Source organism: Aulonocara stuartgranti (genome assembly GCF_965226115.1).
Source record: "Aulonocara stuartgranti genome assembly, chromosome: 9".
NCBI classification, from domain to species: Eukaryota; Metazoa; Chordata; class Actinopteri; order Cichliformes; family Cichlidae; genus Aulonocara; species Aulonocara stuartgranti.
The window spans coordinates 17,047,315-17,108,262 of record NC_138960.1 but is presented as its reverse complement, the minus strand read 5'-3'; the positions used below and the strand labels follow the sequence as shown (position 1 = coordinate 17,108,262).

The 60,948-nt window shown below is 40.5% G+C and overlaps 1 protein-coding gene across 1 annotated transcript; it reads right to left on the bottom strand.

Moving 5' to 3' along the window:
- Positions 1-1,627: 1,627 nt before the first annotated feature.
- LOC309713665 (serine/threonine-protein kinase H1-like) lies at positions 1,628-13,171 on the bottom strand (the record flags this gene model as incomplete). The annotated part of the gene is made up of 3 exons (XM_082545458.1): positions 1,628-2,029; positions 11,449-12,157; positions 12,891-13,171. 3 exons carry the CDS (start codon positions 13,169-13,171, stop codon positions 1,628-1,630), a joined length of 1,392 nt encoding a protein of 463 aa, XP_082401584.1.
- Between the last annotated feature and the right edge of the window lie 47,777 nt (positions 13,172-60,948).

Below are 60,948 nucleotides of genomic sequence, written 5' to 3'. Positions count from 1 at the left end.
TTGCTGTATTGGTGAGAATGGAGCTGGGTGGTTTTTCCAAGTTGAACTTGTATTTCAGTGGCAACCTTAAGGTCCATTTATTAGCACATTCTAAAGATTCCAGCTGCATCCCACGGCCATCTCTAAAGTTTCATTATCAAGAGCAAAAATGATGTGACCTTGAAGTTAATTTTGCCTGACTGGTGTTTGGCCAAGATAGTTCAAGCTGATACTAAACAGCTTGTAGTATTTGTCAGCCGAAGGCCACGAGAAGGGATTGAGAGCATAGCATGGAACATCTTAGCATTTTGTTAAAGATATTTAAAAAAGCTAACAGTGTTATGACATTTTTGACCATGTGAATAATATGAACAAATTGTGTTTTATTCTGTTACAAGAAACCACTGCCATTGGGGTGCGCCAGGGAGCCCACTGGTTGCCATTGTTTTGGCAGGGTGTGCGTGTCAAATCAAAGGATTTCACACTGAAACGATTAATGTGTTTTGCTTCACTAGTTAGTGGTTTGAGTGTTGTGGCTAATGTGTATATGTGCATCAGTGGTTTTGAAAATAATCTAGATTTTTTTTTTTTTACAACCATGGACTTGAATATTAAACTTTAATATACAAACTGTCTCGTCTCTCTTGTGCTGTCTTTTTATTGCGCTCTCTTACACTTACAACTCTTACAATTGTCAGAAACAGTTTGAATCCATAGACAGTCCAAGCATTAGTTTTAAAAGATTTAACAACAAAAGGAAAATCCACCAATATCTGGTGGATTTTCCTTTTGTTGTTAAATCTTTTAAAACGTAATGTCTGATAAATAACACTGGATTTCACTGGCAATTATATTTGGCATCACGCTTGCATTTTAATCCAGCCTTTCCACGCCTTTCCCCTCCTGTAACATATTTGCATTTCAATTTAAAACTTCTCACTGGAAAATAACACATATTCTTAAGAAGGCTCTTTGCTGTTGTTTACAGCTCACACAAAGTGTGCAGGAGAAGATGCAGCTCTTTATCCCAGGGCTTCGTTTTAACGTGATAGAGGCCTGCCACTGTATATATATGGGTTGTGCTTTCAGTGTTTCCACAGGACTGTGGGTGCTCCTATGTAGGAGGAATGAAAACAAAGGGAAAGACAAGAGCGCTGTCATACTTCCTTCTTTTTCCTCAAAATATGCTGTGTGGTGATGGGGGAGTTTAAATAATAAAAAAAAATAGATCAAAGAGGAAACAGCAATATTTTATCATCCTGGCTATGATTACCTCCCATTGCTCAAATGATAAATTTTTAGGTTTTTAGAATGAACCTCTTCACAGGCAGGTGATGTTGTGACTCATAATGATCTAAATGAGACCTTGAATCCATTAGTCTGAGCAGTGTGAATAACCAGGGGCTGGAGATTTTGTGGAGGTGGACAGCTCTGTCTCTGTATTGGCCAGAACCTCAGAATCAAAGGATATTCACCCACAAGAAACTAATGGAAGATGGAAATGAGCCTTTAGGGGAACCTGGGTTATTACTCTGGTAGAAAAACCTGACTTCAATCCAGAAAACTTTCTTGTCACAACACCTGTCCCAGGCACTTAGGCTCCCTGTGGTTCGTGAGCAGAGCTGGGGCAGCTGGTTCCATCCTTTCATTAGCCTTCTCGTGAATCTAATGCTTTAGTTGGATGATGCTGATGCTCCTTGTGCCCTCTGGCTCGAGGTTGTATGGCTCTCTGAGGCTGAATCAGTCCAGCTGCTCTTCCCTGCTGCTGCTGCTGCTTCGGCTTTGTCTCTGGTGGCATTAGCCTTCCCAGGCTGCTGGCATCAGTGGAGCTTGTGGTGCTGCTGCTGGGGCACCGGGAGGAGCTGCGTGATGCCCGCTGCCTGAGATTCTGCGAAATAGATCTATGGAGGTTCGTCATGGAGGAGTTGGCTGCCGTGGTGACCACCCAGGGGTGGCGGACGGCTTTTTCGGCAGTGAGGCGGGTGGCCGGGTCCAACACTAGCAGGTGCAGAATGAAGTCCTTAGCCAAGTTGGACACTGAAGGCCAAGGCTGTGGATAGAACAAGCAGACTATTAACACTCTCACCCAAGAAGATGACAATTCAGCCTACAAAACCCCTCACACACACACACAGACACCCACAGCGCTCTAATAGCTGGGTATCTAGAAGAGGCGCATGCACAGATTCCGAGCTGCTTCAAAGCGGGATGCAAGATTTCATTCTAACAAAGCAATAAAACTATGATCCCTGAGCTCTGCAGGCCTAACAAGCAGAACTAAACTCAAAAGAAAGCTAAATGTCACTGGGCAAAAGGAAGCAGCAGTCTTGGCTGAATGAATACAAAGACTGGGAGGTAGGACAGCTCTGCTGCATGTGTGGGATTTTTTTGGGTGCACAATAAAGGCAGCAAAGATGAGCTTCAGTGGAATCCATTGCAAATCATCCGCCTTGTCATGACCCAAGCTGACATTAAAGAGTGCTTTGAAATCGGCAAAGCCATCTTTGCAGGGTGAGAGAAGACATCAGAATCCTTATCATAATTCAAATTCATTAAATTATTCATCACAGCCTTGGTTCTTAGTCAGGGAATCAACTTTCTAGAGGCCTGCCTCGGGAAAGTGATGACCTTTGTGCTTCCATCAAATTTTAAATAAAAATATTATTGATACAGATTTTCAACTAGATTGATCTGGAATCAAAGCAAAAAGAAAAACAGGCAACTGGTTAATGTTGAATGGTCATAATCATTATCACAATTTTACAAAAATCCTTGATTACAAGTAAACTAAGAAAACATACATATAAATATATTCAAAACAATAAAAACTTGACATAATAAAGCAATACTGTAAGTAAAAATGACAACAAAAGGTCGCTGTGCTTGATGTGACCAAGAAGTTTCACATTTAAAAGAAATTAACTTCTCTAATTGTACAAATTTCAGATGGTTCCACTTGTCTGGCTTTTAGCAAATTAAATCCATTTTTTTTCTAATGTTGGCATTAAGAGACAGTTTTCATCTTAGAACCTGGTCCAGTGCAATACTGATTTATAGTTTCACATATATGTGAAGCCAGAGATTTGCCAAAACTCACTTATATGTTTTATTTAAAGCACAGTTTGTCATCCAGCCAAGCACATTTTTTTTATTTTTTAATGAGAGGATATTTTCAGTATGAGAGTTTTCAGTATGTGTCCTGCTGAAAGTAGTGATGTTTACTTCTAAAGGCAGCATTTAGATCTGAGTTTAAATAAATTTAGGATTGAATTGTAGGAGTACAGTACCACTTGGGCCACAAAAGGAACTATCGTCTATGAAAAAGTATTATTTAAAGATAGAGATGAATTGTAGTCCTTCTAAATTTTGACACTTTTAAAAAAATGGCAACTAAAAGAGGTCCTAAAACAGAACCCTGTGGTACACCTTTGTTAACACTTATGTAACTAGAGTAATTAGAAAACAAATTGCATGATTTTTCCATCAAATTTGGTGATTTCAATTATTACTGAGTAGTATTGAACACAATGAAAAGATCCCTTTCTTAATCTCTGTTCTCTATTTCCATATTCAGCACAGTGCGCTCAAATATTTCTGTGGCATGTTTGTCTGAGGACTGAAAAAGCTAAACGCAGTGAAATCAGAGTGTAAAACTCTCTGCTTCTTTGCTCAACCTTGCTCAGACTAAATCTCACTCTTTAGGGAGGTCTAGCTCTCCATTTTAATCCTGAAATACATTTCTCTCTCCTTTTTTTGTCTCTGGTGGAGTAATGACAATTAATCAAGCATGAAATTGACAATCGCGAGACTGTTGCCGGTGAGAGGAATTCAAAGAAGTGGGGGACTTTCTTATTCTCACAGTGTAGTGACTGGGGGTGGGGTGGGGAGTGTGAGTGTATAAGCACAGCACAGGGTGCTGAGCTGCCAGCAGAACGAGTCATAAAAAAAAGAAAAGATTCTCAGTCAAACTTTCTTCTCACACTGTTGTTATTTCACACCTGAGAGGCAGGCAGAGTGACACCGTTTGATTGAGCTCCCACGACTAACAAGTCTGACTTTCCCCTTTATCTGGCACTGGTGGTGATTTGGCGAGGCCTCTTATTACCTTGCCATGAAATACACACTTGATAGCAGCTGTGGCTAGCAGATGCCTTTTGTCCTTGATCTGAAATAACGGGAATACATACGTTTAGTGCCTGATGGCAATGTATGAGAAAAAAGCTGGAATTATGCAGTAAAAGTCTTTGATGCTGCTGTTGAGAGGTATCAAAAGTTTCCCTTCCTCCTGTACACTTAAAGAAGAAGAGACATAACTGAGTTGCCTCCTTGGAACCGAGCCTCCTTCAGGAAGTTTATCTCTCCCCCTTATTTTGAACATTTTTCACGTCAAAATACACAAAGGCTTTATTGCGTTTAGAGGAAGGGGGCGAGAGCTAGTGTTATACATCACTGCTGAGCTGAGAGCTAGCCAACGAGGGGAGAGAAAGAGAGAGGAGGGAGATGAGTGGAGTGCAGATACGGTATAAGCAGTGGAAAAACCTACAGGGCTTGGCTTATTGAGCAACATCTTGTTAGAGTGAATGAGAAGCTCCAGTGACTGTGTTTGCGCCACGCTACATCTTTACCTGACAAAGCTGTAATTGCAACAAATGAAGAAAACGCTAGAAGCTTGGATTGCGCTAATGTGATCAGGAGGATAACGCACTTTTGAGTAATGAGTGTTACCGGCTCAGCTCAGGCCCGCAACAAACAAAGGACAACCGGGTTCAATTTCCTGATCAGTTTATCTAATTGAACATGTAGTGGGGTGTGGACGTGTCAGGTGTCAGTGGTGCATGGTAAATGTTTGCAGGGTGCTGGACAGGGAGAAGCAGAAGATGCCCAGAGAGTGGACTAAAAGAGCAGGCGTTATACCCTTTGTTACTCTCACCTCTCAGGTGCAACCATCAAGGCTCCTGCTGGGAGTAAAAAGGGAGTAGCAGCAAGAGCAGATCACATGAAGCACTCCACGAGTGTCTGTCTCACAATTTACTGCAATCTGATTCACCTGGCAGCCTTCCCCGAGCAAGAAAGCCAAGGTAAATATGCTTCATCATAATAAGTCCAAATAGAGAAGGTGGCCTGTTGCTAATTCAGGTGAAAGTACCAGCTAACCCACAGTAATCAAAATATCAATACTCGGATGCAGGAGAGAGTGGGCTGTCATGTACAATATACTGTGGCCAAGTGGAGGCTGGGGCTGTTCACATGGTGCTCACTAGGGGGCAGACTGGCCTAACCATTACCCCATTTGGCCTCCTGCTTGGAGATGTAGACATTTGGGCTGGGTCAGGAAAGTGTGGCTTCCATAACACAGCGGCAGAATGCAGAGGAGGTTACCAGGCTACCTGGACAGAACTAATGCGAGGACTGCTGCTTTACATGCAAAAGACTGCCACACATTCACGCTCGCAGGCACACAAACAAAATACAGTCACACAGATGAGATGTCCCCGATTATGTGCAAAGGAAATTATTTGTCTTATACAGAGAGAAGGGACTAAGTGATAAGGCGTTCAAAGCCCTTGAGGCTACATCCGTTCCTTCTTCTGTCCTGCTTGTCCTCTGCCCCCTCCTCTTTTCCTCACTCGCATCCTCCCTCACTCCCGTGCCATCAACCCCCGGCTCCCCCTCTTCCTCACGCTCACTACTGAGCAAACACATCAGCGTGAGTTTGCACTACAGGTCCTCAGGCGAGGAGCTGCTGCACCTGTGAGTGGAGCGTGCATGGCACGTATGAATGTACCGTTTGTGTGTCTGCTGCTAGTGCAATAAAAGAAGGGGTGGGGGCTGCCGGTGAGACAAAGGGACTCAATTCGTGGGAAGGTGCCAGCGGCCTTCTGCATTTCCGATTCAGTCTCACCTTCGCCTCTCTCCTCAAACCTCCCCCATCCCACTCACATTTTCACGCAAAATTACACACATGCATGTGCCCAAAGTCCCCGTTCAGCCTGAATAAAAACAAAAGGTTGCTGATACATTTGGAAAAATGTTTGTAATTGCAGCCCCTGTGTATTAATTTACATAGTGAGGAAGAGGAGAAAAAACAGTTATGTCCATCTGTACCTGAAGTTAATCCTTTTTGCTACACTGCATCATTGAATACATATTTATACATGGTCTCCGATGACTGCAGTCTGCTGTAAATGCTTAAAAAAACCCATGTGTTAATGCATGTGGTTATACAGAAATATGCTAACTTACTTAACATGGCTTTGGGCTGGGTAGAGTGAAACTTTTAGGCTTAAAAGTAATAACTCATTCCTGTAACACTGTAAATGCAAACAGTACCCTCACTTATATTGAGTTATCTGCATTGAGTTTTTGCTTTAGAGTACAGCCTTGCATACTTGTTTGATTTAATAATTTGATCTGGTTTCATCGTCTGCACTGTTAATATTTAACTTTAAACCCTTAAGTTAGCAGCGCAGGGATTTTTGTTTCAGTAATTTTGCAGTCTTGTGGTGATTGAGATTCTTGTTTTGATTAGTGCTCCTGGTCAGTGGTGTTGTTAGGGTTTGTGGACCTGTTATTGCGCAGCGCATGGGGAACAGAAATGTAACAAAAGTGGGATTTTTTTAGTTCTCTTTTCTTTTTAAATGATAAAATTTGCTAAACCTAGGTTGTCCAAAGTGCATTTAATTCAAACTGAAATTCTTTTAGTTCATGTGAATTATCCTCATTAGTACTAAACACTCAAAATATTATTATTCACCCTTATTAAGCAGATACACATATTTTACGAGGCAGCAAGTCTACATAATTTTTATGCATTTATTTATTTATTTTTTGTAAAGCCCATTAAACAAATTTGTGTTGCCGTAACACTTCATAATGCAAAAGGGGCTGATACGCTGGATAGGTAACAAAAATCTAATAAATGTACCGGGCTTGCTCTAATACAGCACTGCAGGTTTTCAATAAATTAATAGCAGCGGGTATTTGGGTTTTAAACCATATCTAGATTTACCAGATGGTTTCCACTGTTTAATATTATCACTTGTTGTGTCAAATTGTACTAATTTACTGCATCTCTGCCATCTTGTTGAAGCAGAATGTGCACTGCCAGCAAATGTCTTCAAAGGCTGTCTTGCCATGCTGACTGCATCTGTGATCATACCAACTTTATTTTTACTCCTTTTTTTCCTATTGACCACAGAAATCGAGTTAATTATGTCTTCATTCCTTTCGACTGCTTTACTTTCAGTGTCTCGCTATGGCATTTGCTTTGTTTGCACTGTTACGCCATACTGGGACACTTGATTGGAACGAGCCATTGTTCATGTTATTGGCAACACCTGCTCTCCAGTCTCTGTGGAGGTGAAAATGCACAGATTGGATTGACATCCAATCACATTCACTTGTAACATCTCAAGTCAAGAAGATATCACTCCAGGCAAACCACCCCTGTCATTCAGTAGTAGTACGCCGTAAGACACTGAGGATCCAGTCAGTCAGTGTTCCCCTTCTTGCTGCGAAAAGCACATTTTTTGGGAAGGGGGCAAAGTCCAATAGTCACTTTGTTTAATTGGTGGACATATCATTCCAACTGATGCGCTTCAAGTCAAGTTTAGTATGTGAAAGAAATTCCTGAGGCACCCAAAGAGAGGAACCCTTCTTAATGACATGAGGAGCCCTTGTGATGACAGACGTCCACGTTTTGTGGGTACTTGTCAACCTTCACTACATTATTATCACAGCGTGCGCGCTTAACTGTGTTGTCACTCTGCTGGAGAGGGTGGATACTCGCACATGACAGAGAATAAGTGCCTTGTCAACATGGAAATGTGATTGATGGCTGATCTATCAAGCCCTGGACTGTTACTCAGCCATGTATGATGTCTTTATAATACGACCATATGAATTTACAGATTGATGCCTTGACTGCATCTCACTGAGATGTGAGAGACTGAGCGTACGGTTCTATAAATGTTGCTTTTAGCTTTAATGTCAAGACTTTTTCCTCACTAGCGTGGCCTACATATGTGCTATGTCAAAAACCACCGTGAAAAACATAAAATAAGCTCTTGCATGAAGTTTAGAAGGATTTTGCATTATTGTTCAGCTGGTGGTCAGTGCAGCGGTAAACACAGGGATAATAGTCCAGGGCCTATGTAAGGGAGCCTCTTGTATGCCAGACTAAAATGTCAGACTGCATCCCTAAGAATCGAGCCAGGCTTAAAGCCCAGTGAATAATCCAGCGTTGTGTGTAATCAGCGTGAAAGAACAAGCCCGAACTCACTACTGAGCTTGACTGAAAAGGCTTTTAAAAACACCCACTTCAGTTATATGATATAGGGAAGTGGGGAGAAAATCACGCAAGGCCCCATTTCCCACCATTTCAAAGCATTCTCAAAGAACCAAACCAAGCGAGGAACTCAAAGACATCACAACAAACTTTCACATTTTCTTTCATGTGCTTTGCAATATTGCAGAAGAAGACATGAAAACAAGGAGAGGTTCACCTTGTTACCACACCAGTACTGCAATGTGCTGAGCTGACTTTTTTTTCCTACTTATGTCAGGCAAGGATGGAAGGATGGTACCATTTCTGGTAGTTCTAAAAGCGCAGTGATTAAGGTATGAATTATTATTGTGTGGTGAGTAGATGTAATGACCATATGTGAAGAAATGTTTTGCATAATTTCAGAGCATGCACGTCATAAATAATGCCAGATTATACTATAGGGAGAAGACCAGATGTCAAAATGAAAATCAGGGATTTAGTTAAAACTACATTTTTTTCAATGATTATGCTGGAAGCAGATGCACTTCAGTGGGTGAGGCCACAGCTGGCCAAAAAGTTGAAAATGAACAAAGACGCATTTCTAATAGATGCTCAAGGTTACCTTGACAGTTTTCTCCAGCTTCCTTCTGTTTTCAAGATTAAGATTTAATGCCTTATGCCAAAACAAACTGGGTTTTTCCCTAACAAAAGTAAAGTTGGTATTTAAAAAGAGAGCGCAATGGCAAGATTGCTTGTAAGAGGTGGAAACTTGGAGATTTTTGCAACTGAGCCTCCTGCATATGCATTCCTGGCAGTTTCTTTCTCAAGGCATAAAATATAGAAAGAGGAATATTTAAATCAAGCATGAAAACTCATGCAGGTGCAGGATTATCATAGCCTGCACGATCAGATTTGAAGTGAAATAGCTGAAGAACTGAGAGAACAAAGGGATGACGACATGGACTTTGAACCCTATCTTGAAAACAATCGTGCCTCAGATAGAGATCAAACACAGTTTTCCCTAATAAAGTTTTATTACAGTCAAATTAAACTGTTAAAATTTCAGGACCATGGACAGCGCTCACAGTTTTCACCATAATCTCATGAGTTGTCCTCTAACACGACCTGCACGGATTGTCAGACACACACACACACACACACACACACACACACACACACACACACACACACACACACACACACACACACACACACACACAAGATTCCCCATGAAATCTGCAAAAAAATGCGTTGCACATGTTGACGGTAAAGAAATAAACTTTTGTTAATCAGGCATTTCCTGAAGTGATCTAAGTTGTTTTGATAGAAGAGCGCAACAGAACCAATGTCAAAAAATATTTGCACGGTTTGCAGTCCCACATTAGAGCCTGTCAGTTACTGAAGAATGTTTTCATTATAATGATTCTCTGCCACATTAGGCCTAGATTTAACATATACATGTATGACCTAAATTTAAATGCTTTTCTGGTTGCAATTAACAAGCTGTGCCTGTCCTGTTAGGAAATTACCTGCAGCTGAATCTCATCACTCAGTTTGTGATCATGGTCCAAACTGAATGGCTCCTGGGAGATTGGGCATGTTATATTGAAATAAACCGACTGTTTAGAAACCAGTGCAACATGTAGATCACAAATAAAAGTTACCACAGCACTATTTGGGAAGTATAAAAGAAGTATAAAACTTGATCATAATTTTGCATTCCATAAACCAAGCAATCACTGTGCTAGCAACAAGCTACAGCACGTTAACAGTTACTTTAAACAGACAGTTTCGCTGAGTTTTTGCTAGAGTTCAGCATATGAATACCACTCTCAGTGGGGGAAAAGTCACCTCACAATATAAAATGCAAAGAAAACACATTTAACTGTATAAAAATATGATTTCAGTATGGAATTATTTTAGCACTCTACCTAGTTAGCTGCTAAAAGGCTAATATTAGCTATGTGCTAGCAACCTATACTGGCTTGACCTAAGGCACTTCGAAACATATTGATGTTAATAATACTTTAGCTTTTAAATCATCCACATTCTACACCAACACAAGTGACATGGTTTAGGTTAATTTGGATACTTATCAGTAAGTCGGCCTACAGATTTTCAGGATCCTACTGTGTTAGGTTTTGTATTGTTGATTGTCATTTATGCTTAGAAATATTTAACCATATATGCTTAGAGGTGTATAATCATTTGTAGATTGAAAGAATGTCTCATCCTAGGAGGTCTGTAACAACTCTGAGTAGCATGAAGGGGGAGGGCGTTCACTCCTCTACAGAGTGTTCTGGCATAGATCACACACCTCCTAGGAGAGGTCGTATTTTCTCTTTGTTGATATATGTCATAGCAAACATATGTATATCTCTTTAAGTATAAGAGCCTTTTGTTCAGATGGACCCGCTAGACTCCTGGCACCAGCGTTTGGGGAGTCTTCACAGGGTCACATCTTGACCTCACACACACACACACACATACAACACACACACACACACATACACAGTATTCTTTGTTCACATGTATACCTATGTAAGATGTTATATGTTAATGACCCTATGCATATTCATGTAACCACAATAAAAGGAGTGCTATGGGGAACCTGGCTGAGAGTCTGACGGAGGTCAAGTGGGGGAACGACGCTTGACCCCAGGCAGGTCTCCCTCATGCATGAGTAACATGAAGAACTTTGCCTACTTCGGGTCTTGCTTGCTGTGTAATTATATTGTCCTCAACGTGCCAGCGAATAGGTTCAAGCTACAAACCTATCATACTGTTTTCCATTTTCACCTGGTCCTTACGGCTGATATCCACTTGTTTGTCATTAAAGGGTATGTTTTTCAGTTCAGCCTGTAAATTACATCTGTGGGCTACTTTTCCTGCTCATAGTGTCTCTAACAACATTTTGTGTATTTTTCATTTCATGATTAGCAGAAAAACATCAACAAACAGGCACATTTACCCACCAAAAAATTAATAAAAAGACAAAAATTCTTCTTGAATCTGCTGTGGGTCGCACTTAAATCCAATCTGTCTTCATATTTCCTTTATTCTGGTCAAAGAGTTTTAGCAGTAGCACAACGTGCTTATGGTGCAAAATTTTCTCATTTAGTTTATTAAATCCTCTAGAACCTCTATTTGCTATCCAAAATTACTTACTAAACATAACTGAACAAAAAGTCCAGTAAACTTACATTTCCACGGAAGCTATATTTTCCTCTCACAATGGATCTGTAGAGCCGTGTGCGGCTGTCATCCTCAAACGGCACAGTTCCACTCAGCAAAATGTAGGCAATTACCCCTAAAGCCCACATGTCCACTGCACAGGAATAGGGTCTCCTCAGCAACATTTCAGGAGCCATGTACTCAGGGGTTCCACAAGTGGTCCTCAAAGACCACGACTCTCCAGTTTCCTCGTTGCCTCGTTCAGAAATCTCACACCTGGTGAGTGTGCTGGCAAAAGCAGACAATCCAAAGTCGGTCACCAACAATCTGGAGTCTGCTCCGGGGTGGTAGTACAGAAGATTCTCAGGCTTCAAGTCTCTGTGGGTGATTCCCAGGCTGTGCAGGTATACCAATGCAGCCAGTATCATCTGGATGGCCTGGGTAGCATCTCGCTCAGTGAAGTGGCCCCTGCTGACAACACGGTCCAAAAGTTCCCCTCCTGTCGCCAGTTCCAGTACCATGTAAACACGCTGTGGAAACTGGAACACCTCAACCAGCTGAATGACATTAGCATGGCTCACCCTCTGCAGCACTGCTAGTTCAGAATCACACACCTCACGACCCTCTGGGGCCTCTACCTCCATCATTTTTATGGCAAAGGGCTGGCGAGTTGCCCTGTGCTCCACACGCACAACACGACTGAAGCTTCCACGACCAATCAGGGCTTTGATGTCATACCTGACAGGGCAGAAGGGGAATGGTGACTCATTACAGCATAACTATCTCATGATACACTGCTGCAAAGCACTAAATGTCTCTCCCTGCAGCTGCAGTCCTGATGTATGGGAATATATGTTTTGCACTATGCTATACAGCATGCAAAGTCGATCAAACCAATATGTATGATTCTGATTTAGATCGCCAATAAACAAGGCAATACTTTATGCAAGCTTTGAATTATGGGATGATGAGCAATACACATGTTTCCCCTTAAAAAGGAATCAGTTTTGTTCCTTTAATTGTTTCTAGGCCTTTATCTGACAAGTACAGGAAGGCGGTGTTTCCGGCATTAAAACCCCCAAGGATCTCAAATGACTGTCTACCATTATTGCAGGATGTTGGGTTGGAAAGAATGAGAAAGACGAATGTTAAAAGGCTCCTATGAGCACTGCAAATGCAGGCTTTTCCACTTATGTTTGGCTGTAAATTGCTATTGCCAAATAATGTACTGGCCTCAAGATTAGTGGATAAAAGCCAATCTATCAGTTGCCACTTTCCTGGATTTTGAGGGGCCTAAATTTCAACCATCCACCATGTTATATTTGATTCTTGATTTTTTTTTTCCAGTACAAGATTGGCAGATTTAAATATCATGGATGTACAAAATACAATTTCCAGCAAGCATAGCATGAAAAATACTGTCTGCTTTAAAAACTCTGAAGAAATAATTATTCAAACTGTGAACACTTACCGTGCTGTGACGCGTGGCTCAAACTTGTCCTTATACCTGGGAACCTTGTTCCATTCTTGTCTTTGTTTGATTTGCTGTTTGCTGCTTGGTCCTAGGTGAGGATTATCAACACTGGCAGAAAACCATGGATTTTTTTGCTTCTTCTTTTGTTTCTTTGGCTCATCATCATCCTCATGTCCTTTACTGAAAGCTACTAGTGACTGCACCACACTTACATAGCTTTTCTTAGATGCCTCAGGCAGCACCTTACTGTTCCCACAACCCATTTCTAAGACCAACATTTACTATGGAGCGAGCCGAGATTCCCCTTCATCTGCTGTGAACTGAAAGTGGCCTGAAAAAAAGAAAAAGAAAACCCAAACAAACCCAACTACCTGCTTGAGGTGTGTACACAGCAACAGTAAAGCTCCACCTTCCCACTAAGTTTGAATTTGTCAGGTGTGTGAAGTGATCCTTTCAGTCACTTGTGGTAAAAATGTCACGTAAACAGCAGTTGTTTTGAAGCTATTGTCACTCCTTGCAGATTGTTGCTATACTGCCACAGTAGCAGGAAAAGGAGTCAGGACTCCTGTCACTAGGCAACATAACACTGTAACCAAGAAAAAACAAAAAAGTGGAAAAAAAGAGAACAAATTCTTCTCCAAATTAAACATATAACTAAATAAATAGTCTTTCTACATGCAGATATGTGAGTGCCGGGAGTCAAATATTGCTGATGAGGCATTTCTTTTGATTTAAAATAAATTTAGCATGGGAGTCTAAGGAGATCCAGCCTCAGGTGGCAGATGTGGCAAGCAGGTTTCTCCTTGCTTGTTGGTCACAATAGTTGTGACTAACAAGTCCTAAATCATGCCTTGATTTGCAACATGTTTTACTCTGTGGGATCATTTAAAAGCTATCTTTTGAACATAGACATCTAAAGAACTGAAAGTCCCTTTAAAGCAAAGGAGTCGCCTCCTGCTGGATTAACTTTGGGGTTATTTCCATTTAAAAGAATATCTTATATGTATGTATGTCCAGTCTTTACATTGTAGATGTATGATTCCTGTCTGGATTAAAAACTGGATGGTGAATTTTGCTCTATTTCTATGTGCCCCCACATTTGTATATACATACATTTCAGAGGCCTACAGTAACTGTGGTTCTCACACAGTGAAAAAAGTGGTGGATTTTAAAGCACCAGAGGCCAGCATATTTGTGAGTACCAGAGTGCCAAAAATACTGGACTCCCAAAATGCAGCTCAATAGCACCCTGATGACATCATCAGGTTTATTCTTTCCAGCTCTGAAAAGCTCACTTCAGAGCTACAGGAAACATTATCCAAAATCCTGGGCCCCATTGAACTTCATGCATAAAAATCAACGGTGGCATGGTGGTGCATTGGTTAGCACAGCAAGAATTTCATGGGCTCAGATCTTCCTGGGGGCTTTCTGTGAGCAGTTGGCATGTTCTTCCTGTTTCTGTATATTTATTTATTTTTTTGTCTCTGGGTGCACTGATTTCCTTTCACAGCCAAAAGATATCTAAGGTTAACCGGTGAGTCTGAAATGTCTATAGGTATAGATTTGAGAAGGTGACGTGTTGTATGAATGTGGTCTGTGGTGTAAAAGCACTGTGAGCGGTCAGTAAACGCTGAAACTGCTACATAAATACCAGTCTATTTTTTTTAAAGGGGGTTTACAATACACAGATGCAATACAGGATTCCAGGATTCCTGCTACATTTCTCTCTCCTACTTTTGTGTCTTTTTGTGTTAGAAACCAATGCAAAATGTATGTTCACTGTATTGTTTGATTGTTAAGCACAGTCTGTCTTTCAGTGTCCCTGTCAAGCCTGTGAGAAGCGCTAAGCTACTTTTTTCTATTTTCTGCATTATGTTGTGCTGCTGTCATCATATGTTCATAATCTTCAGAGAATGGAACGAGGAAGGCGGGGGGAAAACAAAAAGACATACAGCCTCCTCCATGCCCGCCTTTGCCCAGGACATTGTTTCGAGGAGCTAAACCTTGAAGAAACTGAAGACGACAGGAGGACATGCATTTATTTATTTATTCATGCAAGGCTGCTGAGCAGAGCCAAGACATCACAAATAGGGGGAGAAGCTCCCTTTTACAACAAGCACGCTGTACATCGAGTTTAAATTATTCTTTTTCACTTGAGCAGCACATAAATAATGTGCTTATGAGGCCTGTATAATGAGTTCATGTTTATGAATAAATTGTGCATGAAGTTTGCATGCTCATGAACATTTGGAGCTCACAGAGGAAAGTAAAACATATTTATAGAAAGATATCCATAACTTCTAGACACTTCTTTTATGATACTTGAAAAGGTTATTTTGGGTTTTGTGACATTTCTATGGCAGCATTATTTTAATCAGTTGTTTGTGGTATTGTCAGATATATATTTTTCATAACTTTTCTGTAGGTAGTGCTTTGCAACTCGAATTTTTATTTATTTATTTTTTTACAATTGTCTTTTTAAGTCAGTTAAGTGGATCTGTGTTACTCTGGGTAGACGGAGTAAACTTAAACACCATCCTTTTGGTGCATTTTTTCCCCTGGACACTGGATGATGGATGTGGTTGAATAGTCAATTTTGCTCTGAAATTCTCCCAGCTGAGAATATTGAGCAAGAATGATCTGAGTGGCTGTCATAACAACAACTGTCCAAGTTCTCAAAGTCTAAGGAAAGGTGCTTCAGTGCTTCCCTTATTACCTCCTTTAGTAAAAGATTTGCTTGTTCCTCCTTTATGAAAGGAAAGACAATAATTCATCTGTTCTCGGAATCAACTGACACAACCCATACATGGCGCACATCATGTAGATGGTAATTGGAAGTGCATTTTCCATTTCATATCAGTGATTGCTGATCCAGGTGCTAAAAACACAGCTGAACTGTGAACAATTTGCTGCTGTAATACAATCTTCTTGTCATGGTGTTGCTCCTTTAAATCAAGATTACGAGTTCCATTAACTATATCAAAGTGTGGTTAAGGTTTGCATTAAAAAAAGGTGAAATCAATTTTTACTTTGTCTTAGATTCAGTCTCAGAAACTCTCTCCAGCAGAAAAACCAAAATTTTTTTCTCTTCATTTTATAGGTGGTATATTGCCTTTTCTTTAAAAGATGTATTTTTTCTCAGGGCTTCTCATTAATATAACACTTTGAGGGGACGTAAGATGCACAATTTGTAGTTGATTTTTGTTGTCGAAGTTGTTTGAATGATGCACAGTTTGTATGTTTGCCAAGAAAATATCTGCCACATCATTACACCACCAGAAATATCCTGAACAAGTGACACAAGGCAGGATGGATCCATGCGTTCGTGTTGTCGACGTGACGTTATGACCCTGTCATCTGAAATGTTTTCCAATCTCCTACTGTCCAATTTTAATGAGGCTGTATGAATTGTTTCCTGTGTTTCCTGTTCCTGTGTGGTCTTCTGCTGCTGCAGCCCATCGCATGTTGTGCGTTTAGACAATCTTTCCTGCATGCATTGGCTGTAACAAGAGGTGTAATGATACCATTCAGATATTCAGTTGGAGCCAGGTCTACATGCCTAAATGTTAACGGATAAATCAGATATTTTCATCAAGAGGTTTACCTAACAAACTGGCTAATCAGTGTATATAACTGGTTGTTTTAATTTGTTTCCACTCTATAACAATATTAAGACATTCTCTGTATATATTTTACAGTGATGCTGATGAAGACCCTCAAGCTGAAATGTTTTTCTGTAGCCCTCTGTGCTCTCTTTCTACAGCTTTGTAAAGAATTTTACCCTCTTGCCACTTTCTCTGTCTTTCATTTCTTTTATTTTCTTGTATTTATTAAAAATGTGCGTCACTCTTGCTTTGTGAGAAAAAAAATCATTTCCTGTGGGCCACCAAGCTTATTCCCATAAAAAGGTCTACAGCATGGCACGTATGTACATATATATATATTTGTAAAATCAAATCAAAGAAAAACAGTAAATGGAAATGCTTTCAGGATATGAGCAGAGGTTTAGCCCCTATTGCGTAATATTTGTTTTGCATTATGAGGGATGGAAATGTTTATTTATATGAAAATGTCAAAGACGCTATTATGCATCGATGTGTCTTTTCAGAGGTGTAAATTGTGTTGTCACTGGACAGAATATAAGGCTGCATCATCAGATGCTTGTCTGCTGCTATTTTTTTTTCCAGAGGAGCCAAAGGGGATTCTGGGCCTATCAGTCTGTTCTTCTGTCACACACTGTCTATCCCTTCTCAAAGGACTGTACACACACATATACCCCACGCCTCCTCCATATACAGACACACAGAGCCAGCAGAGGGTAGACATCACATCAGCACTGAGGTGGTAAATCGCCCTTCAGAAGCCTTCCTCGAGGGAGTCAGCAGTTCAGCGTTTATCGAACCTCTATCTGATTACTAAAAGGCTGTCCTTGGTTATAAATGAACCCGCAACATGTGTGTGGTATTGGTAATACTGGAGCGTTGGGAATAAAAAAACCATTATGGGTTGAAGTGAATCGGTTTAAGTCAGAGGAGCGGTCAGAGCACAGCTGCCACTTGCCAGTCAGTTCATTACTGTTGTTATTGTAGTGGCAGGATGCGATACCTGTGTGTGAGAGGAGTGGACTGATGCTAGAACAAACTAATGGCTGTGGACTGAAGAGCAGGTGTTCCTAGGCTGAGAGTGGGAAAAAATGGGTTTGAAAAAACCCCCCCAAAACTAGAGAATAGTTCAATGAATACTTGAACTTTGAAAATGTATGCTAAGGTGGGCGAGACAGCATGGAGCCTATTCTGGTGTGCACTTGAAATGACAACTAGCAAGGATGATTGGAAGCAGCATGTTTAAAAAAAGCTGGACCTCCCAGAGGTTGCATAATTCTTTCTTTCCTTACGTTGCCTCGACTATTATTCAGTATGAAAACTACACTCAAATGCATGTGGTCTGAGCATGTTTTCCATGGTTTGGTTAGGCCCCTCGGCTCTAATTAGGAGAAATTTTAATGCTTCAGCATTCAGTGATATTATAGAGAAGAGTGTGCTTCCAGCAGTAGTTTGTGCTCGACCCTTTCCTTTTTCACCTTGGCAATCCCCCCACCCCATCCCACCTGACAAATTGGCACAAAGCCAGGTCTATAAAGAAAAACTTCTCCCAGTTTGATTTAGAAGATCCTAACTGGCCTACACAGAGCCCTGACCTAAAACACCATCCAACAGCTTTGGGATAAATTGGAACTCAGACTGCGAGTCAGACCTTATCACCATCAGTGGCCAGCTTCAGTAATGCCTTTGTGCTGAATAGGAGCCAGTCTTTAAAGCCAGGTTTCAGTATTTTATAGGCCACTGGAGTGGCATACAAATCTATGATTCACAATTTTCTAAGAGTAAATATCACTTTTTAGGTTTTGTTTTTTTAAAGTTTTAAATTAAAAGTACTTTCACGAGTTTTATGTTCTGCTTTGCACACACGTGCTTGCTCATTTTTGGTTCTGTCACCTGTTTTGGTTCAGTTCCTATATATGATGCATGTTTTTGATGTTGTGCTTTGCACTGCTTCAAATCACGCACACAGATTGGGAGCTTTTGAGGAGCAGCGTGGTTTGTCTTTTATTTTGAAAAATGACTGGATTCTTTATACCATTCCCATCTGACTTCCTGCCCTCTGTACGCTTGATGTAGCTTTTTTGGGGAGGGGGGGGGGGGACCCAGTGCTATTTTAAGTGACACAGAGTGTAGAGCTGCTTCTGGGACCCTGTTCCTGGTTTAGTACACACACACACACATATCCTTCAACATGGTGTTCAGTGATTGATTTCTGGATCACAGGCAGGAGGACAGAAGACAAAGGAGTCAGGGAGATGCAAATTAGGGAAACGAAAAAAGGCCACTGGGTTTAGAGGTGCTGTTTTATTGTGGTTAGAAAGTGTAGTTGAGTAGCACAGGTTTATTTTATTTTGTTCTTTTAAACTCAATCTTTTCTTGTCAGACAAAGTCTCCATTAGTTCTTCATTTGTTGCCCACAAATTATAAAATGTACCCATTAATGTCCCTAATGCACACGCATGCTGATCACCCACCTTCATGTGCCAATCACAGCAGTTCCCTGAACCTCGCAGCTTGACGTTTTCTGTAAAAAAATCCAATGTCTGGCACAGCAGAGGGGAAAGAGCTCGACTCTAGAAGTGGATCATCATCTGTCATTTGGAAATACTATCATGGATTTAGGACAAATGATGTTAGCCAAGAAGAAATTATATAGAGAATTATATAGAGAGTAATGTAGAGTTGTGTGTGAGCCACAGAGCAACACAACTAACCACAAACAGCAGCATAACTAATGCATGAAGGCCAAGAAAAACAATGCAGTGGTTGCTAATGTGAATCATCTGCTCAACATCAGCTCAGACGTTCATGAGAGTGAGTCTCTACAGTGTGTCATTGTATCCATCCAGCTCACACGCATTCTCTGAAATCATCAACCTAATCACGTTTGAACAAAGATACGTGTCCAGGAAACACAAAGGCTTCAGGAAAATGGTCAACTTACTGGACAAAGGATATTTTATCCCCACATGCAATTGCTTTTCTAAAATAGCAGTGTGCACAAAACATCACAAGGGAAATATAAAGGGATCTCACAGGTGCTGAGTACTTTGCTACAAGTGTTATTGATGTCCATCATGTAGATTCAATGAATGGAGTGAAAGGCCCCATCTAATTTTTTTTTATTTAGTTGTATTAACATATTTTTTTTCCGATTTCTAGGAATGTAGCACAATATAAAGTCAAGAGCAGTGCCCTCTTGATTTAATCAAACCAATTTATTAAAGCTTTAGTAACTTAGCAACTTTTGAAATTACATTTGATATTTTTCTTTAAAGAGATCCACTGAATTCAGGTGAACTAAAAGGACGTTTTATTTTGACGCAGCTGAAGATGTAAAAGCAGTGTTCTGTTTACATGAAGAGGTCATGGAAACGTTTCTCGCATAATCATCTCTGGTCCTATTGTGCACGTGCCCTAACTTGAAGAACTTTATCAGCCTGTTACATCATTTTGAAGGACGTTTGAGCCATTCTTCTCTATAACATAGCTTCAATTAATTGAAGTTGGAAGCATGCATTTAATCACAGCTATCTTCAATCAGGCTGAGGTTTGGACTTTGACTGAGTCACTTTCTTTTTAATCCATTTCTGTTGTAGATTTGCTGCTGAGCTTGTGATTATTGTCTTGTTGCTTGACTTTGCAACCGTCAGACAGACGCACTCACATTTGACTCTAAAATATACTCCTTTTTGAAATAAAGGACTACCTCTGTCTATATCTGGTCAGATATGCCTAGTTAAGATAAATGTTTTGCCAAAATTGTCTTTCCTGTTTCCGTGTGTCCCCATTTTTTTTATCTCCAAATCCTTTTTCAGGAAACTTGATTTGATCTTAGGGTTTGTTTGGAATAAAACACCCTCAAGGATCAGTAAAATATTTCTACAGAGGCCTGGGAGGTTGGAGGAATGGCGCTACCAAATTTCCCTTTATTACTGGGCATCTACCCTCCATATACTGCAGTACTGGCTGCATGAGAACGATGCACCTGACATCCCAGAGTGGCTGAGAATAGCGAGTTCTTCCTGTGTACCATCATCCCTGACTGCTCTGGTCTAGACCTCTAGAGGTCCAGACATTGCAGAATACTGCAGAAATTTATCAGGGAAGAAGACCCTTAAAATCTGGAATCAATTACGTGCCACCGTGGCCTGCAAATTATGAATCAGGAATCATATTTTTAGTACTTTGCTAGGGGAAGGAGGCTTTGTTACTTTGTGTATAAAATCATTTAATAAGGATTTCATGATCTGTATACTGTGGAAGTTTTCCCTTCCTCCGAACAACTTGTAGCTAAGTATAGGATCCTGAAAAAACGACTTTTTCAGATACCTTCAAGTTCGCAATTTCAGGAGTGACCCACCATTTTCCCTCTCAACCTTTAACTCCACCCACTGACACCTTTTTACTTCCACTTCGGAATAAAAAAGGTGCAATTTCATCCAGCTACAAAAGAAACCTCTCTTCAGAGTGCCCCATTGTCAGCTATTAGTTCACTTTGGGAGCAGGACTTGGAGAAGTGTATCCTCACAAAGTCCTGGGCAATTTCCTGATCCAAGTAAACTCATTATCTATTAGTGCTAGTCCAGTTTAGGGGCTGTACTATGCAGACTAATCAAAACCCAAGCTTTCCAAAAAATCTACCCCGATGTTGACTCTGTCTGTGATAGACGTAAACAAGCTCCTGGCTCACTGATGCGCATGCTCTGGTTCTGTCCCTTTGGTCAGAAATTTTCAGTAAACTGTCAGAGGTACTTCAGGCACACCTAGATCCAACTGCCCCAGTTGCTCTGTTTGGTGTGACACCTGGCGAGATTGTTTTGCCAAAACGTGACCCTTTTAACTCTCGTCTGATTTTGCTCCAGTGGAAGTCATCCTCCTCTTCCTCACATGAGGCCTGGATCAGAGATTCGCTTCATTTTAATAAGTTGGAAAAGATCAAATATACTCTACGTGGGTCAACTGCAACATTTTTGAACACATGGAAACTCTTTTTCAACCATTTAGAAATATTACCTTACCGTGTAGCTATATCTGGGTGAAACTGGCTGCCCCAATTCTATTCTATCTTACTCTGTGTTGTTTCATTCACTTTTATTTTCATTCATTATTTTCCTCTCTTACTCATAAGGTTATCTATTTTTAGTCTGTTTATCTACCAAAGATATCCTTGAGTTACTGTGCACAACTGTAAATATCCCATTCTGTCTTATTCTCTGTTCATGAAAGAGCTTAGGTTTGTTTTACATACATAGCCACAATGCCACTTTGACCTCCACTTTTAGGCATAGCATGTGACTGTAATGTAATTTTAACAGTTTAGAAAATAAAAAACAAACAAAAAGATGTCGATGATAATTTAATCAAAGACATTTGAATAACTGCTGCTTACCATCCCACTATCCCCTTATGTTTCTCACACTGCTTCAGCATTATAGCTTAGGTTTTTTCCTAAATAAACAATGAGACAATGCAACATGTCATCTGTTATTATATTAAAATAATGTATTTAAATAATTTTAAGACCTGCTAAGGACCAGATGTAATGTAAACCCTTAAAAGTGAAAGAGCATGTACTTTTATTTTGTTCAGATTTAATTTGGTAGTGCACACAAATTGCACGCTACTAATGTTTAGAGAGCATGCCTAAGTGTGAGATGAAACCAGAATCTCAATCTTTTTTCCATTATTTTCTTTGAGAGAGCTGTCTATTCTTCTTCAATACTCTTCTCAAAATTGGGTCATAAGTGCAAATTATTTCCTCGAGCTACAATATTTCCAAAATACAGGGCACATTCTCTTTGCCTCAGTTAGCTATTTCTAGCATAAATCCCCGAGTTCATTTGACTCTTGGTATTGGCTTTAGATTCATGGGCAAACAAGCGCCGGTTACAACAGGTTGGTAAATAAGCCTGTTACGTTGCAAGAAAATATATCTGTCTGCAGACGATGAGCATGGTTTCCTTAAACCGTGGTATCATTTCCACAATCAGACATAATGCTAAATCTGGTTTTGTCCTGGTTCCATGTTCCTTAAATCCTGTGCACACCAGATAACTGCTACCAGAGAGACCACGTGTTGGCTGATAAAATAACATTCTGCTGCCGTTCATCAGTCTCCGAGATTTGCTCTCCCATCCGTGATGGGCCAAGCCCCCACATGACCTTTTTCTTCTGCACTGATCACATGCACCATTATCCAGCTGATTAATTAAAGTTATCCACAGATCATCAGTGGAACACTGGGCTGTAATTGTTGCAAATAAGCAGGGAGCTGGACACAAAAAGTATGTTTACTTATTACCAGCTGAGAGCAGGAGAAATCAGTGTTTGAGGAGAAAGCTTGCTTTTCATGTCAGAGCATTTAAAAGCAGCCTTGTTTAATGCAACACTGTGGAATGAGCCCTGACTGCACACGGCTATGCAGCAATAAAGTAGAGCTGCTGAGCACAATGGTAGTGAAACAAAACTAATTACAGTGACAAGTGAGGCAGGCGCCAGGTCTGTCAACAGAGGGGGAGGATGCTACATCTCCCAAAGGCAAGACCCTTTGGGACGGCTGACGGATACTCTAATTTTCTTTTCTGTGAAGAGCTCGGAGGTGGCCGAGGCGTACCAGACAAATTGTCTGTGACGTCTTGATTGAACAAATCACGAACGTCCGGCGAGTTGGCAAAATTGGATTCAGCTGACAGATACAGTCACCTGCCCGGGCAGCGCTCCGATGTCAGGCCATGAACTCATAAGTAATTAATGAACGGCCGTGCTAATTACTCTTTAGCAGACTGAGGGATAAAGCAAACAACTAAGGGTTTGGCAGTCACTGACTTTGAAGATGAAGAGCCACTGTGCCTTCTTTGTAAAAGAATACAATGAGTCATATCCTGAGAAGTCTGAAGTAATGCCTAGGTCTCCCCTTAAATTACAGATATAAATAACTGAAGTAATTATTTGTGGAACTGTGTCATCTTAATCTCTTCTGCATAGAAGCATGCATTTAAATGCAGTATTTTACTCTAACAGTACAGTACTGTGCAAAAGTCTTGAACCACCATCCCTCATTTTTAAAAAAGTTTTCCTTCCATTGAGCCAGATTTACAATGGCCTTTGGCATTTCAAAGTTTTTCTTTGGGCACTGGCTCAGTTTATTTCTTGTACGTGATAATTTTCAGAGGAATGATTTTTTATTTGTTAATCCACTTAACATTGACCCATGAATCATTCAAGCATAAAAACAGAACTCAGTGGAAGAAGCACTCTGGTGTTTGCACAGCTTAGCAAAAAGCCTATTTTAAATTATACCTTTTGGCATTTTATTACTGGCAGCTTGTTGCAAACAATAACTTGTTCCCATTTCTGTAGTTGAATCTTTGAAAAATGCCAAAGATAGCACAGTTTGATAAGAATAAAATAGTATTTTTCCATCAACAAGTTGAGTCCCAAAGAATTCACAACTTTTTAACTCAGTATGTGCATGCAGAGGACAAGAGAAGAAGTGGTAGGCTTTAAAAGTATCCACAGCAGATGAACAGAATCATCAGAAGTCATGTCCCTAAGAAATAGAAAAATTGACACTGGACCTGAAAGATATATCTGGACCTTTAGTTGATCAAAACAGGACGGGGCTGACTGTCAAGAAGCCATTCTTAAGGAAGAGAAACCAGGAGAAAAGGCTGAGGTATCATACTCAAACCATATAAGCAATGGAAGTCAGGCAATAGGTATTACGGAGTGATCAATCCAATATTTGAAATCTGAGACATACAGAAGAAGCCCAACCCATGTTGGATCAGCTTGACAGAGAAAAGTATATGCATATGGCTTGTGTACAGTGAAGACACGAGTCATATGCAAAGCTTTATTCTTAAAGAAATGCAAAGACGAATTCAGGCTGTGCTGAAGAATAAAGATGGACATATCAAAAAAGACTTTTAAGCTGGTTAAAATGATACAAACCTGCTCTTTGCTTATATTTTTTCCATGTATGTTTGCTCATATTCAAAATCCCAAGATATAAAGAAATAAGGAGTTGTTCAAGACAGTATCGTGCAACCTGGAGACCGAGGAAAGTTTACCTCTGAAGGTTCTTCAGTTGGAGCTAGAGCTCTGTCTTCATGACACAGAAGTCACTATTTGTAACCATCAGATCTGACCTTTAAAAACACCTGGCAGCAAGGACGTGAAGATAGTTAAAACACACACACACACACACACACACACACACACACACACACACACACACACACACACACACACACACTAGTCAATAAAAATTATTAAAAAGCAACTAGTAAATGTTTAATTAAAACCAACAAGTTTCATGTCAACTGCACAAAATAAAACTGACACAATCTTAGAGTGCTGGCGTAAAAATGAGTCATTTTAAGTCCTCTGCTTACAAATAGTTATGCTGCTGGGGATAGACTCATCCACCCTTTTGAAATATTGACTGATAAATTTAAGGAAGCAACATTTTTCTCACACAGATATATTGCGTTTTTTATGGGAGAAGTCTTCAATTATTTAGTCACCCAGTGGCAGAAACTTCAGAGTTTGAAGTGATGGAAATCTAATATCTGTATCACATCCATCAAGCCTTGAGGGAAGTTATTCAAATGGAGGATTTGCTTCCAAGAGATGAGCACACACACTCCTCTCACCACGAACACCAAAATTTAATTTGAAAATGGGCAGCGGGATTATTCCCATTATCCTGCTCTCAAACATTCATTTTTAAATGACAGACAGAAATATGTAAGTGGCTGTAATAATATTGTGAGCGCAGGATGGTTTTCCTTTAATTTTTCATTGTACCGGTGGTTTTTAGCTGTTATTACTGGACGTTGCACGGAAGTTTAATCAGCTGGGCATTGAGTTTCATATTAACACCTCAGAGTTACAAAAATAGAAATTTAAATAATAAATTGATGGTATGACTCATTTTATCGACAATAAGATCATTTAAATTCGTGTGACAAGGGTGTGGATGTGACACTTTTATACTTGTATGAATAAGTGCAGTATAAAAAATCTGCTGCAAGTTTTTTCTGCTTTCTGGCAGTGAAAGTAATTACACCAAAACTGACAACACCTCCTAAGTTTTCACCGTGCTCCTAATTTCTTGATATGAAGCCAGAGCCACAGCCGTGGTAACTGCTGTTTTTAGTGTAGGTAAGCTAATCATATGCACACACATACAGTACATGTGGACGCTGCACTTGTTAGGTTCAGTTCTTTCTATTTTATTTGTTTTTTTTTAATATTGTGAGGCTTTTAAAATGAAATGCCAAATCTAACAGAGAAGAATTCTTTTGGAAATTTTTGCATGAATAAATACGTTGATATCTTGAGTATGTACACTCACCGGGCAGTCTGTTAGTTCCATGTTGCTTGTACCTGGTTGGACCCCCTTCATGGCACAGATCAGCAAGTTTCTGGAAACAGTCCTCAGAGTTTTTGCTTTATGTTGACGTGACAACATTATACAGTTACTGCAGACACATCCAAGATGGTAATTCCTTGTTTTACTGCAGCCCAAAGGTGCTCTTTTGGATTGAGATTTGATGACGGTGGAGGGCATGTGAGTACAGTGTCGTGTCCAAGAAACCACTTTGAGATGTTCTGACCTTTGTGACATGGTGCATTATCCTGCTAGATGCAGCCATCAGAAGATGGGTACACTGTGATCATAAAGAGACAGTCACGGTTGGAAACAATACTCAGGTAGACTGTGGCATTTAAATGATGCTCAGTCTGTAATAAGAGCCACTTAGTACCAGCTGGAATACCCTGAAACCATGAGCTGACTTTGGATAAGTAGAAGAAAATGGATGGGTGGATGGACAGATAAAAATGCAGGGAACACAGCAGCTAACTTGCACATTTGACTGAAATGTAGCTAAAAAACTACATGAACTACATGGTTGTTCAGACAGACCTGTGTACCAACCAGGAGATAAAGGTAGAGGACACGTGTCAAAGACCCATTTTCTGGTCATTTGTGCAAAGTTGGCGCTTCTGTAAAGTGAAACTTAGAAACTGTATCTGTTGACTTAAACAATTTACCAATTAACAGGTTTCAATACAGCCAATTCAAACACATGATTGCAAAAAGTATCTAAAGAATTTAAATACTGATTTTAAAAATTACATTAAAGAAATTACTTTTACTATTTGTCAGGGACCAAGCAGTAAAGCATAAAGGACACAGGTGTTTAATTCAAAAAAGGGGTTTTATTGACCCAAAAAATATGAAAATATATTTAACAAAGCCAAAACTTAAACAGGCAGCCCAATAAAAGAGGTCAACTAAATAGACTAAACTCAAGATAACAATTAGCAAAATCTCAAACAAACATAAGATAAACTGACCTCCTGAAATGACACAGGGGGAACTTAAATTCCTCGTTTAGCTAAACCAGATGACACACCTTTTGCCAGGCAGGAGGAGAAGCCAAACCCCAGGTAACTCAAACAAAGAAAGACATATTAATATAACATAAAACAGAACTTTGACCTTGCAGTGTTAATATGTGTGCACGCCATATAAACATTGGAAGGTGTGATAGAAAAATAAATAAATTTAATAAAGAAACAACACTGAACAATAAGTAGAATATATTAAAGTAGTGACTGCAACGTAAACTAAAGTGAATCACCTGGTGGTGAGGTGTGGAGCTTACCATGTGTGGCATGCCATCACACTATTATAATAAGATGCAGTGCTTTTATAAAAGAAAATACACACTTTTAATCACAAATAAGCATTTAGCATTTGTACTGCAGAAATCCACATGAAATTTCAGTGAGTTATGATGCTAATTGTGGATCCAGGCGCCACACATATATGAATTCAAAGAATTGGCTTCCTCTGACCAATGAGGCATCTAAATATGCATCTTTATGAGCTATTACTGGTTGATATAAGATGTGTAGATGTCATATTAGATGCAGACTCATAGGCACGCAGGGATCAAATGAAAATAAGCTTTTACTGGAAGCGAGGCAGTAGTGCGGTTGACAACAATAACAAAGTCCATGAACAAACATAGGATGCACTAGGGGTTACTCCAGGAACTCTGACACAACTTGGGAAACAGAAACAGTACGATGTGACAAGGAACTGAGACAAACAGGGGATAAATACACAGGAGGTGATGAGGGCAAAGTGGAACTGTACGGGGCCGAGCTAAATCTGAATAATGAGACACGGGAAGTAAAGTAAGAATAAGGCTCATGACTGAACAGGGTGGTGGAGACGTAACTGTACATCTTTTTACTCTGGAGGAGGCTGTAAAACTTTCTGAAAAGAGTCCGATGCGAGCTCACGTCTGTTAAATGCCAGCAATACTGAGGTGAGTTAAGGATATCCTGAATTTTTCTGTCAGTAAGTACTGCTGTTATCTGCTGTTAGCCAGTGTTAGTGAAAATTTATTTGAAGTGGAAATTGTTGGATTTAGACATGAACAAGTAAGCTTATAACCAGCTGCTGTTGTTTAGCTGGCTTTGTTGTGTAAGTACTGTAATTGCAAAAATATCTGGAATAAATAAACATTTATAAGCACTCCAAAAGTTGATTCTGGTCATCTGGATGGAGCGTTTTCAATGGAAGAAACTTTTCATCACTCATCCAAGTGACTTCTTCAGTCTCAGCTGACTGCAGGTTTTCCCTGCTTTATAAACAACAATGGGCTGTGAGGTCAGTTCCTTGATCATTGATATGCAAATTGTCATGACCATGGAACAACAAACACTGATCATTGAGCATGCATCAGGACTTTTTTATGCACATTTTGAAGTTTTAGATGTCAATTCTCCCATTCATTTGACTTCAGTTTTCTCCAAGTGCAAAGTTTCTCTTATGTGTCTCGATGCAAAGTTCTCAAACACACATTAAACTAGAAAAGGACTAATTTTGTTTCTTTATATTTCACTTTCTAGGACTTTATTCACTTCAGAAATACACACAGTAGCTTTCCTTCAGTGCAGACTAATCAAGGATGCATCCCAACTATGTTGATAATCCCTATAAAGAGCAGATAGAGCAGTGTTTTCTTGTTGCCATGCCAACTGCCCAACTGGGGAGCTACTCGGTGATTGCTCTTGTTTTCTCTTATTTTATTCATTTTTATCACAGAGAGAAAACTTCTCAGTAGGGCTGGGTATCGTCACTGATTTCTAGAATCGATTCGATTCCGATTCACAAGGTCTTGAATCGATTTGATCCACGATTCGATTCGATTCAAATCGATTTGAATCGGGGAAATTTTGCCTCAGAAGTATTATAATTCAGATCAGTACATTTACATATTTTTGTATCTATAAAAAGGCAGCTGACACTTTCCAGATTTTATCAAAGGTGTGACCGTCACAGCAGATGCCTTTGTGTCAAAGTAGCTGAAGATAAAACAGAAAAACATGAAGGTGATTTTCCTGGCCTGGGATTTTATAAAAATATTCTGCAGTGCATCAAAAAACGAAAGAAACCCATTAATCAACATATGAACATTACCTCTGAAGTTACAGCGGTTTTATTAGAGACACGGCGTTTTGCATTTTGTATAATTTTAAAAAGTTTAAATTTGTTCAGAAGCTTATTGAACAGCAGAAATTAGGTTTTCTTTTCGGAAGAATGTAAAAGGAAAAAAAAACATTGGCCGACGGCGCTGTAAACAACGGTCGTCTTGTGCGTAGCAAGCAAGCGAATAATGAAGAAAACAGATTTTTAGACAGGAAACTGTTCTTGAAGTACACTGAGAAAGAGAGAGAGAGCTGTGCATGAAGTGTGATTTTATCGTGGTGGAAGCAAAACAGCAAAAGTCAGAGGGAATCCATGACGATGTTTATGTGAAGCTTAGTTTGAATCTTCTTTTGCTGCTGGTTCGGTCAATATTGTTTGGAGAGAGATCAAACTAACAGCTTTAGAATCAGCGCAAAAAGGGCATAAACACAAAGCGCGAACCCCTGAAACATCAGAATCAGTGAGCTGTCGGCTTTCAGCCCCGACCGTGTCCGTGCCGTCGGGTGAGAAAGGCAACATCTCACTGCTTCTGATCTGCGGGTCCGCGCTTTGTGGTTACGTCTTTGTGCAGAAGCCGTGTTCCTGCTCTCATTTACTGATTTAAATGTTTGGTGGTTGTCAAAATTTTGTGACGTTTCACCTGAGATTCTGGAATTTTGGGCAAAATACATTTATATAAAAAAATCGATTCAGGATTTTAATGAATGGATATCACATTATCCAAGCCAGAATCGATTTTAATCGATGAATCGATTATCAAAACCCACCCCTACTTCTCAGTCTGTGCACATTCATTTTAAGGCTTGTAAAAGAGATTTTGCTTCCCCACAGGATGCTCTTTTAAAAAATCATATTCGGCACAACATTACTACTGGTTGCACATTTTAGTCACCAGCTTTATTTTTGTAAATTGCAGAACAGAAGCATGGATGTAGGGACATCTGCTGTTTAACTACATTAAAATCTATTGAAATTACAGGTTTCATGAGAGGTTATTACTCAAACTTTCCTTATTATATTCATCTGTGGCGATTCACAGCAGAGAGGATCCAAACATAGGAGAAGAGAGACAGGCAAAAGTAAAAAATCCCAAACTTTAATAACACCCTAGGTTACACGCAGGTTGTCATCTATTGAAGCAACCTAAGCAAGGATGAGGAAAAAAAGGCAAAAGCCAGAGAGAGAAAGACCAAAACACACACTAAATAACGTACAAAGGTGAAAACTCGGACAAAAGTCCCAGAACAGACTAGAGGTCGCAAAGAACAACCCTAACAAGAAAACATAAGGAAAACAAACTTGAGAATGGCCGATGCCTGACTGCAGTGGACCTTTGGTTCAAAGACAGTCTGGCAACACAACAGTGAGCAGCTACGGTGCCAGGTGTACTGACTAGCTCAAATAACACAGGCGATAACCAAAATTGGTGGAAAGAAGAACAAAGGTAGGTGAAACAGAGTAGAATGATGATGTTAACTGAGATTTAAAACATGAACAAAAAGAAATGGAACAGCAATCAAAGCAAACATCGAAAAGCATGATGACATTAGCTGTGCAGAGAATATTGTTTCCCTCAACTACGACCTTCCAGATGTACCGGAACTCAATGCACGTGCTTTCAACTGCAATGGATGGGCACAACAACTAGTTTTAGTTGTGTTTACTGTCATTTTCACATTCAGTGGTTCCCACAATGACATGATACCAAAGCTAGAATTAAAAGTTTTCTTGTGACATGAGTGTTGTATTACTCTACACACAGACAAACACATATTGTAGTGCAATTTTGCACAGATAGTTAAAGCCCCCAAAAATGACTCCCACTTCTCAGTGTTTTCATATCTGCAGTGTTTAGTAGTTTAAATATAACTCTGGCTTTTCCTGTGCAGATTTGAACACAGTAACCAAATATGTGTACAGACCAAAATTACTGGACCAAGACCCTTTGGAGTAGGTGTTCTCAGTCCGGTTCCAAAAGAACTCCAGAGGTTTGTTTATGGTGTGAACACGATCTGACCTCAAACAGACTCAACTACCAAGTGTATGTTGCAAGTCTGAGCTAAACACCAAACAACACAAACATGCGAAAACTTACCTAATCCTGTGCATTTTGGAAAACTGCCCATGAGCCTCAGAACTTCTGAACTAAAGAGTTACCTGGAAGATTACTCGCTTGATCTGAATCCCTATTGTGATATTATCTGCAAATGTTATTTGCTGGTGTTATCTGAAGAACTGTTGATTAAAACCACGAAAGACACAGCCAAATTTCCCTATTTTTAAATCAGATTTCTCAACAACTATTTGATGGCTCAACATGTCATTTAGATCATCTTGGTCATAGTGTCTAGAATTTGAGTGTCAGTGACGTTTCACCCAAGTTTTGTTTTAGAGCCATGATCTTTTCTGTTTCAGGTCTCATCAACATTTGCATGGTTTGATATGACATTATTTATAGACATTCATTGTCCCCGTAAGGTTGGATTTTTATTAACTTTGGTGGCATTTTAATTTTCCCATCCCACTGCCATCATTAGCTCATCATGTAAAAATGCCAAATCCTGCAAATACCTGTGAAACTAATGACAATATCATTATCAAAAAACACCACTCCTAAGCCACTTGATGACCACAGGCCTGTGACATTTGCCTCTGTTATAATGCAGTAATTTGAGATGATAGTTAAAGAGATGCTTCCACACACAGTGCAGGCAAATCTAAACCCATTCCAGATTGGTTTTAGGTCATGCAGGGGTACTGATGATGCACTGGGCACTCTATGGTCCTGCCAAACTTAGAGGGTGCAAAGACTTTTGCACATTAAAAAAAGGTGTCTTTTTCTTTTAGAATCTTGTAAGTAGCCCAAGGCTTTAGCAGGAGAGTTTGCAAGTATTTATTACATTCCTAAAAGCTGGCTCGATATGTTGAATATAAGGGTGTTTATCTGATGTTCTTCTCTGCTGCTTTGGAACACCACAGAGCTGCTTATTTATTTGTGCCATACACCAACCAGCGCTAAAGCCAATACGTGAGGCGGCATATTTTTAAGTTTGCAGACAGGGCAGTCAGTGTGACTTTACTGGGTAGTGATGACCTGATCTTGGCTCTGTTGTTAGGACTGGTGCAAGTTGTTCTTATTCAACACTAAAGAGATGATCATGGATTTTAGGATGGATTCTACAACCATCTCGCCTGCGGTGTTAAAGGTTTGTGTACTAGTCTAAACATCTTGGCACTATAATTAATCAGCTGACCTTTGAGTTTGAGGTGGATGTTCTCTGTAGAACTTCTATTGTGAGCTATGTGGTTTTTCTTTCAACAGCCCTTTTTATTGAATCTGTTATTACATTTTTTTTTCGTTAGCTGCTATGAGTCACTGAACCTAAAAAAAGAAAAAGAGACTTAAAGGTATATTCAAAATGAACAGCGAAACAAGTTAGAACTTTGAACAAGGCCTTGCCACCCCTTATCTAAGGAGCTCAAGTTGCTTCTGTGTGGCTACATGGCAACACGCAGGATAAATAGACATAAAAGTTCACTGTGTTTCCAATGCTGCTTTTTTCTAAGTGTGTTTGTTTTCATTTGATTTATTTATTATTGTTTGATGGTTGTGTGATTTCTGCTGATTGTATAACAAATTGCCCCTTGGAGGATAATAAAGACACCCTTGATCAGCCTCGTCTGCACGTTAAGATTACTGAAGGAGTTCTGAATCTTGTTGAAAAATGATTATTCATACAAGGGTTGAAAAAATAATGGATGGATCCAGTTAAAGTGTGGTCTAGATCAGTCATTCTCAAAGTGGTACGCGGGCTTCTCTGGTAGTACGTGTACCACTAGTGGTACTTGGGTGGTACGCGGGAAATCTCCAATTTTTTTAAGATTAAATAATATACCATTCCTAGCAAGGACAGCGTGCTCTCCATGAGCTTGAGAGCAGTACCATCACCCAGGCCTGAGAGAGAGAGGAGTTTCTTGGCCGTTCTGCATCGGAGCAGCGCCTTGAGAGCGGTGTATTTCCCTTGGGTTGGGGGATCCCAGAGGAGGGTCATCACACGGCGGGTGGACAGCGGATCCAGCGAGGCCACCGCATGATGGTATTTTGTATCATCGCCCAAAACGCCACGAAGAGCAAACTGAGTTGCGATGTGCACGAACCATGAAGGAGGGTCGTGAAGCCAAAAATCCGGCAGCTTAACTGCCACAGCAAAAATTTAAATGTACAGCTCTGCTATCACTTCCGACATAAATGAAGACAGAAAACTAAACAGCAGTGATGTTTGTAGTGTTACTGAAGTTGGGCTAGCTGGTATATAATGATGTGCTATGTGGTGGGTAGCTACACAGCTATGGTTAGCATCATATAAACCCTCAATGAGGGTTCCAGATGGTTAGGAACAAATGTAGCTGCATGGCAGGAGAACAACTGCAATATAAGGTTAGTCATTAATATACTGCTGCATGGGCTGGGCTGTAGTTACATTGTAAGGTTTTAAAACTGAGCTTTAAAATGAATAGTGATGACAAAAACTGAGAGAGGCAAACAGTAATCACTGATTTTTTTAGGGGCTTGTTCAGATTATGTAGAACAAGACGCAAAACATTAAAAAAATGTTAAAAACACAACAGCCTTAATAAATGCACAGTAGTTGGGACCTGGAAGCAGGGTTCATCAGGTCATCACTTAAAGATTGGATATCCCACCTGCTGTGAATGTTTTAATGCAGTACAGTTGTTATTATTATCACTTGTCACGTCCTGTTTATGACATTTAAAATAAATAGTATTCATATAAGAAATAAAACTGTCTTGTGTAAACTGTATGTGGTGTTAAATAGGCCTATACTACTGTATTTTAATGTTGGTCATAAGGGTGGTTCTTCAAGAGCCATATATTTTATGAGGTGGTACTCATTGTGAAAAGTTTGAGAACCACTGGTCTAAATGAACTTGTAAACTTCTGACTCTTTGTGTCTTTGCTTAGTTTTGTGTTGCACAGCTGTCAGTATATTGCTCCATTCTATAATGAGTAAAACTAAAGACCCTGGTATTAAAAAACAAACAAACTTGAGTTTTGCTTTAAGGCTTCCAGCTGCTGAGGTGTCATAATCAACTGCTTCACAGCATTTAGGCTTAAGAGTACAGTATATTATACATAAATTCAATAACATTTTCAATGTTATAAACCAGAACACAGTAAGAGAAAACCACTGGGAATGAAACTAAGCAGCTGCAGCTGTTACTTTGAAAATTAATTAATCACTTGGTAGAAAGTTGGCCCGTATCTAAACTTGGACATCTTTGTGTTGCAGCTCATCAGCTTTAAATTTAAATCAAACATTGTTAAGCAGAGAGACACAGAGAGAGGAAAAACCAGCTGACTCATTTCAAACAACTTTGCTGTGTTTTGTGTACTCCTGATGTTACACTGTTTAGCTTGACGCCACAGAAATCCTAATCCTGTGATAATGACGCCTTGTGCACTCTTGACAATACCTTGCTGTCCTTTTCTCCTCTCAGCATTCCTGTCAAACACCCATAAGCACGGTAATTAACGCCCTCTCAGGTGCTATAACATGGCATACCAATAGCCATTATCTCTTCACCGTCTTATCGTCTCCTAGCAGCTCTACCGTGGAATATATGCCTTCTGGGTAAAAAAATGGACTCAGTTAGGTGACTTATTATCAAGCCAAATCATTGCAGCCCACTCAACGAGCACAAGGTGTCAATAAGGAATGGATGGAGTGACATTGCATGTGAGCTGCTTGGTTTCATAAGTTATGTGCATGAGACTAATGAGAGGGAAGGTAATGTGAGTGTATGTACAGTTTCACATAATGTTAGAATCCATCACCTTCAGCAAAGCAGACGCTAATGGCGAAAGCCACTCTGCTTTCCCAAGCAGGGCAAGAGACCCTTACAATAGCCAAGGAGGGATTCAGTAATCAGGGCACGCCCGTTTCTTCATATGTTGGACAGTGTTAGAGTGAACTGAAGGCTGCATAAGGACATTATAGCATACAGCATTGCTGCAGTTGCAGTATTGGTTATACTACTTGAAGGAACAGCCTCACTGAAAATACAGTACTTTTTCCCTCTCAGTGAGCACAGATTGGATGATTTGGAGGTGAAGAAGTTAATGTAAAAGGTAATGATTGTGGTTATATGTGGTTACTCTGTTTTTTGGACAATTTTGACATGTTACTCCCACACCATAACCCCACAACATAAAAAGTGCAGACATTGAGCTTTTTTCAATTTTAGGTGAAAAGACATTTGCATTAATCCAGCCAAGCTATGGGGCTGTTTACATCAGTGATTCATTGGGCCACTGAAAGAACAGCTCTGGGCCATCTCCTATTTCTTGATATTTTGGTAGGAAAGTTAGGAATAGGCGTAGCAATTTATTGAAACGTGTAAAGGTACTTGGAGATAAAATATATAAGGCAAAAACAGAGCTTGTATAATTCTAATGAGCTGAAAGTGAAGGAAATGACAAGAAAACGGCTAAGAGAGTCCATGCTGTGTTGAAGAATAACAGTGGTCATGCCAAATCTTAAGTATGCTTCAGGGATAATTTTCTAGGCTTCTTGAAGGGCTTTCAAAGGATGTGTGTTGCCGTTTGCTTGTTCTTGTCAAGATGATCCCACACTATTTCAGTAACTTTGAGGTCTGGGCTCTGGGGAGGCTAATCCATGACTGATGGTGTTCCACAGTGTGTTTTTCAGTCCAGGTATGCTTTTACCGCATTGGCAGTATGATTGGGATCATTGTTATGCTGAAAATTGAAGCCGTTGCCAACGTTACACTTTTCAGATGTAATTGCATGATGGATCAAAATCTGACGGTGCTTTTCTGTGTTCATAATTCCATCAGGCAAGATCCCCAGTCCGTCTGGCTGAAATGCAGCCCCAAACCACAGCAGAGCATCCACCATGTTTTACAGATGGCTGTAGACTCAATGTTGTACCTCTCTCCTGACCTCCTCTATACATATTGATGGTAGTTTGAACCAAAATGTACAAATTTGTTTTCCTCATGCCATCAGACCTTTTGCCAGTGACTTTTAATCCAGTTCTTTTGTAATTTGTAATAACTTTTCTACCTGTTTACCTTCCTTAAGAATGGCTGTCCCACCCTCACCCTTCCATTCAGACCATTTCTGATGAACCTTCAACTTCAGCTCCAGATGCATCTCTTAGATACTGTTTCCAGTCTTTGATGGATTTCCCCCCCTATTTCTTAAGGGCACGGCAGAAACTGCTCATCTCCTGTAGATAGTTTTTGGCGCAAAAATACAATTTTATGCCTGTCAAACTGTTACCTTTGACATTTTTCTTGAGAAATTGTAACAAATTATACATTTTGTGGCAGGGAAGCTACATCTTAAAACTGGTTCTTTGCTAACTTGTCTGTTTTTTGTAAACACAACACTTGCTCATAATGTCATCCCTTGGGTTAGGAGCCTTTTTATGCTAGAATCATTCATAGGTCAGTGTTAAGTGGCTTAACAAACCAAACAAAACAAAAACATTCCTCTGGAAATGGTCAGATACAAGAATTGAAAGAATAGAATAGAATAAAATTCAACTTTATTGTTATTGCACATGTCACAGGTACAGGGCAACGAAATGCAGTTTGCATCCATCCAGAAGTGCTTTAGCCATGATATAGATATATTACAATATATATTAGTAATAATATAGATATGTAAGTATATTACAGAAATGGGTCTATTACAGTATGTAATATGTACACGGTATGAAGTACGTTATGAATATGCTATAAGAAAGCAACCGATATCCAAAGAAAAGCTTTGAAATATATTCTGAAACCCTGTATTGTGTATTGATTGATAATAACTGTGTGGGGTTGGTGGATAAACATTTAGTCCGTTTTAAAGTGAGATAAGCTAACCACTACCAGAGATGGGCAGTAGTGCGTTACAGCGCGTTACTGTAATCCGATTACTTTTTTCAAGTAATGAGTAAAGTAAGGGATTACTATTGCCAAAAAGGTAATTAGATTACTGTTACTTTCCCGTAAGCACGCTGCGTTACTGCATTGCTAAAACCGTGATTTTTTTGTGAGAGTGTCTCATGACAGTGACGTAAGCGAGTGCGACGTTCATGACAACAGCTGTGTGCAGATCAACAATGGATAATATATCGAGTGCAGGAGAGAGTATGACCGTGTAGCGTTTAAAGTGTGGAAGTACTGACCTTACTTTGAGTTTGATTCTGTAAAAAGTGACGAAAACATGAGCGTCCGCTGCTCACTGCGTGGGAAGAAAATTTCTTTTTAAAGCAAAAAACCCCCTAAACTTCTGAGCAAGCACCGAATACGCTGCTATGTAATGGGAAATTCCCAGAGAAACTCGCGGATTCTTCCACTGACTGCTGCGGCACACCTGCACCAGGGCAAACCTCCGCCTGCCCCACTCCTGCTATACAGGTGAAAATAGAGCAACAGGACCGCTGAGTCTTTGATTTTATTTATTTTCTGCTGTGTTTCACTTGAATTTATTTGAAAGAGTGAGTGTAAACACAAAAACCTATTTTATTTTATGTGCTGGAATGTGCAGAAATCAGGTTTAAATGTTAAACAAATTTCTTCCAGTCAGAGAATGTTGCATATAATTTAATGTTTGCTTCATGCGTAAAGTTTTAAAAAGAGACTTTTCCATTTGATTACATTTTATACGATGGATTATGCAGAAAAAATAGAATTAGGCTGAAAGATCTATCGCTTTATTACCTATTTAGGTTGTAAATCATGTTTTTAAAAAGTAACTAAGTAACTAATTACTTTTGAAAATAAGTAATCAGTAAAGTAACTGGATTACTTTTTGGGGGAAGTAATCAGTAATTAGTTACTGATTACTTTTTTCAAGTAACTTGACCAACACTGACCACTACACACATAAGTGCATGGAGTTCCCTATTCATTTGTATTGACAATATTAATATAATATGATCATATAAAATTAAGATAATAGTAAATAAAGTACTCTTCTTAATTAATTAAAATCCTTCATTAATAAACACATTACCAAGATGTCTTCAAGCAGGACACCAGTGACTGCCCAGCTTCCTTATAATGCTACGGTAATCCTTCACAAACACAAAGCCGTCACATCACTCAGTACGTGTGATATGCAACATAGATTTAGTTGTCAGAAATAACAAAAATTTAATCAGGTTTATCCATAATTGTGGCTGATTGATTGATAATTGTTTTGACTGACATTTGGCAAGACTCTAATTGGGAGCCTCTGGAGCTTCTCAGAGGGATTAGCATTAGTCTTTGCCCCCCTCCCGTCAGATCATTATGATGTAGTGCAGGTTGATTGATGGACAGATGAATAGAGTGTGCCAATTTGACTCCAGTGTGTTAAGACAGAATCACCCGTGCACTCATCGCCCACACACATATGCTTGTGGGTGATGAGTGCACATGGGTGGAACCCCCCCCCCCAAAACAGTCACTCTTGATATATGAATATGAACAATAATTAAACAGTCATTTTTCTTTATTTTGCAGCTTTTCAATTTTACTATGAGGCACAGAATGTGTTGCACTGTATATGAAATCTATTACTAATTTTCCCTTTTACAAAGCTTCTGTGTAAAATACTTTCTAATGTACACTGAATTATATTTTTCCAAGTTGCTGCATCATTAACCCAAGAAATCTGTTCGCTGTTGATTATATTTAGACTTTTGAAGCCCTTAATTGTGTTTTACTTTATTTTCTTTGTTAAACTGAGCTCTTTTCCCATTTGTAATTTTTCCTGATTGAGCCTTTCCCCCCATTTTTTGTCTTATTGACCTAGTCTAGTTTATTTAAGCTATTTGCAATACATGTCTTTATGCATACATGGATTCAGGTAAGGAAATGTCAGACCGTTGATTGTGTTATTCTAGACACAGTGTTTTCAGTGAAACATTTCATTTGTCTGCGTGACACATAATGCTTTGAATGTTATGGTCTTTAATGATCTTAGAACTGTTCTTTGTCCAAGGAGGAATGATTGTTTTTTTAATCATGTATGCTGTACAAGACTTTTGAGCACAAGTTGGGCTTTTTTTTGGATTTTCTGTAATCCACACAGGGTCACACACAGGAGATATACATACACACCTATTAATATTTGGTTAAATGTTACTTTGCAAGTTTCACCTTGACCAAATGCTTTTGATCAAGGTGAAACTCTATATGACTATGCTGTTTTTTGGTCAAGGTGAATAATTCTGACATGATATTTGACCACTTGTCTTGGCGGAAAAAATCTCATTTAAATTGGTTGGTTTGTTGGCACAGACCTGGCCTTTAGACGAATTTCCAATACGGTTGTTTTTTTATTTTTCTTTCTTTCTTTTTTACTTCTGGAGTTCAGGAATATTTTAAACTCTATATGAATATGCTGTTTATTGACTTCACTTCTGCACATACAGTGGGGCAAAAAAGTATTTAGTCAGCCACCGATTGTGCAAGTTCCCCCACCTAAAATGATGACAGAGGTCAGTAATTTGCACCAGAGGTACACTTCAACTGTGAGAGACAGAATGTGAAAAAAAAATCCATGAATTCACATGGTAGGATTTGTAAAGAATTTATTCGTAAATTAGGGTGGAAAATAAGTATTTGGTCACCTCAAACAAGGAAAATCTCTGGCTCTCACAGACCTGTAACGTCTTCTGTAAGAAGCTTTTCTGTCCCCCACTCGTTACCTGTATGAATGGCACCTGTTTGAACTCATCATCTGTATAAAAGACACCTGTCCACAGCCTCAAACAGTCAGACTCCAAACTCCGCCATGGCCAAGACCAAAGAGCTTTCGAAGGACACCAGGAAAAGTATTGTAGACCTGCACCAGACTGGGAAGAGTGAATCTACAATAGGCAAGCAGCTTGGTGTGAAAAAATCAACTGTGGGAGCAATCATCAGAAAATGGAAGACATACAAGACCACTGATAATCTCCCTCGATCTGGGGCTCCACGCAAGATCTCATCCCGTGGGGTCAAAATGATCATGAGAACGGTGAGCAAAGATCCCAGAACCACACGGGGGGACTTGGTGAATGACCTGCAGAGAGCTGGGACCAAAGTAACAAAGGTCACCATCAGTAACACACTACAACGGCAGGGAATCAAATCCCGCAGTGCCAGACGTGTTCCGCTGCTGAAGCCAGTGCATGTCCAGGCCCGTCTGAAGTTTGCCAGAGAGCACATGGATGATACAGCAGAGGATTGGGAGAATGTCATGTGGTCAGATGAAACCAAAGTAGAACTTTTTGGTATAAACTCAACTCGTCGTGTTTGGAGGAAGAAGAATACTGAGTTGCATCCCAAGAACACCATACCTACTGTGAAGCATGGGGGTGGAAACATCATGCTATGGGGCTGTTTTTCTGCCAAGGGGACAGGACGACTGATCCGTGTTAAGGACAGAATGAATGGGGCCATGTATCGTGAGATTTTGAGCCAAAACCTCCTTCCATCAGTGAGAACTTTGAAGATGAAACCAGGCTGGGTCTTCCAACATGACAATGATCCAAAAGGAGTGGCTCCGTAAGAAGCATTTGAAAGTCCTGGAGTGGCCTAGCCAGTCTCCAGACCTCAACCCCATAGAAAATCTGTGGCGGGAGTTGAAAGTCCGTGTTGCTCGGCGACAGCCCCAAAACATCACTGCTCTCGAGAAGATCTGCATGGAGGAATGGGCCAAAATACCAGCTACTGTGTGTGCAAACCTGGTAAAGACCTATAGTAAACGTTTGACCTCTGTTATTGCCAACAAAGGTTATGTTACAAAGTATTGAGTTGTATTTTTGTTATTGACCAAATACTTATTTTCCACCCTGATTTACGAATAAATTCTTTACAAATCCTACCATGTGGATTCATGGATTTTATTTTCACATTCTGTCTCTCACAGTTGAAGTGTACCTCTGGTGCAAATTACTGACCTCTGTCATCATTTTAGGTGGGGGAACTTGCACAATCGGTGGCTGACTAAATACTTTTTTGCCCCACTGTACATAAAGGTTGTTTTTGTTTGAGTTCGGCCTAAAGAGTGAGGCATTTGGGTCCTTCTTTCCCAAACGTAATATATGATCCAGAAAGATTGTTATTCTCTCTGGGCCAAAACACATTTAACATGAGTGAGGCAAAGTAAAAAAAAAACAACTGTTCTGTGGTCAGACGAATGGAAATTTAAAACTCTTTTTTTGGAAAACATGAACATTTCATCTTCCAGACTAAAGACCAGAAAGACCATAAGGGTTCAATGCTCAGATCAAAGCTAGCATCTTTGATATTATGGGGGTAAATTAGGGCCTGACAGCTGGAACTGACAGCTTGCACCTGGAAGCACCATCAATGGTGAAAGTTACATATCAGTTTTAGAGCCACATTTGTTTGTATTAACATCTTTCTCGAGTAAACCATTGACACAGAGTAATTCCTATTTGTTGAAGCCTGTACATACTGCTTTGTTTTGAGCCCTCTATTGACAACACGCACACACACACACACACACGCAGTTAAAAAAGTACCTCCTGTCGCTCAGCTGTAGCCTTGGCCACAGCCTTTCCAAAGTCACTGCACAATTCATTTGATCCATGGTTCCATGAGTCAAAGGCTGAATGCTAACCTTTCACAATGCCAGCACAATAGAGAGACTCATGACATAGACAGGGGGATCATCTGTTACTGCTCCTGGTTAAAGACACAAAACGACAGCAAGCAGGGGTTTACTGTATCTCACTCTGACAAATGGTACCATTTTTAAGTATGAAAACATCCCTGTGCTATAACTGGAACTGATATTTTTACTGCATATAAGCAATCTCAGAGTTTTTCTTAATGCAGTAAAACTATTTCAAATATTGTATGTATTGACATATAAATAGCGAAATCAACACATAGCATGTAAGAAACATGTTGGTAAGAAATGTTCCCAACTTGCCCAGAGGGCCTCACTCATATATGCTTTCCAACTCTGAGGAAGGCCACATGACTATATAAGTTTTTTGTCACGGCTGCGGTGGCAAGCCATGTGGAGTTTGTGAGAGAGGACCCAAAATGCAGCCACGGCTGAGATGCGAGTGAGCTTTATTCAGGAGGTAGTGTACAAACCGAACGCATGAACAGAAACTAAGGATAACCTGTACTGGGAAGCTAAGAAAACAGACCAGAAACCTTAAACGTGCAGCGGAAACACAGAGCGACTCAGGGATACAGCACAGACAGACCAGTGACGAGCACAAGAGGACACACACTATAAATACACAGAGAGAAACGAGGAAACTACACACAGGAGGGAGACACGGCTGAACCTAATTAACATGACGACATAGGGAGGGTGCAAAACTGAACACACTGACATCAGACACATACCTTCAAAGTAAAACAGGAAATACACAGAATGGACTCAGAGACACGGTACAGACAGAGAACAGAGGGAACACACGGGCAGACACAAAACAGAGGAAGCAAAGAACCAAAACCCTAAGAACTAAAGTCTTAGGTCTAAACCCAAATACATAGACAGAATACACTACAATGTCAGAAATTCATACTCGGCAACAAAGTTTCCAAAACTACAGCTTTTTAAGAAGCTTCACAAATATAAAACAAATTAGTGACACTTAAAATGTGTCAATGGCATGTGCAGTATTTTTTTTTTCCTTTTTCCAGATTTCCCAACTTTCTCATTTAAAGTCCAGTTTTAGCTTCAAGTTGACAAGATTAGAGTGTTACTGTTGATAAAACACCAGCAGTTCAGTCCCAAATTAATCTCTGCCTGAGATGAAACCAAATTAATTTTGTGGGTCTGACAATGCAGAGTAACAAAACACTGGAAGATGGAGTGCTGAAAATAATTTTGAGATGAATTGATATTCTAAGCTGTGAAGGTCATAAACCCTCTGGATTAAATGCAGACCACATTGTGTTTGCTGATTGATTTTTGGTTGTGGCTATTTTTCTTCAGTGAGCACTGACATATTGTGCATTAACAACACACACCTAACTAAAAGAAACGGTACACTGAACAATGCTGAGGAGTGAAAAGCACTTTCAGATGCAGCTGTAGAGCAAATGTTGAAAATAATGATGACGCTCTATTTTAAGAATATGTATCTTAAAGTTGGTCTGAAAATTATCTTATGGTATATTTCTGTGGTAACCTTGTAATTAAGTTCATGTGTTGGTTCCTTAATATATATTCAGATCTATTCCCTTCCACCTTTTCATTAAGCCTCCAAGCACCGCTGTTTGCTGTGTACCAGCCACTTGCCTCATTGTTGATTCTACAATTCCCTGCAAACGTGAGAACCTGTGGTCAAAGATGCTGCAGAACAGTTTCCCAATTTATATTCTGATATTAAGGTCTGATCAGATCACCTGTTTCTGTAGAGAAAACATGAGACTTGCATGTTTTATTAAAATCATAAAAAATGAGAATATTACAATTTTATTTAAAAAATGTATTATACGCTTTGCTGTTGTTATATGTTTAAGTTCTGAACTTCCTTGGCTGATTGTCTTCATTACTTTAAATTGTTTTAAAATGTTACTGTTCCCTTTACAAACTTGAGCAATCTGGTTTTTAAGGGTTACAGTCAATAAGATGATGACCTGTAAGATGTCTTAATCCAGCGGTCTCCAACCTTTTTTGCGCCACGGACCGGTTTATGCCCGACAATATTTTCACGGACCGGCCTTTAATGTGTCGCAGATAAATACAACAAGATAAAACTAGTACTGGTACCGAAAAAAAGAAGATTTATTCATAACACACGTGAAAAGACCCAGGAAAACCAAGTTAACGATAAAAACGATAACAAAATAACGCTGAAAACCGATAAAAACCCTGAAAACCATACATTTCACACCTGAGCCTCAACTCTCGCGGCCCGGTACCAAACAACTCACGGACCGGTACCGGTCCGAGGCCCGGGGGTTGGGGACCGCTGTCTTAATCTACAGGCGTCGAAGTATTTTGACTAATTTTCAGTTGTGCACCAGGAGCTTCAGCTTGTATTTCTATTCTGTTTAGAGGCAGTTTGTGATGTTCTGTCCAGGGAGTAGTACAAACCTTTGCATGAAGTCATTCTGGGTAATTTCCTGTACTTACAATACTCTGATAGTCTAAAAATGGACTTCTGGAAACTTGTCAAAGTCTAAAATGCTTTAATGCCTCTTTAATCATTTGAACTGTCTTTTCTGTGCTCCGATAATTAAAAAAAAAAGAGAAATCCTTTCTAAACATCAATTAGTCTTTTTACCTTGATAAACCTGCATCACACAACACAGTGTGTCACTGGAACACAGAAGTGATGGATTCTGACAATAGGCCTCTTTTGCAGATACTGAATTAAAGTTATAAATTATTTGTGCTTTTTCTTTCAAAATCAATGAAATCTCTAAGTAACTAAGCAGATTACAATATGGTACTTGATTGCATTCACCTTACTGTTACGTTTCGGTGTTGTCAGTGTGTTGTTTTTGCGTGACTGTTATGTATTTCCTGTTTTACTTTGAAAGTCTGTGTTATCTTAGTGTGTTCAGTTTACATTTTCCCTGTCTCGTCAGTTCTAATTTGCCCCAGCTGTGTTTCCCTCCTGTGGTCCATTCCCTGATTGCTCCCTCTATGTATTTAAGCCCTGTGTGTCAGTTGGTCATGGTCGCGATCTCCCCCGTGTTGTAAATAGTTTGGTGTTTTTGTTGTAAATAAATAGTCTGTTGTAAATAGTTGTGAATGGGTTTGTTAATATTTTCGTTTGAGACACCTTCGTTTTGGGATTTTGGTGGAGGGCCTTCGTGGTTTTATTTTCCTTATTTTTATTTTCCTGCGTTGCACCCCGGTTGCCTAGGCCGGGGTGTAACATATGGGGGCTCGTCCTATCGCTGGATGGTCCGAGGGCCGCTTCAGCCTCCGTCTGTCTTCGCTGGAGGGCCCGGGGACCGCTTCAGCCGTCCGCCGTCGCTGGAGGGTCCGAGGGAGGGACCGCTTCAGCCGTCTGTCTTCGCTGGTGGGTCCGAGGGACCGCTCCAGCCTTCGTCCGCCTTCGCTGGAGGGTCCGAGGGACCGCTCCAGCCTTCATCCGCCTTCGCTGGAGGGTCCGAGGGACCGCTCCAGCCTCCGTCTGTCTTCGCTGGAGGGTCCGTGGGACCGCTCCACACTTCATCCGCCTTCGCTGGAGGGTCCGTGGGACCGCTCCAGCCTTCATCTGCCTTCGCTGGAGAGTCCGAGGGACCGCTCCGGCCTTCGTCTGCTGGAGGGTCAGTGGGACCGCTCCAGCCTTCGTCAGCCTTCGTTTGTCTTCGCTGGAGGGTCCGAGGGACCGCTCCAGCCTTCGTCGTCTGCTGGAGGGTCAGTGGGACCGCTCCAGCCTTCATCAGCCTTCGTCCGTCTTCGCTGGAGGGTCCGTTGGAGGGACCGCTTCAGCCTTCGTCCGCCTTCGCTGGAGGGTCCGAGGCACCGCTCCGGCCTTCGTCTGCCTTTGCTGGAGGGTCCGAGGCACCGCTTCAGTCTTCGTTTGTCTTCGCTGGAGGGTCCGAGGCACCGCTCCAGCCTTCGTCTGCCTTCGCTGGAGGGTCCGTGGGACCGCTCCAGACTTCATCCGTCTTTGCTGGAGGGTCCGTGGGACCGCTCCAGCCTCCACCAGCCTTCATCCGGTTTTGATCAAACGTCTCGTCAGTTCTAATTTGCCCCAGCTGTGTTTCCCTCCTGTGGTCCATTCCCTGATTGCTCCTTCTATGTATTTAAGCCTTGTGTTTCAGTATGTCATGGTCGCGATCTCCCCCGTGTTGTAAATAGTTTTGGTGTTTTTGTTGTAAATAAATAGTCTGTTGTAAATAGTTGTGAATGGGTTTGTTAATATTTTCGTTTGAGACACCTTCGTTTTGGGATTTTGGTGGAGGGCCTTCGTGGTTTTATTTTCCTTATTTTTATTTTCCTGCGTTGCACCCCGGTTGCCTAGGCCGGGGTGTAACATATGGGGGCTCGTCCGGGATTGCCTTCGCTGGGGGGTCCGGGGACTGCCCCAGCCTTTGTCGTCTGCTGGAGGGTCCGTGGGACCGCTCCAGCCTCCGTCGTCTGCTGGAGGGTCAGTGGGACCGCTCCAGCCTTCATTCGCCTTCGCTGAAGGGTCCGAGGGACCACTCCAGCCTTCATCCGCCTTCGCTAGATGGTCCGTGGGACCGCTCCATCCTTCGTCGTCTGCTGGAGGGTCGGTGGGGCCGCTCCAGCCGTCATCAGCTTCGTCTGCCTTCGCTGAGGGGAGGGTCCGTGGGACCGCCCCAGCCTTTGTCGTCGCTGGAGGGTCCGAGGGACCGCTCCAGCCTTCGTCGTCTGCTGGAGGGTCAGTGGGACCGCTCCAGCCTTCATCAGTTTCGTCTGCCTTCGCTGAGGGGAGGGTCCGTGGGACCGCCCCAGCCTTTGTCGTCGCTGGAGGGTCCGTGGGACCGCTCCAGCCTTCATCTGCCTTCGCTGGAGGGTCCGTGGGACTGCTCCAGCCTTCGTCGTCTGCTGGAGGGTCAGTGGGACCGCTCCAGCCTTCATCGGCTTCGTCTGTCTGGATCAAACTTTTCACTTGGTGTTAAATGTTTGATTTTTGGGTGGGGGGAACTGTTACGTTTCGGTGTTGTCAGTGTGTTGTTTTTGCGTGACTGTTATGTATTTCCTGTTTTACTTTGAAAGTCTGTGTTATCTTAGTGTGTTCAGTTTACATTTTCCCTGTCTCGTCAGTTCTAATTTGCCCCAGCTGTGTTTCCCTCCTGTGGTCCATTCCCTGATTGCTCCCTCTATGTATTTAAGCCCTGTGTGTCAGTTGGTCATGGTCGCGATCTCCCCCGTGTTGTAAATAGTTTGGTGTTTTTGTTGTAAATAAATAGTCTGTTGTAAATAGTTGTGAATGGGTTTGTTAATATTTTCGTTTGAGACACCTTCGTTTTGGGATTTTGGTGGAGGGCCTTCGTGGTTTTATTTTCCTTATTTTTATTTTCCTGCGTTGCACCCCGGTTGCCTAGGCCGGGGTGTAACATTACAGTTGTAGATTTATCTGCAGAAGTGGTTAAATGAGCTCCACTGATAAATGGCACTGCTCGTATTATAGCACTGTGCATGGACTTTTTAGCATAACTTTGTTTGGTCTCACATAAGCAGACCTTACTTTTTATATATTAGCTGTAATAATCAGTTAATAAGTTTAATATTCATGAAGTCACGCTGAGTAAGCCGTGTTAATAACCTCCATGAACCTCTTTATTGGTTTCTACATGAGCTCTGGTAACCAAGATGGAGTTATGAATCTCTTGTTTATCATTTAACAGTACAGTTTTGAGCCAGTAAGAACAGTGAATGCTGATAAAAAGGCTTGCATGTTTGCTCTGTCTTTGCAAATCAGTCATGCATTTTCCAATTACAGCTCTACAGTCACCAGACCATTCGGAACCACCAGAGCAGAGACAAACAAGAAGATTAAGAAAAAATTATATGACACACAATCACATCTCTAACCAGACCATGACAGAAATAACCAACACAGCCGGACCCTTCACAGGAAAGGCAAAAATGGAAATCTTCAAACTGTGAGGGCGAAGTGAGAAATAGGCAAAAAGATATGTGGTGACGACAGAAGCTGTTGTGATTGATTACATGTGATGTAGAGCAATTAAAAGAAATTAACAATTTGCATTTTAATAACATTATTATCATCAGTTAAATGAATTCATTAGTCTTGATTAGTTTGGTATCAGTATGACAAGTGCAGCTCAATAGAGCGTGATGACACTAATAGAAGGCTGAGGAATGCAACAGAGCTGAGACAGATAGGAGGCTTGTGGTGAAGGGGGGTCATATATGTATGGGGAGGGGGGATTTTGTAAGATAAAGAGCTTCTCAAAGCTGTGTATGAAGAGTGCTGCACACACACACACACACACACACACACACACACACGCAAATCACATCAGTGTTTGGCTCAAATTTGCATGTTTTTTGCCTTAGATGTTGAGTATATAAATTTCAAATAATGCTGCAAAGCTCCACAGACTTTTGCAATGGGTTTAAGTGTTCCATTGTTTGGACTAAAGTTACCCTAACTATATAAAAGCTGGGATTTCAATATGGGAGTGAGCTACTGGAATGAAAAACAATTGGTAGATAAAACAGATAAAAGTCAAGTTTATGACTGATATAATTTAATGCATTTTACATTAACTCTAAGAAGGTTTGATGTGTGCTAAAAAGCCGCTCTCTGAATTTGGTGGAGTGCAAAATGACGCAGTTGATATTAACAAAGTCATATACATGGATTGGTCTTTTAAGTAAAGACAGTTAAAGGGAACATGCTAAAATATAAAAATATACACTACATACACATTAATTTTGGATATAGAGAAAGCCAGCGTGCTGTGATGTTCTGCTCAAACCACGTTATCTAGCTAAACCTTGCAAGCCGACAGCATTTGGTCCGTAGGCTTTGTATGTGAAACCCTGGCTGCTTTTGAAATTGTCATTGGTGCATTGCAGTTAACAGGAGGGGAACTCAGGACTGTTTACTAGGGGTGCAACGATACACAAAATTCACGGTTCGGTTCGGTTCGATACTTTGGTGTCACGGTTCGATATTTTTTCGATACAAAAAAATGTTCATGCCTTTTTAATTTGTCATTTATTAAAATTATAAATATATATTTTAACTCAAAAGTACAGTTTTTAAATTTAACCCTAACCCTTGTGCGCGTTTTTTTTTTTTGACAGCGAATACGCACCTGCGGACCACTTATGTGCAGCCCTGGTTATTTTGCTCGTCATATTGCAGCCACAGAAATTCTTTTGTCCATGAAACCATAAAGCTGTACTTTCTTTTTGCCTTATAGTCTGATTTGTCATAACTTCTCCGTTTTGTGGTAAGCTTTTCTTTGGCTGTCACTTCTTCACCCGGACCTGTCTTATTTGGCTCAGCAGAACTAAAATATATATCTGTCTGTGAAGGTTCTCAGTCATCCAGGTCATCGTAGTCAAATATAAATCCTGCTGCTTTTACACATGGACTCACATAAGCTCAGCGATTCTCTGCGCGATCAACCTCTCACATGTTTAAGCTTGCTGCGGGAGATTTCACTTGTCATGTTTGCATAGTAAGCTAACAATTAATAAGACGATGTCAGAGGAATTGGTGCACAAATTATCATCACTCACAGATCAGTGCTGTCGCTCTCTATACACAGTTCGCACGATTGCAAAGTGAAAGCAAAAAAACAAGCGCAAATTCAAACGCGACTTCAATATGTCACATATTGACAGTGGCTCACCGATGCCAATGACATAATTACCCAGCTACATTTCTGAAAGAATGCAAAAGCATTGACATATATTTTTCCTTCCTACAAAAGCCCGACGGGCAGGGAAGAGATAGATTTTGGTAGCCCGACTGAAAAAAATCGCTAGCCCCAGGACGTCGGGCTAGCGATATTGCTAGCCCTGTATCTGATTGAGGAATCACTCATCTTTGGAAAAGAGAGTTTATTACAGAGAAATGTCTCTTTCCAAAATAAAAGCTATACTATCCGCTTCTTCTGGGCTATATTCTCAGCAGCATAAGGAGAATCATGTGCTAACAGCTGTCTAAATGACTCGGCTAAAGTTAGTAGCATGCTTGCTTGTTTTTTGTCTGCTTCCACTTGTCTTTGCACTAGGATGATGTCAGCGTAAATGTGCAGTCATATTTGTTGTGTTCCCACTAGTGCTTTCAGGTTAATCTCGTTGAAATGACCTTAACGCCACAACACAGCAAATCTCCGTTAACGAGCTACCGCCGATCGCCCCGTGCATGGGGCTAGACGGCCAACACGTTAACGAGCTAACTGCGCTAACACACTAGTTCCCACCCATGTAATTGAGCATTGCATGGCACATCCAACATACTGTTTTACTTTAGTCCATGACTCGCTTACCTTCAGGGTCATACGTCACATGAAAACCAAAATAATTCCAAACGCCAGATCTGAATGAGGGTGGGGGAGGTCCATGTTGTAAGGAGAGCTTAACTTCTGTCTCGCTAGCTTGCCCTGCACTCTTCCTTCTGACGATGCTGTCTGTGTTGAGCGCTCAGTGAATCTGCGTTCGACTACTCCGCCTAGGCTGCACTGTCGACCCTAGGCGGAGTAGTCGAACGCAGATTCACTGAGCGCTCAACACAGACAGCATCGTCAGAAGGAAAGTTGATAAAATAAATTACAAATTTTGTATTGTTCGATACATATGCGTACCGAACCGAAAGCACTGTATCGAACGGTTCAATATCGATACGAATAAAGTTGCACCCCTACTGTTTACCCAGCTTAGGTAAGACTACTCATACTCCTCTAGTTATACTTTGACCTCAGAAATAGTACACTGAAATAGAATGAGCATCACTTCTGAAACATTCAGCTACATTTGGAGTTCTTTCCAAATGGAGGGAGGATCTGAAATATCATTAGATGAGATAAAATCTAACCCAAGTCCCAGTGTATCAATCTGAGCAAGGGTTCGAGATTGCCTTTAGAAATACAGAGTGGTCCTTTAAAAAATACTAATGCTATTTCATTTAATTAATTTAAATCTTTTGGCCTAAGGAAATGTCATTCCTTCTTAATATCAACCATTTATTTGGTCTCATTCAGCTTTGCTGTTTTTTTTTTTTTGCACCAAGTCTTGATTAAGTGTTGTAGTTAAGTTAAAACTGTTATCCTCAGCTAAAAGACACCCCCACACAAATAAATAAATAAAAAGTTCAATATATGTGTGATTTCTCTTGAATATTATGGAAATTAAGTTCACTTATCTTGTGTTACTGTGAGCACAGAAAGACAGCATCCTTCTCTAGAAATCCACAAACCTTGATTTGTTTCATGTATAGCGGAAAAATATCTTTCTGTGGACAGTATCGTCGTGCACGAGGAAGTATGCAAATACTTGTTTTGGATTTTAAGCTTTGAGTCTTTTAAGTCCCACCTCAGCTTAGCTGCAGCTAGCTGTTCATGTGGTTGATGAATCAAAATTCATTACCTTCGATTTGCAGTATTGCAATGAAACCAACCAGTTAGTAACTGAACCTTTGTAAACACATGACCATAACTGAACTGAGCATCTTTCCCGGCAGATGAAATGATTAAAACACATCATATCAAACACATAATTTAAGATGGTTGAATCCTTGAATAAAGTCCATATTAAGAGCTAATGTAATGCTCTCAATAGGAAGGAAGAACCAATTTCTCCTTAATCGGTAGATCAGCACCAACATGTCTCATCTGCTCCTTGCAATTAGTACAATTACTTACCAGAGCTCTCCTAGGACTTCTGCAGGCTTGTACGTTATCTGCATGATTCTATAGTAGGTCCTGATGGGAGAAGATTATTGCTTCCACAAGCCAGCTCTTACTTTTGTTCCTCTCTTCTTTGTATATCCTCTCTGTGCTCAAACAAAAAATTTAAATCAGGGATTTTTAAATGCATCATGACTACAGCAGCCCAACTGAGGATTTATTTTTTCTGTCTTTAAAAAAAAATCCTACTGAAAGTGTTGCGTGGGGGCCTCCCTAGTGCTAAAGCTTAGGTAATTAATTTAGCCAAAAGCAGTACAATGCAATGTTAATTCTCTTTACTGATCATCATTAATTAATTAACGGTTACATTTTGAGATAAGACAACTGCAGACATTTATGGAGCAATAACACAGAGGCCATTCAGCCAAAATCTGCAAAAGCTGAAATACTTCAGGGAACTACATAATCTGTCTGAGCAACAGAACCACGTGTACGACCTACGTGTGTGTGTGTGTGTGTGTGTGTGTGTGTGTGTGTGTGTGTGTGTGTGTGAAGTGAAGAAAAGTGGGTGTGGCTCTGATGGCTGATCTGACAGAGCCTCTTGTGCCTGATAAATCTATACAAAACAAAATATAAGATGTTATTATGAGATATAAATAAAGATCTGATATAGTGTAAGTATATATAAACAACAAGGGCTCTCTGTCTTTGGGTTAAATAATATTCATTTGTTCTTTTTTCAAAAATTTTTTTAGCACAAAAACAAGTCTGCCAAGATATCGCAGTACTGTAGAGCACAGAATGTTTGACTGGAAGATCCTAACACAACAAACAAAGAAACAAGTAAAAATGGAAAAAATAACACATGTTGGTAGTATCAAAATGGACTAAAAAAACAGACTCAATAGATCACTGGCAGGTTTACAGTTTTTATTGAAAAGAAACGGCGAGTTAACTGAAAGAGGGCAAGTGGCTCAGCAAAGAGGTCTCTCAGAAGGAAAACGACTGGGAGCTCTGCCAGAGAGAAGAGGATAGAATGGACAAAATGAGTATGAAATAATCTTGCAATGCTTGAGATAGAATCTGAGACTTTACTCATACTCTGAAATTCTGAGGAGTTATTTGCTGGCAGGCAGAGAGTGAGCAGCAGAGAGTGAGCCGACAGGTGAGTTACAGGTAAGTATTTTCCTTTGCGGAGTAGAACAGAGGTTGGCTGGTAGTGTCAGTAAAACCCCTCAGGGGGAATGAGACAGACAAGCTTCAGATGGAGAAACAGCGTTACCAGGAACAAGCAGGTTTAAAAGAGGACCTGATTAAATTCATGCTGACAATAACTATCTGGCAGAGAAAAGCAGCGTCAGGCTGCTCTTAAATAACACCACCACGATGACTTAACTGGTGGGTAGAAGGACAAACTCCACCCACAACTCCACCTGATACAGTGAGAGAGAGAAAGACAAAAGATGAAAAACCAACAACAGTTGGCAGGAAAGAAAAAAAATAATCTGAAATTGACAAACAGGATGAATCGGACAGCACGGCGAAAACAGGTACATGCTACTGTTATTGTGTAAAACATTACTGTAATCACGTAACATTTGTAACACTATACTAAATTCAGTGATCAGATTCCAGTTACAGTATTGTTGTTAATTGCATTGCATAGATTTTTGAATTATCTGCATATGGGCAAAAATGGTTGAGTGGTCCCAAAATTTTGAGGAGTGGTGGTAAAGATATTACTCCTTTTTTGCACACAGTGAAAAGAAAATGAAATAGTGCTAACTGCCCAGAGTATAAACAATTGTCTGCTGCTGAAAACAGTATTGACTCTTCTTCTGCACAGACAGCATGCTAACACAAAGCTAGTAAAGTACCCAGACTAAAGTTAAAGCTGACTCAGCAGGTAGCACAATCAATGATGAGCAGTGAGGTATATAAGCACTGTAGCCTCCATTTTTACCCGCACTTGTTTCTACAGGGGAAAAACTTTGATGTGATCTTTGGACATGAGGCTCTAACCTTCAGAATGAACCAGAGACCAAACTGAACGAGGCATAAGCCGCACAGGAAGTAGGAAGAAAAAGTCAGAGGAAATCCTCAGAAAAGAGGACGTGACGTTGTCTGTTCTTCCATCCAACCAAACATTCAAGCAGTTCTTACCAAAGAAATTTGTGACTTTCTGCCATAATAACTGACTAGATCATTTTGGATACTTATAATTAGGTTGTCCTAGCATTTACAAATATTCATCTTCCTTTGGCTGCTACACAATCATCTGCCTCCATCTGGACCTTTATCAGTCAGGTATGGAATTATTCTCATCTGCATAAAGATTTGGCAAAAAGCTGGTGCTGGATGTCCTTCCTGATGCTGCAACCCTGCCCATTTATTCAGGCTTGGGATCGGCCAAATGAATACAATGGCTTGTGCTCCGTCTCACTCCACCCCATGTTCCTTGCAATAGGAAATACCAGATGCAAAAGTTTCTTTGAAATGTTCAGATTTCAATATTAGATTGTGAGCTGAAAAATCAGAGCAACATCAGCCAGTCCTGCAATGAACAACAGTTTCAAAATGAAGTGTTAAGCTGGCTAAATGTGTGGTTATTGAGTTGTTTTTGGACCGTAGCCTGGTTGTGTGTATCTTGGCAAATCTGCTTGGGGGGAAGCCCTTTGTGAAAGTGATTTGTACTTCCTGTTATCACCATACAGACAATTACCTGGATTTACTGAAAGGCGGGATAAATGATAATGAACCCGTGTTATATCATATTAAACATGTTGTAGCATAAAATTGTTTCATCACTTTGTATTTGGATAACTGTGATTTGTTTGTGGTTTGCGGATCTTCCCAACCTTTGACAGGAAGCATTAAACGGTCAGACGTTGTTAACAGTGTGCTGGAATGAATACATCACTGACAACTGGCTGCATCATGTCCTTTAACAACATCTGAATGTATTCTCTTTCAGAATGTCTGGGTATGGATTTATGTGTCTAGCTTTCTGACATTTCCTTTTGCTTTACGTTGGCTCATCTGACACTGAGCACAGTTGAGAAGTCACTTGCACAATTAAACCACGTTAAATAGGTTAACAGGTGCTGATAAAGGCACATAAACATTTTTATATCCTTTGTATTGTAACAGGAACTCAGCGGGGTGCACTGTATGTCTCTGTGTCCTTTATGACCTGTGAATGGGTGTATGTGTGGGTGATTTCTGTCTGATATCTGCTGTTGACCATGTGGGTGGATGGATATGTGATGTGTATCAGCAGTGACTATTTGTGCAGAGAGGTCTTCCTCTAAAAAGCTCGCTGCCACAGGAAGAAGCACAAGTCTGGGAATACCTTTCCTCCAAGATCAATAAACAGCTTAACCAAGTATTTCACAGTGTGCTCCTGGGGGAGTGTGAGCCACTGCACGCAGTGCAGGACCAGGTCCTCTTTTACATCCTTCAGCTTCCTCTTAAGTAGGAGAATTGATATACAGCTACGCGATCTCCATTCATTTGTGAGGTCATTTATATCATTATTGCTTTTCTTGTGCGTGGGAAGGGCGAGGCAGTCTCCTTCCAAGCAAATGGACTTCACAGAGTTGAGGAAATTGAATGGATATATTCAGTGAAATGTGTGCGACAGGAGGAAATATCAGGCCAAGAAAAGCTAAAATTTCCTCTGGGGCTTCATTGTGTATGGATTTGTTGCACCAAGCAGAAAGTTTTATGACATACAATGAATACACAATATCCTACCTGCACTGAAGTCAGCAATAAAGGTATTATGCGTGTGTGTGTGTGTGACATCTAGTGCTGCTAATCCTGCAGTAGATGGGGCTGAAGCACAGAGTTCAGGAGGAAAAAAACAGCCCAATCTTTTCACAAGGTTTGTTTTATACTAGCAGGTTATAATTTAAACGGGCGAATTAGACCCAGGAGCTGACAGGTGCTCCTAATGCACTGCTAATGGCGAAGCGGAGTGCCAGTTTGCAATTTTCTCCCACTGACTGATGACTGAATTCCACTCCCCATCTGAGTGTCCTCAGGTATCTCTTTGTGGAGATATCCATAAACAAATTTGTGGAGGAGTAAGAAGACTGAGCTTCTGTCAAGACGCATGTTGGGATTCTCCATATTTAAATGCACCTACTAAATGAGATCTGGTCCACTTTCTTACCTCTTTCAATAACCTGGTTATTACAAACGGATCCCCAAACCCCTGCACTCTGCAAATTAAAGACCCTCTCTTTCACCGGAGTCTACGATATTCAAATGGTTGTCAAATATGTCTCCTAGGATTGCCGGAGATGTGAAGGATTTTTTAACGGTCGAGGTGTTTAGTGAAAGCCAAAAAATAGATTACAGCATCTGTAATTGATGATTATGCCCTAATAGACTTTAAATACCTTGTGGATTGAACTGTTTTTAATAATGCTCAGCGTGAAGCAAGTTTCAGGGGGATTCCCAGAAAGATTCAATAAGTATACAATAATCATGATAAATGACACGTTGAAGTTGTTTGACTTCATTAGTCCCTCCTCAGGAGGAGGCACGCTTAACACCCTGTATAAGGAGTGAGTGTAGGCAATGACAAAGGACCTGGGAAAAAAAAGTTGATGAACAAAGTACTTCAGGAGTCCTGAAAGTACCAAGTGATTCTTTATTCCTAATCCATAAATGACCAGCTTGGCCTATTAGGAGATGATTTAAAGTGGAGACCTCTCGACCCTGAAGACAGTTCATAATCACTGCAAAATCATTAAAGGGTGTGTGAAGCATGGCAGATAGATAACAAGCTCTGATTCCTCTCCCATTACAGCTGGCCTGAGTCCCAAAAGTGGTCCCACTACACAGGCTGCTTCACAGGCATTTGGAGGCCGAGGGTGACTTTGAAAGAGTGCTCAACAAAGCCTTTGCCTTTACATGCAGGGGAGCGTGCCTTCGGTTGTGCACCAAAAGCGCAATTTATAATCTGTCTGACAACTTCCCCCCAGCCGGCGCAAAAACGCATCACTCATAGCGGCTGCGCTTTGCATATTGCGAGTCAAAAGCGTTTAATGGTGAGATGTAACTTCCCTCTCTTTCCATTGATCATGTGGCAGGCTGCGACTCCCATGAGCTGTGTGCATTAAGGCCAGTGACAAGCGGAAAACATTACAAATGAGCTTTAGCAAATTTGCAAGGCAGTGTCACCTCTTTGATGTATAGATAAGTGGTTGCTGACTTTTTCCCTCCTTCCGTTAGTCTGCTTCACTCTCTCCAGTTATCCCCCCCCCCCCCCTTTCCATCCATCTCCACCTCTCTTCTTCTTCTCCTCTTCTGCTTTTGGATTAAACAAAACTGATGCCTGTGAAAAGTCCCCGTGATGAACGCATCGTCGTCCTGATGAGGCTGAGGGTGAGCGTGTCATAAATCATGCCCTCGAGAGCGAGGCAGCGGGGGGAAATTGTACTATGATAAACACTGAGAGGTGGAATGAGCAATAGTTTTGTCACAATACGGAGGCGCCCACGTCCCCCTTCCCTGTGAAATGTGGCTTTGTGATTGAGCCTGGGCAGGGGATGAGCCGAGAGCTGTAATTCGGGCAGCTACAGCCGAGGAAGGTTTTTGAAGCCACATGCATGCGTGACACAAAAGCGAATGATAAATTGTTATCCAAGCTGCGAATCTTATTCTTTTTTCACTGCTCTGCCAGACTTGGTAGACAAGTAATTGAGAGAGAACATGCAAACAAAGCTAATGATTTTCCTCCCACTTTACATTTCTTTCCCTGAGGCTCTTGTCTGCGAAGCTGAGCTCATACATCTTTCACTAAGTACAGCTCGGTGTCTCCTGACCCCCCTCGCACATTTTGAGGCAGGGAGAGTTAAAATGTCTACTTTTCCCTGACAAAAATAGAAGTCAGTGTCTCCTCCACTGATGATTGCATACTATCTGGACCCTTTTTTGGAGAGGATGAGTTTGGTGGTGTGGATGCCTGGGGGGTGTTTTTCTTCAGATAAAAGGGTATTTACAGTTAATGAAAGGACCAAAAATTCCTACAAAAATAACTGTAGTGTGTAAACTATGGGGTGCTAAGGTTCATGTATATCAAGTGTGTTCTTTCAGAAACAGGACTGAGCTACCAGTACTTAAAAATGGGGATCGGCTTATTCACTGGATGTAGTTGGTGGCCACAGTCTCTGGGTCTGAAAAGTAAAGCCAAAGTGAAGAATCAAGGTGGTCGGATTGATTCAAATCAATACTATCGGTATTGATAACCCTGGTATTGGTAATAGATCAATAGTCGTGTGATAGCATCAATGCTTTGTTTCTATCATCTAAGTTCAGTATCTAGCCCACAGATTCGTGCTAAACAAATTATCTTTTGGAAATGAACTTGCACTATGAAAAATGTCTGAACCTTTTTGTGCTGATCTGTCACGTCCATTTAATTATCAGCTTATAGCACAATTAAACAGACGTTAAGTCCTTTTCCATTCCACATTCCATGTCTCAAAAAATCTAATTTCAATATACACAAAAAGCTGAAAGGTGTATTTCATTGTTTTAACTAAATACTGAGGAAAGTAAAAAATCACAGTGATTTAGTGGTTGTTAAAAAGTATTCAGAATTTGCTAATTGAGGATAATTCATCTCATAAGTCATGCTACACTGCTTTCATTAGATAAGCTGCCTTTATATGTTAAAGTCTCAGTATTGGTATTGATATCAGAATACTGGCCCTGTATTAACTTTGCAGTATCAGCACCAATAAAAAAAGTGGGTAAAACCTTCATTATTTGTGATGGCCAGCAGCCAGGGCAACTTTTGTCTGGTTGTATCTGCTAGTTAAGTCTGATGTCAGTCATCTCAATTCCCCAGAATAATCAAATATTGAGAGTTAAAAATGGTCATATTCTTTCATTTGCAATAAAATTATCAGTATTGATTATACTTGTTATATATATATATATTTCACTTTAATAAACCCATACCACTGCTTGAACCTTCACATTGTGCCACAGTCATGCTAATGTATAAATCTTTGCATCAAAATAAAACTGGTCCTCTTCATTCATTTCACTTAATTTAGTGCTGCTCTTAGAAGAAGAGTTTTACAATAATAAAGTGTACCAACCACAAGGCTAAATCAAGTGCTTCACCTTTACCCTGTGCTATACTATTATTAATTAGACAAGTACATCACATAGAAGCCAAATATATATTCTTTCACTCTATTCATTCTGCTTTTGTTTTGTTCATTAAGTTCACCATTTTCCTGTAAAATCCATTACTCACATCGCACATCTTTACCCAAATGGAACGAGATTACATTGATTACAGTCTTATCTTCGTGACCTGGATGGATATGCTGACATGCTGTATAAGCGCCTTTTTATGGCCTTCTGTGATGTTGTGTTAATTATACTGCAGTTTGTGGTGTGTTTGCTTTGCAGCGCAGACACAACTCTGCAAAACAGTCTTATGTCGTCTTGGTTGCCAAGACAACACCTTCTGCTGTCCCAGACATTTTAATTTTAATGTATTTTTGTCCATTAAAGGACGCCAATGTCCATAGTTTGGACAGAGAAGACAGATGGTTCAAAAGACGAGTGAATGAAGCCATCTATGTCCACTGTGAACGACCATCTTTGAACTGAGGCTGTGGCAAATGACACTAACTGTCTGCCATCTATAATCCAATTTTGAGATCTCCTCCCAGATGCCTTAACGCCCACACACATCCTGGGCCATTTGACCTCAGGAAATCACTTGACAAGGTGGGGCTAGGCTGCACAATGGGTCCACCCGGAACCTTGGCTGATTGTGACCCACACCCGCTTTCACACCTTGGCTTGAGTGATTAGATAGAGGATCAATAGGGGGTCCATGACGCTCTTGGGGACGCCATAGGGCTTAAAATCTGGGACTCTCCACACATTTAGCTAAGAGATGAACTCTTAATGAGTTGAGTTTTGTACAGTTCTTAGATTTACATTTTTTTAAGCACATGGTCAAGCTAGTGATTTAAAGACTCCTTAATTTTCTGAAACTTTGTTTGCATTATATTGGGGGACGACACATTTTGCTTAATCACGTTTATTTAATTGTGGGAATTGTGACCTTGATTTGATTCAGATCAAATTTGAATCATTGTGCAGCCGAACTTTTGAGACATCCATGAAAAAGAGGACTTAAAAGGTTTAGCTGAGTTGGAAGTTAAGAGGAAATTAGCAAGCTAGTTTCCATCTAAAGATATGCCATGTTCTCACTGAAGTATGTCTGTGAAGGTTCTCAGTCATCCAGGTCATCGTAGTCAAAGGAGCTTGCAAAGAAAAGCGTCTGGACTTCTTTAAGTTGCTTGAAGACGTTTCACCTCTCATCCGAGAAGCTTCTTCGGTTCTAAGGTCAAATGGTGGAGAGTCCCAGATATAAACCTAGTGGGAGTTTCCCCCCACGGAGGGACAAAAGGACCCCCTGATGATCCTCTAATCGCCTGAGCCAAGGTGTGAAACTGGGTGTGGGTCCCCATCAGCCAGAGTTTCGGGTGTGTTCATTGTGAAACCTGGCCCCACCTTATCATGCGAATTCCTGAGGTCAGATGGCCCAGGATGTGAGTCGGCGTTAAGGCGTCTGGGAAGGGATCTCAAAACTGGATTATAGATGGCAGAGAGTTGGTGTCGTAAACCCCTACCTCTGTTCAAAGATGGTCGCTCACAGTGGACATAGATGGCTTCTTTCACTCCTCTTTCAAACCATCTGTCCTCTCTGTCCAAAATGTGAACATTGGCATCCTCGAAAGAGTGTCCTTTATCCTTAAGATGCAGATGGACTGCTGAGTCTTGTCCTGTGGAGGTGGCTCTTCTGTGTTGTGCCATGCGCTTGTGAAGTGGCTGTTTGGTCTCTCCAATGTAGAGGTCTGAGCATTCCTCGCTGCACTGTACAGCATACACCACATTGTTAAGTCTGTGTTTTGGCGTTTTGTCTTTCGGGTGAACCAGTTTCTGTCTGAGCGTGTTGCTGGGTCTGAAATGCACTGGGATGTCATGCTTGGAGTCTCACTGAAGTAGTTTTCTGAAAGCACAAATTATTGGATATAACTAAGACAATTTAATATCATGGTTAAACTCAAAGGGAAGATTAAACTGTTATCTCTCAAAGTTCATGTTGAGAGTCCCAGATCGGCAAAGACAAACACTGTCCTATTGCAGGAAGAAAATGCAGCTAAATCGACAAAACTTTAAGCAAGAGAACATGTCTGAGCCCACCCACAACAAGAGATTAGTCATTAAAATGTTTCTGCATGGTTGCATGGTTTGAAAAGGTTCTGATCCTAAGCTAAATATCCATCCTGAAATCTAAGTGTGCCTGAGGGTGATTCTTTTCGGAAGCATTCAAATATTAGTCGTCCATGACACCCCGAGCACATAGTGTATGCTCGCTACGCAAAAATAGTGTTAATATAAAGCCTGACAGGTTTGAGAAAAGTCGCATATTGTTTTTGGGAGCGTTTGTTTCTGTTGAATTAAAAAGGAAAAAAAATAAACCATAAACCACTACAACGCAAAAGACGACATCCTCAATCAGTGCAGTAGACACTTGGGCTCATGAATAGACTTA